The sequence below is a fragment of the Hordeum vulgare genome, chromosome 5H (genome assembly GCF_904849725.1).
Source record: "Hordeum vulgare subsp. vulgare chromosome 5H, MorexV3_pseudomolecules_assembly, whole genome shotgun sequence".
NCBI classification, from domain to species: Eukaryota; Viridiplantae; Streptophyta; class Magnoliopsida; order Poales; family Poaceae; genus Hordeum; species Hordeum vulgare.
In genome coordinates, this window is record NC_058522.1 from 362,203,121 (window position 1) to 362,275,209 (window position 72,089).

The window sequence follows — 72,089 nt, forward strand, 5'->3', positions numbered from 1 at the left end:
GCTCCACGGGATTCTTGCAAAACCCTTTGGTTGCAAACCCCTCTCTCTCTTTATTCCCTAGTTGAAATATTTACTTGTTCCTTCCCTGTTTTTAAAATGTCCAATGTTTAGAGAATATTGTGGGGGTGATGGAGTGACATATTTGATGTTTTGTTGAGTTGATATAAGGGTGCAAATAAATCCAAAACAGAAACTAAATTGCTGTTTTGCATTTATTCAAGTTGCGAAAAAATTCCCGTTGTATTTTATTCAAATATGTTAAATGTTTTCATGACCAGGGGCATTTTTTTATTTTGCTTTTATCTCCAACAGAAATCCGTGTGTCTATTTATCTTTTCTCTGGTATTTCTGTCAATGGGATTTAGCCCAGGAGCTTCTCCCTCTATCTGCCGCCCTGGTGGGCTTCCTCCCACCTAGGCCGGCCCATCTTCATCTCTGCGTGCGCAAGGACCGCGTGCCTCTTCTTTCCCTGACGGCGTTCCCCCTCTCTGTTCTTTCCGTCTCCAACACCAGAGAGGGGACGGACGACGCCGTGAGCAGCAGCAACGTCGAGGCCCCTCTTAACACGCGTTGGCGTCCGTGCCTCCCCCATCCTCCTAGGGTTCCTCCACTCCCCTCATCCGTCGCCGACACCTCTCTCCTTCCCCATCTCTCTTCTCTATCAGGTGAGTCTGTAGGTTCAGGCAGAGAGAGCAGAAGGCCATCGCCGCTGAGCGTCGTGCTTCCGTCGTCGTCCGCCGCCGCCGCTATGTCCGTGAGCACGGGATAGCACACCGCGTTCCATTCCCGTCCTCGGTGAGGCCGGGGAGCGACCTCATCGGTGGCCAGCTCGACGTTAGCGCCTCGGTCCCGGTGCACTTCGTCACTGCTTCGGTCTACGGCAGGATCTCCCTCGGCACGTCTTCTTCCCCTCCGGTCCGGCTTCCTCCCCTTCAGATCGGAGCCCCCCTTCCTTCCCAAGGTGAGGCCGCACGTCCCCCTTCCTTCCTCCTCCGTAATTCAGCCCGGATCCGGCGTGTGATGCATGCGTACTCTCTGTTCGAGCAGCAGCAGTAGCAGGTTGATGTGTAGGAGGTAGAAGTGGGTGAGGTAGTGCATGTGGGTGTGTTGCGCAGAGAGGGGCTTCCTCCCCCTCGTGCTAGCAGCGCCGCGGCCAGGGTGTTTCCCCCGTCGACGTTGGGTCGTGGGCAGTCTGCACCACGTTGCTTTCTCTGTCTCCGGCGAGCAGGGTAGTTCAGGGTAGCAGATAAGCACGGGAGAGGTTCTTCTTCTGTTTCAACCCTCCCCTGTCAGTTATCGTAACGTAGCCCAGTGGTAGCGAGTGTGGTGTGCCTGTTGGAGGGCGCGGGTTCAATCCCCCCTTGGCGCTCTTTTGTTTGTCTGATTTTTTCGTGCATAATAGCAGTAGGGAGCAAGTTACCCTTATTGCTTCCTTTCTATGTCGATCTTATGGCAGTAGTGTAATGGCTAGGTGTGTTGCAGAGCACCAGGGGCTCTGGGGTTCGAATCCCAGAGAGACCCCATTTTCTTTTCCTTCTTTCTTTTTTTTCCCTTGCTTTGTTGCCATACTTGTGCCTAGATCAATGGGTGACAAGTGTCATTAAATTTTTTCCCTTTTGCTTGATGGAGGAGTGGCAGAAAGCATGTGTGTGTGTTTATGAGTGTGTGTACAAGTGTGTGTGTGGCTCTACACACATGCTTGTGCAATTGCACAACCACTTGAGATCAAGCCTTGTGTGTTAGTGGATTTGTGCATGTGTGTGAGAGTGTTGCACACACATGAGGTGTTGCTAGTGTAGGTATGCATGTATGTGTAGCCTTTATATCACTTACTTGATAGCCTTCCCTTATGTTATACTTGGGGTCTTAGAGCTTATGATGAGATTGTGGTGTGATATGTATGTGGTAAAACAGCCCCATATGCAAGTTGTGCACCTCCTCATGTTTAATATGAGAGAAAGCATGAAGTGTGTGTGAGTGGGTGACTTAGTGAGAAGTATTTGTGTTGTTGATGTGCTTGACACCAACATGGGGTCCAAACGCTCATGTCCATATTGTATTTTTGCACATGAGCATAGATATGTGATAGTGGTACTAGTGGGAGTTGCAAGAAATGTTGCACTATTCACTATGTTGGATTCTATGTAGTTTTCCTTCCTAGTTTGAGCTCACTTGCTCCAAGCAAGTGCATGTGTTCTATATATGGTTTTGTGGTAGAAAGATCCCAGGAATACATTGGTGAAATCATTTTTGCCATTGGAACATTTATCTGGAAAAGTTACATTTGCATTTTCTTCTATATTTAGACCTTGGTTCCATGAGTTGTGAGGGGCTCTTGTGTTTGTTTATTGCTTGTGGTAGTAGAGGATGACCCCCTCTACCACATGTTGGTTTCAATTAATGATTTGGAATCCATGTGTGCAAGTTGTGCCCATCCAAAGTAGGCTTGTGGCTGAAAATCTGAGATTTTCACTAAGTCTGAGAATCTGGTTATATTTTCTACTCCTGTAGATGAGGTTGTGCTGGTCATTGTGTTGTGATCTAGCCCTAGCTTTCAACTATAAAGTTGGAGCTGATATGTTTTGCTAGCGCCCTATAAAATTTCATGTTATTTGGAGCCCTGTAGGTATTGTTTTGGCTGCTGTCAAAAAGCTTCAGAGCAAATAGAGAGAGTTAGGTGCAGGAATTTTCACTAAGTCCCTGAGATCTGATGGTTTTGGGCCAGTTTGCAGCCTTATAACTTTCTGTTTTTAATTCCTTTTTGTGTGATTCTTGCTTGTGCTGGTTGTATTCTTGGATAGCTACAGCCACATATATTATTTGTCATAGTTGGGTGGCTGTAGGTGCTTTGCATGTAGCTCACAAAGTGCTATGATGCAGTTTATGGCAGATTATGTAGTTTTGTCATTTTGATGTTTGTGAGTGCTTAGTTGATGTTGTGGTGTTCTTCTTTGCTCCACCCCATCCATGATGGGTTTTTTTATGTCTTGGCGACCTGGGAATACTAGATTTGTGCCATTTGAGTGTGTGGTGAAGATTTTTACACGTAGGGCTTCATATCTTGTTTCGTTGATTCCCGTTGATCCGTAGCTCCGATTGTATTGTTCTTTATATGGTTTTGCGTCGTTTTCACGAGACGGATCTGATCATGTCATTCTAATGCATGTAAAAATAGGTTAGCATGCAGTTCTTTCTAGGAACTTGTGTTAGCTTCTTAAGCTTGTGTTGGTGATAGAAATAGTGATGCATGCTCATTTTTCATCTCATGCATCATGTGCTTGTTGCATCTTGAGGTGCTTTTGTTCATTGGATGTTATCCTTATGTTGGCTAGCACCGGGATCGGAGAACGAATACGTGGAGTCAGGAGAGTACGCGCAGGACGATCAAGAACCATTCCAAGCTGAGGATATCACAGGCAAGATGATATGACCTTGATTCCATCTCTAGACTTGTTATGCTAGTTTGCGTTTCCATGTCATATTGCTCGCTGCCTACCACTGAATTAAATTTCCTCTTGATATGCCATGAACCCAAACACTGATCCCTTCCTAGCAAACTTGAATGGCTAAGTAGGCTTTGCTCAGTTATTAATGTTAGTGTTGCTAGATGCAGGTGCTTTGTCTCATGTGACAACATGAGCTTGATATCATTATCTAAATTCTGTTATTTAATTAATGCACATATATACTTGGTAAATGACGGAAGGCCTAGCCTTTTTCCGGGTTCTTTGTTCCGTTATTGCCGCCTTAGTTACCGGCTACCGGTGTTTGATTCCATATTCATCGCTCCTAACATGTTCGGGGTTGTTATGGGGACCCCCTCGATAAATCGCGTAGTGCTAAGGCTTGTCCCGCAGGACCCAACATTGGTGTTAATTTGCTAATCACTTAATAATAATCTGCATAGGGAATAGCTACCCCGAGGAATTTAATCAACAACCCGGGCCAGTGCTCCTCATGAGTGTTGGTCCAAACTAGAGTCGTGTGCCGGGCCAACCCGGGGCAACTCGGGAGATGTCTATCAGGCCACTGTACGCTGTGCTCATCCGGCGTGTCCTGAGACTGAGATACGCGGCTCTTATCAGGGTCGTCGACACGTCGGGAGGTCCTGCTAGCCTTGCCTTACCTTAGCGATATATCTTGCGTATAGGAATCCCAGTGAAGCTTTGGTTTTCCCCAGAGTTGAGGTTTTCCTCTAAGGAATCCGATGAGATCACGAGATTCGTGATAGAGGATTACTTTGCGGCTTGTGTACGTTTGTGATGGACTAGTTGGAGCACCCCTGCATGGTTTAATCTTTCGGAAAGCCGTGCCCGCGGTTATGTGGCAACTTGGAATATTTTGTTAACATCCGGTAATAGATAACTTAAACTTAAACTATTAAAATTGCCAACCGTGTGCGTAACCGTGACTGTCCCCTCGAAGATCACTTTTCGATCGGGAACACGCTGGGGTTATGTATGACGTGGGTAGGTGTTCACGATCACTTATTGATCAAGTATTCGCGACCGCTAGTATAGTCCACCTTCATAATTGCTCTACGTAAGTTAGCCACCAAATCAAGCTTAGGATGCTGCAACCTTAAACACTTCACCTTATCCTACCTAATAACTTGACTAGTTCTGGCACCAAGGTCTTAGATTGCTGAGTCCCCGTGGCTCGCGGATTCCTCCACAATACCAACAGGTTCAGGTACCCCAGAGACAGATGATCCTGACGGCACGCAGCTGGCGTGGCAGTACGATGAGGAGACAGACCGCTTGTACGTGACCTATCCAGAAGATTGAGGCGTGTTCGTGATCGTGGGCCTACACGCAGGGTAGCATAGCCTTTCTATATTTTGTAGTCCGTAGCGGAACTACTTTGGTTGTATGCGTGATGTACTCTGATATATTTATGAGAAGGCAATTTAATCCCTGATTGTCTATCTTTATTATCATGTATGCGCTGTGTTACCTGTTTGCGAGACGCTTAGATGCGCTCCTTTCCAATTCGGGGCCTCGATCCCCAGATCGGAAAGGACCGCATCTTGGACATTACAAGGTGGTACTAAGCTCCTGGAGCGGTACTACCGCTGACCAGGGGCGGTACTACCGCCAGCACAGCGGTACTACTGCCAGCACTAGCGATACTACCGTTGGGGCTAGCGGTACTACCGCCAGTTCCATCGGTACCACCGCTAGGCCCAGCGGTACTACCGCTGAGAGACCTTTTTCTTAGATGAGATAAAAACAGAGGCGGGAGACACTCCAAAGTTGCAGGTAAAGGGAAAGGAGATAATGTTTGTGCGTGCAAAATTGATTCCACCCAAACCTTTCCACTACGGGTCCCCTCTTAATAGTACGGCGTTCCTATGACTCAAAGAAGGAGAATCGTGGAGTACACCGTGCTTCTGTTCCATGGAAAGAGGGGGCGAGTCGTCTTGTGCCGTTGACATGATTACCTTGCTAGTTTGCTTGAAGGATTATTGTTTTCATGTCAATAGAAAACTCTTTTTTTGAATCTTACGGATCTGAACATTCATGTCACATGAAAGAAGTTACAAAGGACAACCATGCTAGGTAGCATTCCACATCAAAAATTAAGTCTTTATCACTTCCCTACTCGAGGACGAGCGGGAGTTAAGCTTGGGGATGCTTGATACGTCTCCAATGTATCTATAATTTTTTGTGGTTCCATGCTATTATCTTGTCAAACTTTGGATGTTTTGTATGCCTTTTATATCTTTTTTGGGACTAACTTATTAACTTAGTGCGAAGTGCCAGTTCCTGTTTTTTCCGTGTTTTTGACCCTTTTCAGAGGAGGGTTTTAAACGGTGTCCAAACGGAATAAAACTTCCGAAAAGATTTTTTCCAGAACAGAAGATACGCACGGGACGTGAGAACCAAGGCAGGAGCCACCAGGGGACGCCACAAGCCCCCTAGGCGCGGCCAGGGGGCCCGCGCCTAGTAGGCTTGTGGGCCCCGTGTGGCTCGTCTGCCCTACCTCTTCCGCCTATAAATTCCCGAAAAATCCAAAACTGCGAGAGAGATCTACGAAAACACTTTTCCGCAAGCTTCTGTCTCCGCAAGATCCCATCTGGGGCACGTTCTGGTGCCCTGTCGGAGGGGGATTCGGATACGGAGGGCTTCTTCATCAACACCATGACCTCTCCGATGATGCGTGAGTAGTTCACCATAGAACTTTGGGTCCATAGCTAGTAGCTAGATGGCTTCTTCTCTCTCTTGGATCTTCAATACAAAGTTCTCCATGATCTTCATGGAGATCTATCCGATCTAATCTTCTTTGGCGGTGTGTTTGTCGAGATCCGATGAATTGTGGATTTATGATCAGATTATCTATGAATCTTATTTGAGTTTCTTCTGATCTCTTATATGCATGATTTCATATCCTTGTAATTCTCTTCGAGTTGTGGGTTTTGTTTGGCCAACTTGATCTATGATTCTTGCAATGGGAGAAGTGCTTGGTTTTGGGTTCATACCGTGCGGTGACCTCACCCAGTGACAGAAGGGGTAGCGAGGCACGCATCATGTTGTTGCCATCAAGGGTAAAAAGATGGGGTTTACATCATTGGTTTGAGTTTATCCCTCTACATCATGTCATCCTGCTTAAGGTGTTACTCTGTTCGTCATGAACTCAATACACTAGATGCATGTTGGATAGCGGTCGATGTGTGGAGTAATAGTAGTAGATGCAGAAAGTGTCGGTCTACTTGTCTCGGATGTGATGCCTATATCACTATATGTATGATCATTGCCTTAGATATCGTCATGACTTTGCGCGGTTTTATCAATTGCTCAACAGTAATTTGTTCACCCACCGTAATATTTGCTATTTTGAGAGAAGCCTCTAGTGAACACTATGGCCCCCGGGTCTACTTCACATCTTATTTTCAGCCTTACACTTTTACTTTGTTGCACTTTCCGCCTTCACATCTCACTTTGCAATCAATCTTGAAGGGATTGACAACCCCTTTATAGCGTTGGGTGCAAGCTCGTTTGTGTTTGCGCAGGTACTCTGGACACTTGGCTTGATTCTCCTACTGGATTGATACCTTGGTTCTCAAACTGAGGGAAATACTTACTGCTCCTGTGCTGCATCACCCTTTCCTCTTCAAGGGAAAAACCAACGCAAGCTCAAGAGGCAGCAACCGCATTGCGGAGTCGATCGTGGCGTACTTGTCCGCCTTGGCCATGAGCACCGCCACAGAGGTGGGCTCGGAGCACATGAGCATATGCTTGAGGAGAGTGTCGTCTCGGCAGCCGTTGATGAAGTACTGGATGGCATGTACCTCATGCACTCCCTCGCAAGAGTTGCAAAGCTCCGTCCAGCGCGTGACGTAGTCGCGAAGGGGTTCATGAGGCCTCTGGACGCACATGGCCAGCTCGCAAGGCCGGCCAGGGCGCTTGTAGGTGCCGGTGAAGTTGCGCACGAACGCCTCCTCGAAGTCAACCCACGAGTTGACGCTGCTGGCTGGAAGGCTGTTAAGCCATGTCTGAGCCGAGACGGCCAACATGAGTGGCACGTAGAGGACGGCTACGGGCTTGTTGCCCCTGGCAATGCCAACGGCGGTGGTGTAGTCAATCAGCCAGTCTTCTAGCTTGGCGGTGCCATTGTACTTGGGAGTGTCCCGAGGTAGCGTGAAGCCTCGGGGGAACGGCTCCCCTCGGATCCGGGGGCTGAAGCACGCCGAACCGATGGGACCGTCCTCCTCCAGAAGAGTTGATTTAGCCAGCACGTTGAGACGCCTGCGGGCGTCGTGGTCGCCCTAGGGGACGCAAGCGCCGATCCGAGTCGCGATCGGAAGAGCGCCTTGTGAACCGGTGGCATGGGTCCTCCCAGGACGAGGAACCTCATACACCGAGTCACTCTCATCACCTCCACGACGTCGGCTCGAAGTACGCTCGTTGTGGCGCTGAGAACGCCTATCGTGGTTACCCTCGCCCTTTCGGCCGGAAGTGTGATGCGAGGAAGATAATTCGGCTTGTTGATGACCGCTGGGGTTACGGCGCGCTCCGGGGTTGGGTCCCGGAGACTCCAATTGAGCTTGACCAGGGTCAAGCTGTGTCTGCTGCTCGTTGGTGGCGTCAAGGAGATCCTTGACCCGCTTCTCCTGGAAGGTGCGCTCCTTGCCCTCCAAGCTCTGCATTTCTGCCATGGCCGCCTGGGCCGCCCATAAGTTGGCCGCAGGAGTCTCGTAGACGGGCTGCTTGCCGCCTAGAATCTCGGCGATGACCCGGCCGCGGCCGTGGATCGAGCCAAGCCGGCTAGGGGCCTCGGAAACCGGAGTGAGGCCGTATGCGGAGTTATACTCGTGCTGCGTGGCCTCCATCCGGCGTTTAGCCGAGGCGATGGTGATGCCCTCCTCCAAGATCTGCCTGCGAGCCTCCTCCAGCGAGGCCCGCGCGTCGTTGGGGTTTGTGGAGGCGGAGATGGCGTCTTCAGGCCGGTAAACGCAGCCAGAAGGGTGTCAGTGGTGACAGCAGCAAGCTGACGAGCGTCTGCTGACGCCTTGCCATGAGTCGTGCTGGTGCCAGCGCCGATGACCATCACCTCCATGACGTTGGAGACGGTGGCGACATGATACGGGGTGAAGAACCCCGCACACGATGGAGGACCGTCGAAGACGAGTACGTTGCTGGGGTACTCATCGAACGTAGGCGTCTCAACGATGCCTCTCCTATGTGGTTGGTGTGTGTGCTAAGTTGACCGACCCTCTGCATGGAGGGGGGGCGGGGGGTTTATAGACGAACCCACCGACCTACAATATGGATAAAAGTACAAGAGTGGGACCCGGCTGGCAGCCTCGCCGGCTGGCCAGGGGGGCCATGGGGGTCTTGTGTTGTCGCTGGAGGGGGCCGCCGGCTGTGAGGTCCCGTCTGGCTATGGGACCCGCCGGCTAGACAATAGGGATCTCGCGTAAGGTTGACATAGGACACGTGTTGTACGTCCGGCTCGTCCAGCGAGATTCGTCATGGGCAGCCGATACGGCCGTCTCCACTGTTCCCACGCCGAGTGCAATAATGGAGTGGGGGTTTGACGGCCGACGTTGTGTAGGGTGATGGATCAGAGCCGGAGGAGGTCAGCGGCGTGCCCACCGACGCTGGGACCTGTCGTGCATTCTGATCCAGTATCTTTGCTGACGTGTAGCCACCTTTAACCGTAGGGTCTCGTCATGACCTATGGTCTGATGTGACTTGAGATCCCCAGCCGGCTAGCCTGCTTGGCTAGCCGGCCTGGGCACGGCCGCCTCGTCCCTAGCCGGCTGGCTTGGCCTAAGTGGCAAGGGGGAGGTAGCCGTCTCGTCTCTAGCCGACAGGTGATTCCTGACCGGCCAGAGAGTTGGCCGCCTCGCCCCCCAGCCGGTAGGTGCTTCCTAGCCGGCCAGGGGACTTGGGCCTTGTAGAATTGTTTTAGTCATTCCTTCTGGGCTGAAGGCGAAGGAGCAGGCTCGCTAAGCCTACCCCGGGGTTATCCCCCCAACATCTCCTTTCCCTAAATTCCCACTAATCCAATATGCAAATGACGCAATTGTAATTCTCCCAGATAAACCCTTCACACCTCATGCAGATTAAAAACCTGTACCTCCATTATTCAGATTGCACTATTCTGAAAGTGAATTACTGAAAATCCATCATAGTGCCAATCAATGTTCGAGAGGATCAAAATCCACTTTTTGTTATCTATTGTAGACTACAAACAAGGATCATTCACATTCAGTTATTTGGGCCTCCCAATGAGCACCCCCAGCCTAAATTTGAGGAAGTTGACCCTATCATGCAAAAAATAGAAAGAAGACTATCTGGATGTTCCACAATGATCTCATATGATGACAGATTCCAATTAATTAGATATGTTTTTACCAGATTCCAAAGTTACATGTTTTTGCCATTAAGGACTCCATGTCTCTTCAAGAATTTTGTAACTCTCAAAACTAGATTGATCATTTCCACATGCCTTTGTCCACCCAAGCTAACAATAAATTTAATCAAATGGGGAGCATTATTGCTACTTTTAACAATGATGGGAAAGACAAATGGATCAGTAATGGCCTTGATAACAAATACTCTTCGATATGCGTGTATTTAATGGGAGATGAGGAGGGGCACCCCATTTTTAAGTTAGTTTGGAACAGCTCTATCAGACTCAAGCATAAGATTATTATTTTCTCGTTAGTGGCATACTGCAGAATCAACACCAGGTCACTCCTCCAGAGAAAAGAAATGCAATTGAACAATCCCCACTCCCCCAATTGTAATCAACATGCTGAAGAAACAACCCTTCATCTTCTTTGGGACTATAATTTTGCACTAGAATGTTGGAACACTTTGACTCCTCATAAGAAAAGAGGTACTTCGGTTTAGAAGGACACACTGCTGGCGGCAAAACATCTACCACGACAATTTGCCATAGAAACAGTCATTCTTGGATGTTGGAATATTTGGAATCAGAGAAATGGGAGAATCTTCAAAGGACTGCAGCATTCGATTCAATCTTGGCGATTTCATCTCAAACAAGATCTCAAGCTTTTACAATACAAAGTGAAAAGAGAAGCATTTCCAAAGCTTTAAACAGTGGCTAGATAGTATGTTCTAAAACACATTCATGTTTCCAAGAACATGCATTGATTAATGTTTCTTGTTTATTGGGATCCTTTTGATCCCTTTCTTTTGTAACTTATTTTCTATTAATATAAAATTTATCATAGAACTATTGTTCTATGGTCTTAGGGTCTAAAATAAATGGAGATGATCCTTTGGGTTGGTTAGACAAGTAAACAAATATTTTGAATTAGCACAAGCTCCTGATGAGTGTAAAGTGAATTCGGCACAAACATATATTGTTGGCAGGGCTAAAAATTGGATCAGGACTGCTAAATTACAAAAACGTGGACAAACCATGTGATCAATTATGTAAGCTGTTTTCCTTTTTGCGGGGTAATTATGTAGGCTGTTATGTGACAGGTTTGCAGAATCCAACATTTATGAAGTGTTGGAGAAGTTTCATTCAGTAAAACAGCTCACACTGTAGTTCCCCTAAAAAAAACTCACACTCTCAGTTCTTGAATATATTGACCAGTTCTAGGAAATGGTATGAGACTACTCCAACATTTATGAAGTGTTGGAGTAGCATTATTATGTGGTCAGCTTTGTGGATGGTTTAAAACCAAGCATTAGATGTAACTTGAGACCTTAGAGGCCAACAACTCTCCATCAGATTATGAAAGTGGATTCCAGGCAAAGTACCGGTCCTTTGTGGCTCAACAAGATAAACAACGTGTAGTCTTATAAATCTCACGAGAGATCATACATTAGCGCTGCTCCCAGAACCAAGGTTCTAGCTGCTGCTCTTACTAGGAAACAAGTAATTCGCACAAGCTCCCATGCAACTTGGTCACTGTAGGCACAGGCACCACAACTCGAGGCATACAACTATGGTTTGCATTACATGTAGCCTAAAAAATGTATGGTTACATGACCCTCGGTCAGTGTCCCACGGTGACCTGCAACTCCACCGGAGCATGATCATTGTCAGCGAACCAGGGAAGTTTGATCGCGGCGGCGGCCGCCAGGCGCTTGTTGGGATTGCACGCGAGCAGCCCCTTAAGAACCTCAAACCCTTCCTTGGACAGAAGCTTCTCAGGGACCAGCTCGCGCAGCCGGTTGCTGTGCCACCGTCCTCGCCGCCGCTGTTGCGCCTGCTCTCGCCGCCACACCGGCACCTTGTCAGCCACGAACGACGACTCGTATGGCTTCCACTCCCTCTTGCCCGGCACGCCAAACACGTCGTAGATCCTGTGCAGCTGGTCGGAGTCGCAGTGCTCTTTGAACAGCGCCTCCCCGGTGAGGAGCTCCGCCATGACGCAGCCGAGGGACCACGTGTCGACCAGCGTGTCGTAGCCCGGCTTCTCCAGCAGCATCTCCGGCGCGCAGCACGTCCTCGTTCCGGCGGCCCAGTAAGCGTCGTCGTCGTTCTGCCCCGCGATCGACAGTGCCGAGCCGTAGTCGCCGATCTTGACGGCGCCGTCGACGGCCACGAGGATGTTGTCGGGCTTGATGTCGCGGTGGATGATGAGGTTCTTGTGCAGCTCCGCCGCGCCCGACAGCAGCTGCCTCATCATGAGGCGCACGCTGGCCTCCGGGAAGGGCCGGCCGGTGCGGGCCACGCGGTCGCGGAGGGCGTGGTGCAGCGACGGCCCGAGGCACTCCATGGCGAGGGAGTAGACCCCGGAATCCGGATCGCGCGCGAGTCCATGGAGACGGACGAGGGAGGGGTGGCCGTGGCACGCGGCCATGAAACACGCCTCCCGCAGGAGCTCGACGGCGCCGGCGGAGTAGCTGTCTACGCGGATAGTCTTTAGGGCGACGGTGTGGCCGGTCGCGTGGTGGCGCGCCTTGGTGACGTCGGCGGACGCGCCATCTCCAAGACTGCGGAGCTCCAAGTAGTCGTAGCGGCGGGCGATGCCCGTGTAGGGCTTCCACCTCCTCCTGCCGGTCATCCTCCCCTCCGCGGCAGCGTTGGCGACGTCGGCTATCATGGAGTAGACGGCGGCAACTCGGCTTGCGCTCATGGGCGTCTCGGTGGCATCGTGCTCGTCGAGCATGGCGCAGATGGAGGCGACCCGGTAAGCGATGGCGGGGTTCTTTCCCGCGGTGGCGGCGCGCTGGTCGTCGACAACAGCCATGGTAATACGCGAGGTGGCGTGGCGTAGGGCAGGGGAACTCCCGACTTCCCGAGTAGCCTTGGACGCGGGAACAGTGCTATCGAGGTGATGATGAGCTACTCGTATGAAGGATGAAGGAGAAGGAGGCTCGCTCGACCCGCATGGATGCGAATTCGGAAAGCGACAGGGTAGAGCGCACGGGTAAAGAAAAAGAAAAGTGTGGATCCGGTATGCAATCCTCTTCCCAGGGTCCAAGCTCAAAATCCCAGGGTCTCCGCTCCTCCGCTCAAAGTGAAAGGAAAATCGGATCATCCACCCACTTTTGGCTCGATGGAGCACTAGACGAACGACGGGCAGCTGTAAAATGAAAAATTGCGCGGTAACGTTAGGCCATCTCCACCGCGCGACCCCATCTTGTCCGCGCGCGTCCGTTTGGGGTAGAACGAACGAATACCGTGGTCCAACGTGCGTACCCAAACGGGCAAATGTCCGGATTTCGTCTGTTTTCAACTCATCCCCGGCCCAAACTTGCGCCGAGTTTGGGGGAAACGGACATCGCGCGGACGCGCTCGCCGCACGCCCTTGTCCGCCCGTGGCCCGTGTGTCGGGGACACAAGTACTCCCAGGAATTCCAATGCCTCCACCCCCTCTCCCGCCCCGCCTCGCCCCGCCGACGGCGCCGCCGCTATTCTCCGGCCACCTCATCCCCCGGCCGTCCGTAGCAAACCCCGTCTCGACATGGCCGCCACCACGCCCGCGCTTTCGTCGTAGTTTGGGCGTCGATCGGAGGAGGTTTGGCCGCCGCCGTCGTAGCCGGCGGCAGAGTGGATACGACCGCAGGCGACGTACCACGGCGGTCACGGCAGCTTCCGACGAGTGCTCTAGAGCGGCCAGCAGCCGGCCACCAACCACCCCTGCATCAAGGTGATCATCGCGGCCTCTTTGCCACCACGAGCACAGGGTGTTCGACACTTTGCCCGTAAAGGTATGGACAGTGGTGATGAGTTTTTCTTCCACCACTTCATTTATTCATCGGACGATTCGTCGTCCGATGATGAAGATATTGTGGTGGCTGCAGTGATGGTTCACGGCCACATTCAACGGCAGCTTCCTCGGTACAGGGGTTCACTCCCTGGCCGTGCTCCGAACCTGAACCGCAACAGGGAGAGAGGCCAGGCCCTGCTCTGTGTCGATTACTTTGCGAACACACCGCTCTTCAAGCCGGATAAATTCCGTCGCCGTTTTCGTATGGCAAGGCATGTGTTCAATCGTATCCGAGAGGGAGTGGTTGCTCATGCCCCATACTTTCAGTGCAAGACGGATGCCCTTGGCAAGCTAGGATTCTCCTTTTGCCAGAAATGCACCGCGGCCATCCGCATGCTTGCATATGGAATTCCAGGCGATCTGGTGGATGAGTATGTGCGTATGAGTGAGGCAACATGTCTGATGTCAATGTACGAGTTCTACCATGTTGTGATCGAGGTGTTTGGCCCTGAGTACTTGAGGCAGCCAACTGCCGCCGATACAGAGAGATTGTTGGCGACCAACGCAGCTAGAGGCTTTCCAGGCATGTTTGGCAGCATAGATTGTATGCACTGGGAGTGGAAGAACTGTCCATTTCCTTGGCAGGGCCAGTTGAAAGGATCGATATGGTTGACTAGAGGGGGGTGAATAGGCAACGACCACTTTTTAATTAATCTTAACAAGTTAGGGTAAGCAACATATGGGTTCACTAAAATAGCAACAACGAGGTGAACCTATATGATGCTAACAACAAGAACAACTAAGACAAGTAAGAGATAGACAACAACATAAGCATACACGAAGTAAAGGTTAGAGATAACCACAAGTGGAACCAATGAAGACGAGGATGTGTTACCGAAGTTCCTTCCCTTTGACAGAAAGTACGTCTCCGTTGGAGCGGTGTGGAGGCTTGCAGAAGGCCACTCCCCCCTGTCAACTTTGAGATCAACGGCCACCAGTACAACAAGGAATACTATCTAGCTGATGGTATATATCCTCAGTGGTCAACTTTTGTGAAGACAATCTCATACCCCCAAGATGAGAAGAGAAAGAAATTTGCCCAAATGCAAGAGAGTGCTAGAAAGGATGTGGAACGTGCTTTTGGTATGCTTCAATCCCGATGGGGTATCGTTTGAAACCCTGCAGTGTCATGGGATGAAAGGAAGCTTTGGGAGGTGATAACTGCTTGTGTATTCGTGCACAACATGATCATCGAGGACGAACGTGATGACACTATCTTCGACCAAGGATTTGATTATCAAGGTAAAAATGTTGAGCCCCTGCACCAAGAACCGGCCACGTTTCAACAATTTGTCCAGTTCCATCGTGAAATGCGTGATTGGCACACTCATTTGATTCTTCAAAATGACTTGGTTGAGCACATGTGAGAACATATTGGCAACCAATAGATGTATTGGTTCATTTTATGTTCATTCAAGACAATTTCGATTTGGTTGTAAAATTATTTTATTTAGGGACAATTTCGATTGGGTTGATGTGCAAACTTGTTTTGATACGAAAATATGGACATTTTAGGTCCTGACGGACAGGATGGGGCAAAAGGATGCGGCCGCGCGCTGGGCGCACGGCCACCGCATCCCAGGACAGGCCCAGACACGACTCCATCGCCCTACCCAAACGGACAGAATCCGGGCAAAACGGACGTCCGTTTAGGATCGCGCGGTGGAGTTTGTTTTATATACTGGGAGATCCACAACCGCTTGTTGCTATTATGAGATGGGTGCAACACTGTTTCGTACCTAAAGCAAGTACAAAAAGAAGATGGATCCACAACAGAGAGCGTGAGAGAGACACACTGCATGTACAGAACATTACATGGTCAACTAAAGACTACATTTAATTCTTCTCATGTCATTTTGAATGGCTCATAACTTTTAAACCAATATTTCGATTTCAAAAGTTTTTATATATTTGAACTCAGGTTGCAAAGACCTTCAAAACAAGACCAATTTTTTATACTTCTTAAATGAGTTTAAAATTCACAAAACATATTTCACATGTTGAGATTACATTTCACAAGTTGACATATCAGTTTTGCATATTGTTTTCAATTTCACAAGCTACATTTCAATTTGCACTAGTTTATTTCACAAAAATCACATCTATTTCAATTGCACATTTCAAAATAACATATTTCACTCCTTTGAAATAAACGGTTACATATTTCCAAATAATCAGTTTCACATGTTGACATTACATTCCACTTTTCACTAGCTTGTTTTACAAAAATCACATCTATTTCAATTACAAAATTTTAAAATAACGTATTCCACTGATTTGAAATAAATTGTTACACATTACCAAATAATCAATTTCACATGTTGACTTTACATTTCACTTTTTGCTAGCTTGTTTCACAAAAATCGCATCTATTTCAATTGCACATTTTTTTAAACATACTTCACTCTTTTGAAATAATGTGTTACACATTTGAAAAAAATAAATTCACATGTTCACATTTTTTATTATTTGGAATAACATATTTCACAAAAATAAATTGCATAAAGTCAAGTCTATTTCAATTGCACATTTTTGAAATAACATATTTCACTCTTTCTAAATATCAATTTCACAAATTGACATTTCTAAATAACATACTTCACTTTTTTTAAACTAGTCAAAATTGTATCCAAGATTGATCTTGTTCTAAAGGTCTTTGCGCCAGAAATTCAAATATATAAAAAAGTTTCAAAAACAAGTTTATAGTATGAGTGATTTAAATTCTCTAAGATAAAACAAAGTCTACGGATTTGTTTAGGAGGGAGAAGTGATGTCGCATGCATACTACACTAACAAAAAGCAGTACTATGGGGCCCATCAAACTGAGAGAGTTAAAAAGAATACGAGAAAGGAAAAAAGCAATATAAGAACTATACAAGTGTATGGGTCATAGCTAGCACGGATCATAAAATAAAATCAACATTGTGAGATGTACCTGCAGCTACCATTAACGCCCAAAGTGACTTTCTGCGGGTGGCTGCGCTTCACACGCTACGCGTCGCTAGACTTCTCGTTACGGCTTTGCCGCCTCTCGGTGACCTCAACATGCAAAGTCCGGGTGGTGCTCAGCAGTGATGAGGCTCCTTTCTCGAGTGGTGGGCGATCCTGCTAGTGCAACCATGGACAGCAGACGACAGCCGCTCTCGACAATGCTCGAGCGTGAGGATGACGGCCCTAGGTTCCTTCTCACACGACGATAGTCATCGTGGCTATGCCGGCAACACTGCGCCTAGAGTTCTGGCGGCGACTGACAGTTAGGTGTGTTCAACCTGATCCCCTACATGCAAGCAATCCTCGGCATCAACATCAGGGTTGCCTAGCGTGGCTGCAATTGTAGTGCACAGGGATGACAAATCTTGCTCGGGTCTTGCTCCCAAAATGTTTTTTGTGTTGCAGAGTCGACCCCATAAGGTGCAAGTGGCATCGTCGACGTTGCGCAAGTGTGTGGCTCCTGGCTTTGTTTGGTGCGGCAAGATAAGGTTCGAACAAATGGCAGTCCATGTCAATCGGATTGAAGGGAAGGTGGTTTAGCTCTTCAAGGTGAAAGCCTTTCTCTGGCTCGGCTGGAGTCGGCGTCGGTCGCGACCACCAACCATCTTCTTGGAGTTATCGTTGTTCAATGGTGGATGCCCTCTTTCGAGCTTTGGGGAAAAACCCTTACTTGGGGGTCTTCCTAGAACGGGTGATGGCTACATCTTGCAGGTTCCATCACTACTTATTGTGGGGATGTTGAGGTCGTGACCCTAGATTAAAGTGGTGTAGCTTCTCGTTCTTCAATGATGGTGGCTTCAAGTGAAGTTGGTTTGCGGCTGCGTTTTGATGGTCGATTCCATCCTACTTGTTCGAGTGTCCCTCGTGCCTCACCCCGTCTTTGCGGAGTCAAAGCTCTTGAGGATGTGCCAACGGTGACGATGACATGAGATGGGTGTTCGATTGCAGGGCCTAGTTGACGCAAGCCCAAAGTTTGTGTCTTGCAAGGTGCATTGCATGAATTGGGGTTGTCTAGTCACATGTGCGGATGGCCGACATGGATTCTGATGGCTATTACAACAAGGGCTTAGCTCGTCGTCATCAATGGTTAAGCCAGAGTCGTTGGCTAGTGGAGTGATGACGCTTGATGACAACCCGAGCGATGTTTTTCATTTGGATGGCATGTGTCTTCATTACTTTAGGTGGGTAGGCAAGTCTTCTAGACCGTGTGTCTTCATGACTTCATGTGGGTAGCCAAGACAGCCTATGTTGCCCTGTGTGTGCTGTTATGACTTATTCACCCAGTTTTTCCACTAAGCAGACAATTCTACTCTATCAATGAGATGAAACAAATCTTTTGACTCTGTTTTAAAAAAAAAAACTAAAGGACAAGCATAAATTTAGAAGGTTAATACAAACTACATATTTAGTAGAATTGGTATTTGCCAAACCTCCTTGAATATTTACTGTTGATTAGTGACTACACAAATACAATTAGGTTTAGTACATATCTAACAAACAACCAATTTAGGGCCGATCTACACCAATTATACCTGGGCATATCCCGGGTCAGGCCGGGCTTCAGGCCAGGCCAAAAAAGCCCACTGGAGAAAAACCCAAGCCCAAGCCCGGCCCAGCCCAACTGTCGGGCCTAGTAAATCAGGGCCAAACCCAGCCCAAGTCCAAAAAAGCCCAACATGGCCCAATCATTCCAGCCTGACTGCAACTAAAATTCTATTTTATCAAACCCAAGCCCAGTCCAGCCCAGCCCAATTGTCAACCTCAATTTCCAGGCCCAAGCCTGGCCCAATGGGACGATTAGGCCCAGCTCAGCCCAGGATTTTTGGGCCAGGTCGGGTCAGGCCGTCCATGCCAGGCTGCCCATGACCAAGTATAACACCAATACACTCCGTATTTTGTAAGAGTGCATCATTGAAGAAGGCCATCACATAAGCAATTTGTGCGCAAAAAAAAAATACAAGTACGAAAGGCGCTACTTCGACAGGGGATGAATATTATAAACGACGATATGAATAGAACATCCAAGCTACAAAGTTTATTGTCCGAAAAGTACATCCAGACTACAAAGTAAACTCAGGAGCTGTCCAACTACACTACCAGAATTTTAAGTGGAAAGGAAAAGCACTTCATATGTTAGTTAAAGGTGACTGACTGCCAGTTTCCATCCTGCAGGTTCAGGTCCAAATGACAAGAAAAAACAATTATACTTTCACCTTCTTGCTGTTGGCTTTATCAACTTTCTCGCTTTCAACCTTCATCTTTTTTATGGAATCCAAAAGCGATGATGACTGTTCTTTGTTGGATGAAGATTTTGCAAATGGGTTAAGTGGCCGTTGAGGCTCTCCTCGGCTGCCGTCTTCACTGCTCTTATTTTTAGCACCAGCCTGATCAATGCCTCCTTTCAGAATCTGTTCAGCTGTACTCACGCCCGCTGTTCCATCCCTCTCCCTCTTTGCTTTCCCTTCAGAGGTATCGGTCTTCTTGGGTATCTTGGCTGAAGGGGTGACCGCGGGTGAAAGCTTTGCAGTGTTTTCCTTCATATTTTTTGGCTGTTCTAATTCTGCCTTCTTAGATCCAGCTGCACTGCTTCGTCGGGCAGAAGGGTTTGGTGTGGATGCCTCCAAGTTATTTCCATTTTGCACAATTTTAGCAGGTTGGATTTTATTGAGCGCTGGTGAGTAGTTTGTACTGGCCGGGTTCGAGCAAACACCAGCTGTTCCAGTCATTCTTGCGTCGTTTAACATTCTCTCCTGCAAGATGTCATTGTAATCACCAGTTTGAACATAAGTTCTGTTGAGCATGTGCATGAATGAATAAGTAACGGCAGGTAGGTTCAGATCAGGGTAAGAAATCAGGGGTGCGGATTTCACCTCAAGTAATGAACTGAACTTCTCTTGTAATATAGGAAGTTTCAAGCGTGTAACAAGTGTTAATGCTCCCTTCATTGATTTCTCCAACGTCAGTAACTTTGCAAGCTCAGTGGCTCGGACTAGCTTATCACCTGTGAAAAAGCAAGAACGTGACAAATACAATAAGAGAAAGAACCAAATTGACAACAATTCGTGAATTTTGTTCAAGACTTTCATACCATTGCAACAAGTAGATATTAGTCTCAGGATGCACCGGTCAAGTGCAGCCTCTGTATTGAATGCTTCATCTTCAAATGCAGCTGTGTCCAGACCCAGAGCAGCAATTTCTTCTATTTTCTTTTGGATCTGGGACAAAAAGGAATGCTTAAACAACAGAGCACAGACACTACTGGCCTTTTAAGTTAGAGAAAGAAAAATGATGTACCTGTGAGAGATGCAACTTCCTTGTCATGAACTCGTTTTCCAAACTATTGGCTCCGAGGTCAGATGAAGCAAGAGGAAATGACAGCTCAAGTATAGTTAGAACAGGCTTGGGCATCACCTAAGATCAAGAGAACATGTGTCAAAGAGCAGACCAACATCCAGTGAGGAAACAGGGGACTGGATACGTCATCCAAACTGGCAATGATTTTGATATTTTGGTGTGTTACTTGATGGATCTTTTCTTTCTAGGATACTATTAGAAGAACCCAAGCTATCAAACATTCTATTTAACTAAAGAAGACAAAAGAAAATCAAAGTAACATTTACCCAATTCATCATTAAACACAACAAAAAATGATTTTCAATCTTCCAGATTACAGGGCTGAAAGCATCTTTCTTGACAGGTTGAACTTGAGAACTTCAACAAATAGGAAAACTTGTTCAAAGAGAAGCAGAGCATACCTGAGGATGACTTTCAGGGGATTTGCATAGAATGCAGAATATATTATTAGCATCTAAACCCACCACCCAGTGGCTTTCATCTTCAGATTTTCTTGCCTTGGTTGAACTGAAATTAGATACAGTGATTAAGTGTGCTTCAGCGGTAATTTCTTAATGTTAAACCTGCAATGAAGATTCTATACCTGAACACAGGAAGCCAACTCCCACCAAACTGACCAGAAAAGACCCTCAGTATTCCCTGGAATTTTTTATGGTCAGTGTACAAAATTAGCATCATTAAACCAACTTTCAACTGTTGATTTACTCATGAGGCATAAATACCTTGGAGTCATATGAACTAAGTTGGCCATTCTCACTGAAACCAAACCAAGCTAGATGAGAGGATGGAGTCAAGACAAGGCGACCAGACGCAGATTGTGCCCCCTCAGTTATGTTGAATACCTTAACATCTAGGACCTGTCAGTGGTAGTCATCAAAACTGCATTCGTTATTTATTTTTACAAACTGGTATATTAGTTCCACTCTCAGTTCTCATAGAGGATACAAATGTAGAAATTGGACAGGTATGCAACTATAAACTTCACAAAAACCTTGATCACAACATCTATGAGCTACCAATATACATCATCAAAATACTAAAGCAAATGGGCATGCCAACAAATACCTGATCTCCCGAGGGTAGGCAATCTGAAGCATGTGTGACAATTGCTAGCTGATCCCCATGACCTGCCACGGTAACCACTGGACCACTGACTGAGAGGATATGCATCTGCAGAATGTTGGTGGTTGGTAAGTAAACGAGTGACGACAGGTAGTTACATTACCCGGATTGCTCTTCCACATAAAAAAAAGGAAAAACAAGAGGGAAGATGTCTTGGTACAGTTTTAGGTGCAATTTATGTTTGTATTGAGAACAAAATCACCAAACTTAGTAAATCAGATCACGACATTTATTCTTATCTTGCCTGGAAAAAATTCCAGGCTTCCATATGTTCATGTTAGTGTAAAAAATAGCTTTGTGAAAGGATCACGCTTCTAGCATTTAAATACTTTCAGGGAGGGTCTCAGATAATATATATTTTTTCAAGAACACACAGGAGATTTGCATACCTATATGTTAAGACAGGAAGCAAGGGCCACAGCATCCACAAATAATTAATTTTGACAGTGATTGGTGAACAAAAAAGGAATGGAAGATTCAGTTCATATTTATATCAATCTAGAGGCCAATCAGGCAGCACATAGTTGTGACATACAAGCATGCCGAGCTTTCCACAGTGAACACAGCTTAATAATGCACCTTTTATGTCAAACATTTGTTTACTTGTTGTGATGAATATTACTTAAGCTCGGCTTATTAGAACAAAATTGTGGCACAGTACTGGACAATGTAGATATTATAAGCAAGATCGTGAGGGCTGAGAGCATCTACTACCAACTATCATGGTGTGATTAGGAAAACTCATTACGCAAACAAAAATGTTGTACACTAAAGTTATGTTCCAATATAGCGCTTGGTTAAATGTGCTCTTTCCAACTGATAGATGGCAAACACAGATAACAGATGGAAATATAACCCCTATAGAATTAATAGAGCGCAGGCCTTCGTGAATACTGCATGATTGTTATGCAAGTACATTTGCAACAATAATAATCTGTAAACCAAGAGTTAGTGTAATGATGGCTTGTTTTTAAGTATTAGACCTGAGGGGTTCCCTTTCAGAGCATTATAATTTCCAAACATTACTTTCTCACCATAGGAATCAGAAAGTTCTAGTACAGGACACTGAACAAACTGAGTTCATTGGTGTTTGTGAGCTAACAGAAGGCGGCCTACTTTCAGATACGGAAACCTGGCTGACTCCACAAGAATAATACTGATGGAAAATTAAAAACATTAGGAAAAAAATGCACAAGCTTATAAAAACCTGCAAGCCCCCTTCGGTGAAGATGCGCAAAAGATTTAAACTTGTGACTGCAGCAACCCATCCAGCACCAAGAGTCACAGACTTCACTTCTTCTCCCTCAAACCTCATTGACCACTACAATTGGACATACATAAACACCCCTTGTCTCAGTAACCAGTAAGTGTGAGCTAACTTAAAACTCTCTAATTCTTGAAGGTGCAGACATTTATGTTACATGTAGAAAACCTTACCTCACTGTTACCAGCCCAGCTGCTGAAGGGGCGATACATAAGAGTGCTCATATTGTTGTCGCCCTTGCATGGATTTGCAAACACGCTTCCTGATTCATTCAGTGCAGCCATGGTGAAACCAAAATAGTCCGTCATGGAAGGGACTCTGGGGCCTCTTCCTGTGTCGTGGAAGTCGACCTGGAAAATGGATGTAAATGTCACAACTTCAGCAGAGAGCTAATAAAACAGTATAACTTCAGATGGTTTATTCAGTGGCTTAAGAAGCAAACAGCTGAAAAGCGGACCTTACCTCTACATGCGAGTGCCCCTCATTTTCAATGGTGGTAATACTTCCAAGCATGTTGTAAGCAAGGAAATTTCGCTTGCCAGGATGAGATGGTGTTGACCCGGATTGGAAGGCAGCTTGCATTCTTGCTGTAACCAACCTTCCGGAAGTTGCTGAATCATCCATTGCCTTCTTAGCACCCTCTTTGTCATCTTTGTGCCTACCTTTTGTTCTCTTCACTGGCTGCATCTCATGTATCATGTCCTCATCTTCGCTATCTCTATTCATGTGGTCATCAAATGTGGCCTTTCTCCTCAACCGCTTGTGGTTGAAAGGTGCTGAATCACCAAGGCTTTCATCGACCTCATCATCAAAACCAGCCGATGTGCTTGGCTTTTCTTCCTCATCTTCGTCATCAAACAAAGGAACCCTTGGCGGGTTTAGCTCAGGCGCACCCTCAATGGGCGACTTCATAGTCGAAGGGACCACTGATTCCCAAATCCCAAATTTGCCCATTACATCAATGAGTACTATAGCATTATCCTCCGGTTTCCATGCCATGCTACATATCCTTTCATCAAACTTCTGCCTCTCGATGTCCTGCCTTGACTTCACATCCCACACAAGCACCTGCCTGTCGAGGCCAGCAGTTGCCAGGTACCTCCCATTCGGGGACCAGCAAAGGCTGCATATTGGCTGCTCATGTTCTCCTTTCAATGTGAATACCTCCTCCGCGGTGTCCCTGTCATACATGACCACATTGTTCCTCAGCCCAGGAACAGCAAGGGTGTGCCCATCGGGACTCCAGCACAGGGTATTCTTCACCGAGTGGTCGGAACCGAATGTCGGGGCAACACACGACAAGCTGCGTGCCTCGCTGCCCAAACAAAGATCCCAAAAGATGACAGTGCCAAAGCTGTCGATTGATGCCAGATAATCATTTTTGGGGTCAAAAGCCAGCCCGGTCACGGAGCCCTTGTGGCCTTTGAGCACCTTGGAGATCGTGTTGTCGACTGTAGCAATCAGCTTGATGCCGTCATCGTCGCCGGCGGCGGCCAAAAGGGCGCCCTTCTTGTTGAACGCCAGCGAGCGGATTGGGAGGGTGAACCGGGCAACGTTGCTCTGGAACGTGCCGTCTGGGAAAGAGATTCGGAGACATTTACAGATCTTGAAGTGAAGAAAAGAAATATATATACTCGGATAAGATACCGCGCATCAGGACGGTCGGAACCACGAACCTGGGAAGGAGTAGAACTTGACCGAGTGGTCGATGGAACCGGACGCGAGCGAGCCGCCGGAGCCCGGCGCGAGGGCGACGGCCGTCACGCCGTCCTTGTGGAGCCGGATCGTGGCGACGGCCGCGGCTGAACCAGAGCCACGGGCCCCGGTCCCCGCGGCGGCGTCGTGGATCAGGATGGCGACGTCGGCGGCGGACGCGGTGACGACGTGCTGTCCCCCGGGGGACCAGGCGACTGAACAGAAGGCCGGGGAGCCCGAGCCCGCCTTGTGCGCCTCCCGAAGCTTAACCGCGCGGCCTTTCATGGCGATGCCGCGAGAGAGATGCTTCGCGTCCGAGGATTTCTTGGTGAGCTGATGGGATTTCGTGAGATTGGCCGGGATGCGGGGCGGGGGTTTATGTTTCGGTGTGGTGGGGCTAAACGAGTGGCGCGAAATTTCGGGGGTTTTCCCGCGGGAAATGGCCCGCTGGCGGGAAGATGGTCTTACCGGACCCGCGCGACTCCTCGCGGAAAGCTTACTATCCACCGTGGGCCAGCGTTGGGCCGACCTGGCGTTTCCCTTACGGACGAGAAATCGTTTTTATATGTGTCTATGTGCAATGCTTTAACCATATGAACAGCCATGTGCGCCGGCGGACCGGCGCAACCGTTCGGCCGGTCCAGCCCAGACCATCGGATGCAGATATCCACGTCCGTTGGATCTACGCACGATCCCACCGAATCCATTGAAGCATAGACGTTGCAGCAAATGTTGCAACCTCAGCACACGCGCGCGCACAGAGGGAAAACAGATCTTTCTGCCCCACGTCGGCTCGTCCCCGATCCGCGGCTGCGGCGGCCGGATCCGCGGCGGCGGCGGTAGGATTAGCTCGAGGAGGTTCTTCCCCATCTATCACGGGACCTGAGTTTGCGTCAACCATGTCGTACATCCGAAATCAACTACTTGCTTTCATGGATTTGGGCTCAAGCTCTGGGATGAGCTCCGTTGCCGTTCATGGAGGAATCCTGCGGCAAGACGCTGGGGTGATGCAACGGTTCGTCAACCCTGATGTGGTCTTCGAGGATGCAGCACGCCATGGCCGTGATGAGATTGATCTGGTATGAACCCTAGATCATTTCTCTCACAAAAAATAGGAAACAATGTTGATGTTACAACCATAGTGTTCATTTGATACATGAATCATACTGATTGCTGCATGCTACATAATAATTGTTGCATGCTACAAGCCTTCATGCTACAAGGATTAATTTTTTCAAGTACGAATGAAAACACACAAAAAGATGTTGCATACTTGTATGCTCTAAGATGTTTGAACCCTGTTGCCAGAAATGTTTTTATTTGTGTTTGAACCCTGCTAGCAACAAAAACTTGTTTTGTATTTGTGTTTCACATGCTGCATCAATTATTTATTCTTTATGTTTGGCAATTTTTTGCATGGTTTTCAAAGCATTTATTTGTAAATGACTTGGTTGCTGATTTTGTTGCAGAATGTTGCTATGGAACCATCGATTTTTTTATGATGAAATGTAAAATGCTGCGGAGCAAGAAAAACATGACGCAATTGATTTGAATGATCCTCCGGGAATGGATAGTGATGAGGACACCTTGCAGCAGCTCACGGATGGTGCAACTAATCACAACAGTCAACTTAGTGATAATGATGCCAATGAAAATGCTACAACACTTGTTGATGAACCAGACGAAGATATCTCGTCGCAACCAATTGTTCCCTTTGTTGGAATGTTTTTTGACAATGTTGAAGAAGCACATCGAGTGTACAATGAATATGCATTGAAGATTGGCTTTGGTACTCGAATTGTGACATCGAGACACAGTAGGACAAGAGACTCGAAGAAGAAGGGCATTCTGATCTATAGAGTTTTTGAGTGCATACACTCGAGGAAAAATCCATCAAAGAATGCCAATGGCAGCATTTCTGACGGTGCTGCAACAAATCATTGTGATGATGCTGACATGAGTTATGTTGCTAATAAAAAATCAGCAAACAAACAAGCTGGAATCTCTGGATGTGAGTGACAAGAGGCAAAGAAACAGATTGGAGCGATATGATTGCAAGGCGCATATGGGTGTTAGCCTGCGAGACGGGACCTGGGTTGTGACCGTTTTTGAGGCTGATCACACCCACCCGCTGATGTTGCAAAAAAGTCATCGGAGATTCTGCCGATCTCACAGAAAGATCCCGGAAGCGGACATGCAGTACATCACTTCGCTGCACTACCACAACATATCAACAGCAAATGTGATGGGCTTGCTGGGAGATGCACGGTGTTGCGATCCAAGGAGTTTGTCGTATGTTAAGACAGTTGTGACGAATGCAAGAGCTAAGCTTCGGAAGGGCCTGTCAGAGCATGACTTGGAGCTGACAATAGAGTACTTTAAAAGGAGGCAGGTTGAGAACCCCAACTTCTTCTTCTCCAAGCTAGTGGAAGATGGAGCTGTTAGGGCGCTTTTCTGGGTTGACGGGAGAACAAGGGCATTGTACCCAAAGTATAAAGATTGTGTGTTTTTGACACCACATTTTGTACAAATCGCTATAACCTCCCTTTCGCACCGATTGTTGGGATCAACAACCAAACACACATGGTCTGCTTGGGGTGTGCTTTGCTGCCTGATGAGAAGATTGAGACATTCACATGGGTCTTTCAACAATGGATGTTGGCAATGAATAACGAGCATCCATTAAACATCATGACTGGTCAAGACCAAGCAATGTCTACAACCATCTCATTGGTGTTTCCAAACTCGACACATAGATGTTGCAAGTGGCACGTCTTTCGGGTTGCAAGGACAAAACTTGGGAGGAAGTTGGGCAAGGACGAGCCTTTTGCCGAAGCATTCTACGGTTGCATCAATGGTTCAGATACCATTGAGGAGTTTGAACAAAGGTGGCAGCAGACGATTCAATTCTTTGGTTTGTTTGACAAGCAACATCTCAAAAATATGTGGCAAACTAGGAAGACATGGGCCCCCGTGTACTTTAGGCAGAAGTTCTTCCCATTTACAGGAACAACCGACAGGTCCGAGGGGCTGAATTCGTACTTTAAGACCTTGAACCATCATGGAGACTCGGTTTGGACTTTCATTCAGCAATTTGAGCTTTGCCAAGAGCTAATGCTAGACCGTGAGGACAATGCTGGCTTCATCAATGAAACAACGAGGCCACCACTATGGGGGAAGTAAGTACGAAAAAAATCATGCTGGAAAGCTTTTTAAATGTTTTTGGCACTACAGTTTTGGTTGCAACATTTATTTGAAACATATGAAGCAAATTTTATTAATGGTGGAAGCTTTTTTATTTGCAGTTACAACATTGAAAACAAGCAGCAGATTTCTATACCAGGGAGGTATTTTCCAAGTTCCAAAAGTTGTTGACTAAATCAACATGTTTTGGGCTGCAACATCAAGTCCAGGGGGATTCCATAATCTTTCATCTTGTTGCGAATGATGGTGCCAACCCTAAAGTTTACGTTGTGCGAGTTGATCCTGAAGATGAGAGGTACATGTGCAGTTGCAACATGTTTGAGATGTGTGGGTTGATCTGCCCACATATCATCCGTGTCATGGTGCACCTAAACGTGCAAATGATCCCTACAACTTACATGCTTGAAAGATGGTCCAAGCGAACAACTGACGTAGCACCTGATCCCGGTGATGGGCATAGGGCTATGCACTTTGGTGTCCCAACGACAAACACACTCAAGTTCAACTCTCTTTGCAGGAAGTTTGGCAAGCTCGCTTCTGATGCATGCTTTAGTGATGTAGCTTATAATTTCGTGTCTGGACTTATTAATCAAGGAATTGTTGGGGTTGCTGGAATGAAAGCTAGAGCGGGGGATGGAGTTCCACCAGCCGGAGAAGCCCAAGGCCATGAAGCCGATCAACAAGTGCATGCTTCAACATGTCGAGTAACAGGGCAACAGGAACCAGCCCCCGTAGGTTTGTGGAACCCGCCAAAGTCTGCGAAGGAAGGGAGGCCAAAGGAAAAAGAGAAGCGAAGGAAGCCACTTATTGAGATACGAGAAGATGAGATGAGGAATAAAGCAAAGAAACACGAAGCAAAAACGAAGAAAGCTCCAAAGCCAAGGGATAAGAAGACACCTTGCAATTTTTGTGGAGATGAGGATCACAATGCCAAGAGCTACAAACTACTTGCTGATATGCTTGCTGCTAGTGCGGCCACAAAACTTCCGGATGTAGAAACGGTCCTTACCCTTTAGGATGTTTCAATGATGATGAAAATATGTATTGCTTTGTGACCTTGCTTGTAGAAACAGCTTTAGAATGCAACATGTTACTACATGTGTGAATTTAAAAAGATTTAAATTCATAAGTTTGTGAAGCTGTGGTTTTTAGTAGAATGATGAATACTAAGTTTGTTGCAATGGTTGCATGGTTTTTTTATAATTAAATATCATTACGGAAAAAGCAGTCTTGCTTGTAACAAATGTAGTCAGTAGTTGTAGCATACACAGATAGTAGTTGAAGCTTATTTTTTGATTGATGCAACCGTACATGATTTCTTCTTTGTTGGGACGACTAAAGCTTGTCGGCGTGCTCGCCGCCGCTCATCCCCGATGTGCAGCTTGCATAAAACATCGAGCACTGGGCACCCGAGTGGTACAACTCACGACCAAAAAAGCTACAAATTGGCAACCGAAAAAGCTACAACCTGGTACAAAAAAGCTTTAACATGGTACGAAAAAGCTACAGCTGATGTCGCAGCTCCGCAAAGCTCCCAGGCTTTGGTTGTGGAACAAATTTTTGTAGTGTATGTGTAATGGTTGTAAAACATGGATGAAGCATTTTTTTGTCATCTTGAAGCAAATAATTTACCAAAAAGTAGCACTACAATTATTACATGAAAAACATGTTTGCAGAAAAAGTGTACTGTTGAAGCTTTTATAGGTTATGCTTCCAGCAGATATGTTAAAATATACACTAAAAGATTCAGCAATGGACAAAAGTGTCGTATTCATCGTGCAACACATGTTGGCACCAAAAATGCTTCATCCGGATTCAGACTTACAAAGTAAAACAAGTACCATTGGTTCATACATGCCGCAAACAAAAACAAAGTTCAATGGAATGATCATTCTTTACACAAGTACCATTGGTGCTATCAAGATGCTACCATTTGAGACATTATCTAGACCTAATGAAAAAGCCTGTTCGCCTTGAACCATCCTGAAATCAGTCTGCCAACTCTTCCCTGAATGCCAGCTCCATTGAGGTTGTGTTGAGTGGGTGATGGATCAGGTTGTACGCCCATTCCATGCGGTACCGCGCAATGTCTTCCTGTAAAACATGAAAAGTTGAGAAGCAGTTTGTTACTTGCTATTCTTTTTGCTGCATAGATTTTGAACAAACAAAAAAGTAGATTTAACAAAAATAGGAAAAACAACAAAGATAAAAATGGATACCTGCTCAAACCCTTTCATTGCCTTTCCATCAAAGTTTTCTGCATACTTGACAGCAAAGAAACCACAATCACACCTGTGAGTTGAAATGAAAAAAATGACAATCCCGTATATAGTGAAAACAACAAACTTGTTTCAAAAGAACACATGGTTTGAAGCATATGAAAAACTCACAGGTTATTTTGCTTTGGATAGTCTTCTAGATCAGCCCGGGTGAAGGATGCAACATTTACATTAAATGCATCACACTCTTGTGTGAGGGTTGTAAAGTTTGTGATTTACCACCAAAAACACACACAAAAAGTTTGAAAAGAACATGTGAAACAATTAAAAGATGACACCAGCAAATTTAAGTAGTCGGAGCGAGGGCACACACAACTATAAACAAGAGAGAAAAGAGCTGACCAGGTTGTTTGCGTGCTTCTTCAAGGTCAATGGTTTTCCTTTTGCACTAATTGAGTCAAATGCATTCCATTGCTTGTGAAGCAAGTTTGCGCAAACAACTATCCAATGACGCTCATGAACAACGGCAAACCATAGCTGAAAATGCAAAAAGAAGGCAAAGGTACTCATAACATTAACAAGAAATGTTACGTGCGTCGCATCGCTAGAACTAGATTTGAAAGTATTTGTGCTATGAAAACAGAAATGGCTTGCGGTGACTTACCAGGTCGTATTTTTGAACCTTGAACTTAGTCACAGCCCTTTCAAGCTCAGCCATGAGTGCATTTGGTTGGAAAATTGACGGGTCTTGCTTGAGTAGAGACTGCTTGAAATAGCAACAAAAAAGATTATTGTCTAATGAATGCAAAGTGAAAAAAGCATGAAGCATTTCTTTGTTTTTACAAAACTTTCCGCCCCGTAGACTGAGAAGAAGTATTTTTTTACAGCCCTATTGTGTGTTGCATAAGATGCCATATTGAGCCGCTCGATACACAGCGACATGACCTCATCATTCATGTCCCCTCGGGGCTTCAAGCATGCAAGAAACTTCTTGTACCCCACATAAAACCCACCTATTTTGATGAAAGGTGTCCTGGTATAATAGTTGCAAGCGAATGAATAATTTGTTTCAACAACATCAATTTAAGACACTAGATAGGGGATAGGAAGCTCAATGTAGTTCATTGGGTTTTGACCTCCTTAGTGGTTTCCCATGCATAATATATTTTTCATAAATTGCTTTAACTTTATCTTCTTTAACTTCAACCTTCTGCTTCTTTCCCTTGGGTTTGACAGCTGGCACTTTAGCCATCCTCTTCTTCCTAGTGTTCTTGTCGTGTGTGCTAGGGCCACTGCCGACATCAATGGGCTGCTCGTCCGCGACGCCCATTGTTTGAGCTGCAACAAGAAGACATGTAAGTATTGTGTGGGGGGACAGGGTAAGCTAGGAGGGATTTTATGAGAATTTGCTGCAATCACACAAACACAATAATAAACATAGACACAACAAAAAAAGATGCAAACATGAAACAAGGTGCTCAAAGAAAAGAGAAATGATGACGAAGGTAGGAAGCATACCTGGGATAGTAGGGCTGCCATCATCATCTGAGACAGGGAACACAGGGATGTTGGGGTAGAGATTGTTGCATGTTTTGTTATTATTTGTAGGCTCGTCCATGCCATGCATCAAGTTGAAGTCTTCAGACCCCTTTGGGAACAGCTCACATGAAGGCTCGTCATCCCAAACATCGGCTGTTGCACTCCTGGGTGCATCATGGAATAGAGGGGGGCCCTGAGGTGGCACGTGTACTTCCACCTCCATACTCACTCTTTGTTGCTCACGAGTTTGACCAGCATCTTCTGCAACATCTTGTTTTTTCTCCATCTCCCCAACAACTTCATCTTTGCTCATCACTGCAACCATACCTTTAGCTTGATCACCAATGCATGAAGTTGCAGCTTGAGCATCCTTCTCTTTCTCACGAGCCTCGTCCATGGGAGGTGTTGCAGCTTCAGCTTCATCTTGAGCATCCTTCTCTTTCTCACGAGCCTCGTCCATGGTAGGTGTTGCAGCTTCATCTTGAGCATCCTTAGCTTTCTCCAGAGCTTCATACGTGGTATTAGCGATGGCATCTCCCACGTCACGAAGCATAGAGGCCATCCGGCTAGACTGCAATCGCTTTAAACTTTGCCCAAACTTGCGTATTGCATCATCAACCTCGGTTGAGAAATTTTCCTTGTGCTTGTCATACAATGTTTGGAACTGAGCTGGTACCTACAAGAAGGCACTTATTTCAAAAATTAGTCATTTTACATGTATCTTTAAAACAAAAAAACAATGCATGCAACTTTTGTAGAAAAAGGTACCTTTAGATCATCCATGCTAGGGAACGGTTGTTGAAGCCAATCATCGAACGATGAGGATAAATTTGGTAGGACCTCAACATTTTCTTGAGCTTCAGGTACTTCATTTTGGCTTCCTTGGCCATTAGTTGCTTCAGCACGAGCGCCCTGCCCGGTGGCTGCTTCACGATCAACTTCTGGGCCAATAACTTCAGCATACGGAGTGTTGCACAGAGTCCGAAACTAGGAACAAAAAGAAACAAAAAATCATGAGGGAGAAATAAAAATTGGTTGGTATGCATGAGATGGAACCAAAACCTGTGATGCGGTCAAAAACAATAGCTATAAAACACACATATGCACACGCTAAAAAAACTGAAAACATGTGCAACATACAAAAAGTAGCTAGCAACAAAAAATCTAAAACTGACAGTTGCTACATGTTGCATCCATATGGTTCATTTGCTGCATCCATAATGTTAATTTGCTACATGCTGCATCCTAATTGTTGCATCCATATTGTTCATTTGCTGCATCCATAATGTTAATTTGCTATATGATGCATCCTAATTGTTGCAATCATAATGTTAATTTGCTACATGCTGCATCCTAATTGTTGCATCCATATGGTTCATTTGCTGCATCCATAATGTTAATTTGCTACATGCTGCATCCTAATTGTTGCATCCATATGGTTTATTTGCTGCATCCATAATGTTAATTTGCTACATGATGCATCCTAATTGTTGCATCCATATGGTTCATTTGCTGCATCCATAATGTTAATTTGCTACATGCTACATCCTAATTGTTGCATCCATATGGTTCATTTGCTGCATCCATAATGTTAATTTGCTACATGCTGCATCCTAATTGTTGCATCCATAATGTTAATTTGCTACAACCATAATGTTAATTTGCTACATGTTGCATCCATATTGTTCATTTGCTACAACCAGCATATTAATTTGCTACATGTTGCATCCTAATTGCTACATACATACTTTGCATCCATAGGCTGAATTACTACGACATGCTCATTAACAAAAAAAGTATGACACGAAGGAACATAAATGGGATAAAGAAGAAAAAAAATACTTGTGTGTGCTTCCCATAGAAAGGCTGGACAAGAGTAAGCTTGTTCTTGTCAACTTTATCCACCCAATCGAAATCCTTTTGACAAACATAACGTATCCTTGGCACAGAATAATCTATGACATGCTCATTTGGGAGGCCGGGCGGGATATCAAGATGATCCATGTATATAATCTGCATAACAACCAACAAAAAAAAATCATGAATGCAAAGCTATACAGATGTATGTGCATCAATGAAAAGGAAAGGATGTGTTTCATCATGAAAACATTGCATACCGCTAACATGGGCAGACATGAGCCGATCTAAAATTCTTTTGGATTTTCAATTGTTGCTTGGCCCCGCTTCTTCTCTTGAAAGACTGCAACCTCCTCCGTAGCTCGTGCCAATAAGTGCTCATCCCAGGCAAGGTTGTGCACCAAATCCATGTTTTCAAGGGAAGGAAGATACTCAAGGTTGACCATGTTGCCGGTGCCTGGGCAAACAACTATTGCCAACACAACAAGGGCCCATGTTCTCCTTATCATAGCCTCGTTCGTATCGCTGCAATCTCTGAGCAACTTGAAAACATGGGCAATTGGCGCTCTATTCCCCTCCTTGTAAATACCGTGAAGGTCATGTTCATCGCTCTTCTTGAGAAGCTTCATAGGACTATCACCGGATGGCACATTGAAAATCCTTTTCACCATGTTTTTGCTGAACTTGATTGATTTATTCTTGTATTTGAACTCTAGAAGTGCATGATTTGTGTGCATCACCACAAACTCGATAAGTGCATGCGGTACCTTGAAGGGCTTGATATCCAACAAATTTCCAAATAGGCCATTCTGAATGATACCCTGTTTCCGCGGTGATAACTATTGCGCAAGATCACCTAGCCATTTTGAATTAAACCTCATCTTGAAGCCACAAAAATCTTCTTTCTTCTTGATCTTCTTCTTCTTAACCTTCTTACTCCCCTCATTCTCAGCAGAGGTGCCTGCAACAACTGCAAAAAAGAGAAAAAAAGAACTCAATCATGACCTATGATGCATCATAACAGTAGATAGAAAACACCCCAATATGCACGCGCTAAAAAAACTAAACGACATGTGCGACATACAAATAGTAGGTAGCAACAAAAAGACAATCATGAATTAAAAATAGCAATGTAACATACAGAAGCAAAATAGTAATTTGTTGATCCTAATATGCTAACAAGTCCTGGAACCAACAGCAATGTGAATGTTGCGTCTGTTGTTTGCAAAAATCATGAGATACTAAAGCCTGAAGCAGCACTATGAACCAACAACAAAAATATGAACTAGTATCTCATGGTTTTTAATTCATGATATTCATTGTGCCAGAATTGATCCAGAATTAACACCAGTACATCAACAACAAAACATTGAGTTGTCTTAAACATCAACGTAAATTCATTGTGCCAGAATTGATCATCTAACTAGAACTAGTACTAGACATGAGCGTTATTTCTGCGGGTTGCTAGTAGTTTGTTTCATTGTCCCTCCCCGTCGTCCTCGATGATGAACCTTACAGATAAGTCCCCATTACGCACCTGTCTCTCTGCCCTAACCCAGTTTACCGCTCGAAAATAGTAGCGGGAATTGTTTCCATGATGCTTAAGACTTTCATACACGACCCAAAGCTTCTCTGGGTCATTGAGCTCCTCTTCCTTGTGCTGGAGGGCCGAGGCAACGAGATCCTCGGCGCTTTCCTCCGCGAAGTGGTAGCTCAAGACCGAGGTAGCATCGAGGTCTCTTAAAAGAGCGCCGATGTGCTGGTGGTAATTAAGGACTAGGGCTAGCCGACCACGTCGCTCCTCTGCAGCCCAATGACGACACGACGCGAAACCCTAGGGGAGAGGGGTAGGGGGAGAAGGCCGCGTCCACCATCGCATGCCCATCAGAGACCATGCCGCTCCTCTGCAGCCCATCGACAACACACCGCGAAACCCTCGGGGAGAGGGGGGAAATTGGGGAGAAGAATAGGGGTTACCTTCGGGAGGAGCCATAGGTCGCTCGAGAACGTGTTCGCCGCCGCCGCAGGCCCTGTCGCCGGATCCGCCGGCCCTGTCGCTGGATCCGCCGGTCCTGTCGCCGGAGCAGGCGCCGGTCCTGTCGCCCTCACAGTCGCCCGTGTCGTCCGAAATGCAGCGAGTGGATGAGATGCAAATGACTGGTTGAAGCAATCGATGTCAGGTGAAAAAAACAATACACGTGGCGCTGCAGACGTGTTTCGATTGTTGTAGATCGAACGGACCAAACGAGTCCGGTGGGACGTTCCAGCCGGCGCTCCGGCTGGAAACATTTTCCTAACCATATTGTGATCAATCATACAAATAACAAGAAAGAAAGAAAGGGATGAGAGAGAAAAAGTGGCAAACTTCCCTCTCGTTAGGGTATCTTTCTCCCGAGGCGCCGTCGTCGAGTTTTGCCTTCCCACCCCAGTTTTGCCGCGCTGGTGATTGGTTCGGGCTGACCACGGGGGAATCTAGTGTTGGAAATATGCCCTAGAGGCAATAATAAATTAGTTATTATTATATTTCTTAGTTCATGATAATCGTTTATTATCCATGCTATAATTGTATTGATTGGAAACACAATACTTGTGTGGATACATAGACAAAACACTGTCCCTAGTAAGCCTCTAGTTGACTAGCTCGTTGATCAAAGATGGTCAAGGTTTCCTGACCATAGGCAAGTGTTGTCACTTGATAATGGGATCACATCATTAGGAGAATCATGTGATGGACTAGACCCAAACTAATAGACGTAGCATGTTGATCGTGTCATTTTGTTGCTACTGTTTTCTGCGTGTCAAGTATTTGTTCCTATGACCATGAGATCATATAACTCACGGACACCGGAGGAATGCTTTGTGTGTATCAAACGTCGCAACGTAACTGGGTGACTATAAAGATGCTCTACAGGTATCTCCGAAGGTGTTCGTTGAGTTAGTATGGATCAATACTGGGATTTGTCACTCCGTGTGACGGAGAGGTATCTCGGGGCCCACTCGGTAATACAACATCACACACAAGCCTTGCAAGCAATGTGACTTAGTGTAAGTTGCGGGATCTTGTATTACAGAACGAGTAAAGAGACTTGCCGGTACGCGAGATTGAAATAGGTATGCGGATACTGACGATCGAATCTCGGGCAAGTAACATACCGAAGGACAAAGGGAATGACATACGGGATTATATGAATCCTTGGCACTGAGGTTCAAACGATAAGATCTTCGTAGAATATGTAGGATCCAATATGGGCATCCAGGTCCCGCTATTGGATATTGACCGAGGAGTCTCTCGGGTCATGTCTACATAGTTCTCGAACCCGCAGGGTCTGCACACTTAAGGTTCGACGTTGTTTTATGCGTATTTGAGTTATATGGTTGGTTACCGAATGTTGTTTGGAGTCCCGGATGTGATCCAGGACGTCACAGGAGCTCCGGAATGGTCCGGAGGTAAAGATTGATATATAGGAAGTCCTGTTTTGGTCACCAGAAAAGTTTCGGGCTCATCGGTAGTGTACCGGGAGTGCCGGGAGGGGTGCCGGGGACCATCGGGAGGGGTGTCACGCCCCAAGGGGTCTCATGGGCTATGGGAAGAGATAAACCAGCCCCTAGTGGGCTGGAATAAGTTCCCACTAAGGCCCATAAGGTTTGAGAAGGAAAAAACACAAGGTGGAAAGAGTTTCCAAGTGGGAAGGTGGAATCCTACTCCAAGTAGGATTGGAGTAGGACTCCTCCACCTCCAATTTCGGCGAAACCTTGAGGGTTTGAGGCTGCCTCTTCCCTCCCCCTCCCTCCTATATATACTGAGGTATTAGGGCTGATTTGAGACAACTTTTGCCACGGCAGCCCGACCACATACCTCCACGGTTTTACCTCTAGATCGCGTTTCTGCGGAGCTCGGGAGGAGCCCTGCTGAGATTAGATCACCACCAACCTCCGGAGCGCCGTCACGCTGCCGGAGAACTCATCTACCTCTCCGTCTCTCTTGCTGGATCAAGAAGGCCGAGATCATTGTCGAGCTGTACGTGTGCTGAACGCGGAGGTGCCGTCCGTTCGACACTAGATCGTTGGACTGATCGCGGGACGGTTCGCGGGGCGGATCGAGGGACGTGAGGACGTTCCACTACATCAACCGCGTTCACTAATGCTTCTGCTGTGCGATCTACAAGGGTACGTAGATCGGAAATCCCCTCTCGTAGATGGACATCACCATGATAGGTCTTCGTGCGCGTAGGAATTTTTTTTGTTTCCCATGCGACGTTCCCCAACAGTGGCATCATGAGCTAGGTTCATGCGTAGATGTCTTCTCGAGTAGAACACAAAAGATTTTGTGGGCGGTGATGTGCGTTTTGCTGCCCTCCTTAGTCTTTTCTTGATTCCGCGGTATTGTTGGATTGAAGCGGCTTGGACCGACATTACTCGTACGCTTACGAGAGACTGGTTTCATCGCTACGAGTAACCCCGTTGCTCAAAGATGACTGGCAAGTGTCGGTTTCTCCAACTTTAGTTGAATCGAATTTGACCGAGGAGGTCCTTGGATGAGGTTAAATAGCAACTCATATATCTCCATTGTGGTGTTTGCGTAAGTAAGATGCGATCCTACTAGATACCCATGGTCACCACGTAAAACATGCAACAACAAAATTAGAGGACGTCTAACTTGTTTTTGCAGGGTATGCTTGTGATGTGATATGGCCAACGATGTGATGTGATATATTGGATGTATGAGATGATCATGTTGTAATAGAAAATATCGACTTGCACGTCGATGGTACGGCAACCGGCAGGAGCCATAGGGTTGTCTTTATAACTAACGTTTGTGCTTGCAGATGCGTTTACTATTTTGCTAGGACGTAGCTTTAGTAGTAATAGCATGAGTAGCACGACAACCCCGATGGCGACACGTTGATGGAGATCATGATGATGGAGATCATGGTGTGACGCCGGTGACAAGAAGATCATGCCGGTGCTTTGGTGATGAAGATCAAGAAGCACGTGATGATGGCCATATCATGTCACTTATGAATTGCATGTGATGTTAATCCTTTTATGCACCTTATTTTGCTTAGAACGACGGTAGCATTATGAGGTGATCTCTCACTAAAATTTCAAGACGAAATTGTGTTCTCCCCGACTGTGCACCGTTGCTACAGTTCGTCGTTTCGAGACACCACGTGATGATCGGGTGTGATAGACTCAACGTTCACATACAACGGGTGCAAAACAGTTGCGCACGCGGAACACTCGGGTTAAGCTTGACGAGCCTAGCATGTGCAGACATGGCCTCGGAACACATGAGACCGAAAGGTCGAGCATGAATCGTATAGTTGATATGATTAGCATAGAGATGCTTACCACTGAAACTATTCTTGACTCACGTGATGATCGGACTTGAGATAGTGGATTTGGATCATGTACCACTCAAATGACTAGAGAGATGTACTTTTTGAGTGGGAGTTCTTAAGTAATATGATTAATTGAACTAATTGTCATGAACATAGTCTAATGGTCTTTGCGAATTACGATGTAGCATGCGCTATAGCTCTACTGTTTTTATATGTTCCTAGAGAAAATTTAGTTGAAAGTTGATAGTAGCAAACTTTGCAGACTGAGTCTGTAAAACCGAGGATTGTCCTCATTGCTGCACAGAAGGCTTATGTCCTTAATACACCACTCGGTGTGCTGCACCTCGAGCGTCGTCTGTGGATGATGTGAACATCCGACATACACGTTTCTGATGACTACACGATAGTTCAGTACAAAAATACTTAATGGCTTAGAAGCAAGGCGTCGAAAACGTTGTAAAACGTCAAGGAACATAAGTGATGTTCTAAAGAGATGAAATCGTGATTTCATGCTTGTGCCCTTGTTAAGAGGTACGAGACCTCCGACAAGATTCTTTGTCCACAAAGTAAAGGAGAAAGGCTCAATCGTTGAGCATGTGCTCAGATTGTCTGAGTACGACAATCGCTTGAATCAAGTGGGAGTTAATCTTCCAGATGAGATAGTGATAGTTCTCCAAAGTCACTGCCACCAAGCTGTGAGAGCTTCGTGATGAACTATAACATATCAAGGATACATACAATGATCCTTGAGCGATTCGCGATGTTTGACACTGCGAAAGTAGAAATCAAGAAGGAGCATCAATAGTTGATGGTTTGTAAAACCACTAAGTTTCAAGAAGGGCAAGGGCTAGAAGGGATACTTCGTGAAACGGCAAAATAGTTGCTGCACTAATGAAGAGACCCAAGATTAAACCCAAACCCGAGACTAAGTGATTCTGTAATGAGGGGAACAGTCACTGAGGCGGAGCAACTCTAGATACTTGGTAGATAAGAAGGCTGGCAAAAGTCGAAAGAAGTGTATTTGATATACATGATGTTGATGTGTACTTTACTAGTACTCCTAGTAGCATGTGGGTATTGGATACCGGTTCGGTTGCTAAGTGATTAGTAACACGAAATGTAAGCTACGGCATAAACGGAGACTAGCTAAAGGCGAGGTGACGATACGTGTTGGAAGTGTTTCCAATTTTGATATGATCAAACGTCGCACGCTCCCTCTACCATCAGGATTGGTGTTAAACCTAAATAATTCTTATTTGGTGCTTGCGTTAAGCATGAACATGATTGGATCGTGTTTATTGCAATACGATTATTCATTTAAGGAGAATAATGGTTACTCTATTTTCTTGAATATTCACCTTCAATGGTTTATTGAATCTCGATCGTAGTGTTACACATGTTCATGATATTGGTGCCAAAAGATACGAGTTAATGATGATAGTACCACTTACTTGTGGCACTGCCGCTTGAGTCATGTTGGTATAAATTGCATAAAGAGGCTCCATGCTGATGGATCTTTATACTCACTTGATTTTGAATCACTGCTGACATGCAAATCATACCACATGAGCAAGGCCTTGTTTTCATTGAGATGAAATAAGATAGTAACTTGTTGGAAGTGATACATTTTGATGTATGCAGTCCAATGGGTGCTGAGGCACGCAGTGGATATCATTATGTTCTTGCTTCAATGACGATTTGAGTAGATACTAGAGTATTTGCTTAATGAATCACAAGTCTGAAATATTGAAAAGTTCAATTCTGTTTCGGAGTGAAGTTTGTCGTAACAAGAGGATAAACTGTCTACGATATGATCATAGAAATGAATATCTGAGTTACGAGTTTTGGTACGCAGTTAAGACAATGTGGAAATTGTTTCGCAGTTCATGCCACCAAGAACATCATAGTGTGATAATGTGTATGAACGTCATAGCCACACACTATTTGGTATGGTGCATGCTATGATGTCTCTTATCGAATTACCATCATCGTTTACGGGTTAAGCATTAGAGACAACCGCATTCACTTTAAATAGGGCACCACGTATTTCCGTTGAGATGACACAGTATAGACTGAGGTTTAGAGAAATCTAAACTGTCGTTTCTTCAAAGTTTGGGGTTTCGACACTTATGTGAAAAAGTTTCAGTCTGATAAGCTCGAACCCAAAGCGGATAAATGCATCTTCATAGGATATCCAAAACAGTTGGGTACATCTCCTATCTCAGATCCGAAAGAGAAGTGTTTGTTTCTAGAAACGGATCCTTTCTCGAGGAAAGGTTTCTCTCGAAAGAATTGAGTGGGAGGGTAGTAGAACTTGATGAGGTTATTGAACCATCACTTCGACCAGTGTGTAGCAGGGCGCAAGAAGTTGTTCCTGTGGCGCCTACACCAATTGAAGTGAAAGCTGATGATGGTGATCATCGAGCATCGGATCAAGTTACTACAAGCCTCCTAGGTTGACAAGGTCGCGTACTACTACAGAGTGGTACGGTAACCCTGTCTTGGAGGTCATGTTGTTGAGCAACACTGAACCTACGAGTTATGGAGAAAGCAATGGTGGGCCCAGATTTCGACAAATGGCTGGCAGCCATGAAATCCGAGAGAGGATCCATATATAAAACAAAGTGTAGACTTTGGAGGAACTACTTGATGGTAGTAAGACTATTGAGTAAAGATGGATCTTTGTAAGGAAGACAGACGACGATGGTGATAAGTCACTATTAAGAAAAGCTCGACTTGTCGCAAAGATGTTTCTGACAAGATCAAACAGTTGACTATGATGAGACTTTCTCACTCGTAGCGATGCTAAAAGTCTGTTAGAATTATGTTAGTAGTTGCTGCATTATTTATGAAATATTGCATGTAGGATATCAAAACATTGTTTCCTCGACGGTTTCCTTGAGCAAACATTGTATGAGATACAACCATGAGGTTTTGTCGATCCTAAAGATACTAGCAAGTATGCAAGCTCCAGCGATCCTTAAATGGACTGGTGCAAGCATCTCGGAGTTGGAATATACACTTTGATGAGATGATCAAAGATTTTGGGTTTGTACAAGGTTTATGAGAAACTTGTATTTCCAAAGAAGTGAGTGGGAGCACTATAGAATTTCTGATAAGTATATGTGGTTGACATATTGTGGATCAGAAGTAATGTAGAATTTCTATAAAGCATACAAGGTTGTTTGAAAGGAGTTTTCAAAGGAATACCTGGATTGAGCTACTTGAACGTTGAGCATCAAAGATCTCTGGAGATAGATCGAAAGCGCTTAATGGAAGTTTCAACAAGATGCATGCCTTGACAAGTTTTGAAGGAGTTCAAAATAGATCAGCAAAGAAGGAGTTCTTGGTTGCGTTGTAAGGTGTGAATTTGAGTAAGACTCAAAACCCGACCACGGCAGAATAAAGAGAATAGACGAAGGTCATCTTCTATGCCTTAGTCGTAGACTCTAAAGTATGCCATGTTGAGTACCGCACCTGATGTGTGCCTTGCAGCAAGTCTGTTGAGAGGTACAGAGAGTGATCCATGATTGAATCACTAGCAGCGGTCAAAATTTATCCTTAGTAACTGATGGACTAAGGAATTTTTCTCGATTATGGAGGTGGTTAAAGAGTTCGTCGTAAAGGGTTACGTCGATGTGAGCTTTGACACTAATCCGAATAACTATGAGTAGTGAAACGGATTCGTATAGTAGAGTAGATATTTGGAGCATTTCCGAATAGCACGTAGTAGCAACATCTATAAGATGACATAAATATTTGTAAAGAACGCACGGATCTGAAAGTTTCAGAACCGTTGACTAAAACCTCTCTCACGAGCAAGACGTGATCAGACCCCATAACTATATGGGTGTTGGATTCGTTGGAATCACACGGTGATGTGAACTCGATTATTGACTCTAGTGCAAGTGGGAGACTGTTGGAAATATGCCCTAGAGGCAATAATAAATTAGTTATTATTATATTTCTTAGTTCATGATAATCGTTTATTATCCATGCTATAATTGTATTGATTGGAAACACAATACTTGTGTGGATACATAGACAAAACACTGTCCCTAGTAAGCCTCTAGTTGACTAGCTCGTTGATCAAAGATGGTCAAGGTTTCCTGGCCATAGGCAAGTGTTGTCACTTGATAACGGGATCACATCATTAGGAGAATCATGTGATGGACTAGACCCAAACTAATAGACGTAGCATGTTGATCGTGTCATTTTGTTGCTACTGTTTTCTGCGTGTCAAGTATTTGTTCCTATGACCATGAGATCATATAACTCACGGACACCGGAGGAATGCTTTGTGTGTATCAAACGTCGCAACGTAACTGGGTGACTATAAAGATGCTCTACAGGTATCTCCGAAGGTGTTCGTTGAGTTAGTATGGATCAAGACTGGGATTTGTCACTCCGTGTGACGGAGAGGTATCTCGGGGCCCACTCGGTAATACAACATCACACACAAGCCTTGCAAGCAATGTGACTTAGTGTAAGTTGCGGGATCTTGTATTACGGAACGAGTAAAGAGACTTGCCGGTAAGCGAGATTGAAATAGGTATGCGGATAGTGACGATCGAATCTCGGTCAAGTAACATACCGAAGGACAAAGGGAATGACATACGGGATTATATGAATCCTTGGCACTGAGGTTCAAACGATAAGATCTTCGTAGAATATGTAGGATCCAATATGGGCATCCAGGTCCCGCTATTGGATATTGACCGAGGAGTCTCTCGGGTCATGTCTACATAGTTCTCGAACCCGCAGGGTCTGCACACTTAAGGTTCGACGTTGTTTTATGCGTATTTGAGTTATATGGTTGGTTACCGAATGTTGTTCGGAGTCCCGGATGAGATCCAAGACGTCACGAGGAGCTCCGGAATGGTCCGGAGGTAAAGATTGATATATAGGAAGTCCTGTTTTGGTCACCGGAATAGTTTCGGGCTCATCGGTAGTGTACCGGGAGTGCCGGGAGGGGTGCCGGGGACCATCGGGAGGGGTGTCACGCCCCAAGGGGTCTCATGGGCTATGGGAAGAGATAAACCAGCCCCTAGTGGGCTGGAATAAGTTCCCACTAAGGCCCATAAGGTTTGAGAAGGAAAAAACACAAGGTGGAAAGAGTACGTAGATCACGTGAGGACGTTCCACTACATCAACCGCGTTCACTAACGCTTCTGCTGTGCGATCTACAAGGGTACGTAGATCGGAAATCCCCTCTCGTAGATGGACATCACCATGATAGGTCTTCGTGCGCGTAGGAATTTTTTTGTTTCCCATGCGACGTTCCCCAACATCTAGTATCCCTGCCCGGCCTTGATCGACATCGGTGGTGGCGAGGGGAGGTTTTGGGTCAGCTTCAACAAGCCCGATCATTTTGTACCTCGGGCTAGGGTTCACGATGGCAATGCAGGGGGAAGAACAGATGGAGGCATCTGAATCTTCGTCCGCCGCGGAGGTTGAGCAACTGATGGCAGAAGTAGGGCTTCGTGAAGAAGACCTGGATGACGTTGCTTTTGATGAAAAGGAGGCTCCAGACAAAGTTAGATGGATGGCAGTCTGTAGGGTTCATATCACTAAACCCTACAGTCAATATTGGTTTTTCAAGAACATGCACTCAACTTGGGATCTTGCACATGAGGTGAAGTTTCGCCCCTTGGAGGAGAATCTCTATACCCTGCAGTTTTTCTACCTTGGCGATTAGGAACGGGTGATGAACGATGGACCCTGGAACTTCAGGGGTAATGCAGTGATTCTGGAGCCGTATGATGGGATCACCAAGCCAACTATGGTTAACCTTTACTTCATCAATATCTGGGTGTAGGTCCATGATGTGTTGGATCTATATGCACATCTAGTACCGGCGCTTGCTGCAAAGATTGGTGAGGTCCTTTTTACAGAACCCTTAACACAGGACTTTACAGGAAACTTCTATAGAGTTTGGGTGAGAATCAATGTGCACAAACCTGTGAAGAACGTCGTATCTATGATTCGCGACTCTAAGATGCAGATTTACCGGGTGAGGTATGAACGCTTACCAGATTGGTGTGTTGTCTATGGCCACCTTGGTCATGTCTACAAGGAGCATGGCGATGGGGTGCATCTGTCGTCTGCTTTGTACTTCAAGGATCTTCGTGCTAGCTCGCAGATGAGGGTCGGGACAGACCCAAAGGAGGTCGTGGACGTGGCAGAAGGGGTGCCCGTCACGGCGATGGCTTGGCTGGCCGACCATCGGTGCCTACGGGCAATGAGGCTGAGGATGCAGACTCTGATGAGGTGATGGTAGAGGTTGATGACAACAGGAAAAGGTTGTCAGATCAGCCAAACCCTATTGGTTGTCCCGCTTTGCCTATAGCCCAGAAAGATTTACTAGCACTCCCTCCCAATGCGATAGCCCCAGCGAGCCCATCCTCTAAGCAAGATTAGAGGAGGTTGCAAACCAATACTGAGAAGATCATAGAGAAGAAGGGAAGTGCTTCCGACAAATCCAATGATGCAAAATCGGCGACCTCCCTAGTGGAAGATCGCTGGGCACAATGAATCTTCTATACTAGAATTGCCGCGGTGCGGGCAAAGCTGCGACAATTCGAGAGCTTCGTGATTCAGAGAAGCAATTTGCCCGACGGTGCTATGCATAGTGGAAACACAAATCTCAAAAGATGTGTCGAAAGTCTTGATGGCACTTTAGGTGTTAATCATGCCTATGCAGTTAGTAGTGTTGGCCGAAGTGGTGCTATTGGTTTGTTCTGGAATGATGGAATAAAACTTGATATTTTTGGTTATTCAAAGTACCATGTTGATGCAACCATGTCTATCCCAAACCATGAGGACTGGCGTCTAACTTGCGTATATGGCAAAGCACAAGCGGTGGATAGATACAAGACTTGGGATCTCCTCAAGTCGCTCGTGGCTGTGAGCTCTCTTCTGTGGCTCTGTATTGGGGATTTCAATAAAGGCCTTCACCCTCATGAGCATGTTGGGGTAGGACAAAGTAGACGGTCACAAATCCAAGGTTTTCGGGATGCTGATGATGTTTGTGCACTTGCTGATCTTGGTTACCAAGGGAAAAATGGAATTTCGAGAAGAAGACGACTGGTGGCGGTTACTACCGAGTTCGTCTGGACCGTTCATATCCCACAAGTATAGGGGATTGTGTGTAGCCTTTTCGATAAGTAAGAGTGTCGAACCCAACGAGGAGCTAAAGGTAGGATAAATATTCTCTCAAGTTCTATCAACCACTGATACAACTCTACCCACACTAAACGTTTACTTCATCTAGGGAATAAAACTAAAGTGGCAATACGGGTATGAAAGAAAGCTTTGCAAGATAATAAATACAAAAAAGTAAATGTTAGTGCTGCAGCGATAAAATATACTAAGTAACCACAAACTAACAATACCATGAGTGCGGAAAAGTGGTGGTAATTGTGGTGGAATTGTCCATGATCAAATAGTCAAATACAAGGTTGATATTCCTCTTTTATGTGGGAGAGGCAAAGCTAACAAGCTCTGACTATCCAATGATTGCAAGTACTTATGATTCGAACTCTAGCAAACACCCGTAACTACTAGAATATACATTAAGGTAAAAATACCAAACCATAGCATTAATATCAAATGGTCCTATTTATCCCATATGCTTCAATCACTAGATTGGGGCTCATGTTTCTGTCACTCAAGCAGCCCACCCTCTAGATTTCTCTACATACTACAAACCCTATGATGTAATCCATGCGAGCATAAACATATGATGGGCACCATAGGACTGTAACAAATTCAATATATAGCTCAAACCATCAATGGAGGTTCAACAATCAATCATATGACAAAAGGGAACTACACAAACATGACATAGATGCAATAGATCATTTGCAAATAATTTATAACATCAAACACCATGTTTACATAGGGGATTATAGAGGTTTGTGGGAGAGTGTACCATTGTAGCTATGGAGGAGATGATGATGGAGGTGTTGGTGAAGGCGGCATCATGGCGGAGAGGATGGAGAAGGGCAACACGTGAGGTGCAGAGCGGCCTCGACGGCCATCGACGGCGCAAGGGGCTCCTCCTGCGCTGGCCGGCCATCATGGGGGAGCACCGCCCCTTATCCCCCTTCCTCCATGGCTTCTTGGTGTTGTAGATGAGCCCTACCCCATGGATATGAGGCCATGGGGGAGGCAAAATTCATGGCTTCTGGTGGCTGCCCAGAAATCAGGGTTTTCCTCTCCTTATATGAGCTGGGACGATCATCCTTGGCCCTTCGATGGATGTCCCTTTGATCCAAGGGCTCTTGAGCACCTCTAGAACCTTCCTTGGGAGTCCTCTCAGACCTAATGAGGCCTCAAGTTGTGGTTTGGCTGAATCCATCAAATACAGTAAGAGTTGGACTCAATCACGTCACCGATTCCTGTAATCCCATAATCACATATTTGTCCTCCTGTAAAACGGGTCCACATCTTGCATATGAACTCGGATTGGGCTAAATTTTATGTCTAGATTTATTAGCATAAAATTCCCAACGCTTTTAATTCATTAACTTTTTTCCATTTGATGTCATCTTCGACCCGGAAAGTGACCATCTTTGAAAACAGTTCTTGGACATATTTCTGGAAAGTCCCAATTCGACTCCAACAAGGTTTCCTCTTGTTTTCTTGATAATTCCTACACATCAAAGAGTAAAACAAGAATACTATGCACTCTTGCAACTATTAATAGTCCAAATAAATCATAAACGTTATATAAAAACAAGTGTCAAAAACATAATATTAGCATAAAACCATCAATAATTATAGATACGTTAGAGATTCGGTAAAAGATTGGCCCTTCGCAGAGGGAAGCATGGATTAACATGCGCTAGAGCTTTTTATTTTTAAAATAGGAGTAAAACAATTTTGGGAGGTGGTTGTTCATGTCAACCAATGCTAGCAGATAGCCCAATACTTCTCATGCTGGCCAAGTTTCGAGGAACGACTCCCAAAGTGGGGACGATCACATCCCCTTAATCTCCTTTGTTTATCACTATCAAAGTTTTCTGATTTCTCATAAATAAAGCGTGAAGGAGGTTTTGTTTGTTGCTATTATCTTATATGAGCTGGGCGCACTCAGGCCAGTCCCTCCTCGTATTAGGGGTTCGCAGATTAGACATGCAAACCCAAGATAAAACTTGTCCAGTATGAGAAGATCATGAATTATCTACTACTTCTTCTTGAGCTAAAACACATGCACAAAACATGGGATAAATTTTTGAAGGTTTTAAAGGTAGCACATGCAAAATTACTTGGAATGGTTTGAAATACCATGCATAGGAATTTATAGTGGACTCTTTGGAATAACTTGGTTTTTAGGGATTTGGAAGCACGAGTAGCATTCCCGCTCAGTACAAGTGAAGGCTAACAATAGACTGGAAAGCGACAATCAAGAGAGAAATAACCGTCATAATCATGTTTGCGACAAAACAAAATTAACGGGGGCATAAAAGTGACACAAGAACTCTGATGTAAAATAAATCATCAAGGCTTAATTGACTTTTTGTTTTCAGTCATAGCATGCGTGAGCATGTGCCAAGTCAATTCAATTGAAGCATACAGAGGAGGATACCACAATGCCATACCATCTTATGAAGAGGACAATGCATGTTAAACTCAAAATGACATAATATACACTATTAGCTAGTTGAAACTAACCATAAGAAAACATAAACTACTAAACAATATCATTTACACATCATTTTTAAGTTTACTAAACTTTGAACCACCTCTCCAAACAGGAGATAAATAAAAGATATGACGATCAACTTATTAATGTAACTGGTGTTTGATGCTAAGACAAAAAAATAATAAGATACACACGCTCCAAGTTTATTCAAGTTTCTATGTTGCTCGAAAAAAAAAGTTGAAAGGTTTGCAAACCGAGGGGTTGTTGATGAAGAGGGATGCAGAGACATCCCCAAGCTTATTACTTTGGCCATTCTTCAATATTTCTCTGTTTGATGTTCCTTCATTCTCTGTGAAAAAACTGTAACTCAAAAACTTTCCCATTATTTTCTACGGTTAGACATTAGTGCAATAGATAATATTTCCAAAGTGTTGGTATTAAACCAAATCAAATTTCGTTTCAGAGTTACATAAGGGTTGCTTAAGTGGCCAACTTCTAAATAAAAGGTAAGACCCAAAAAGAATCAAATGAAAACGCAAAGAGGCCACTCTTGCAACAAAAGTTAGAATCTGTCCAGAAAAAACAGCAGCTGGAAAACATAATTTTTAGGTGCACTTAAGAATGTCAGAAAATTTTGCCAATTTTTCTGCGTGCATAGGATTAGGTGATACGTAATCTGTATAAATTTTGTGACTTTTGGAGTTTCGAGTAAAATATGAAAAATCGCGCAGTGGGCAGTATGTGCTGAAAAACAGAAAAGCCATTTCTTACATCTGTATCAACTAGGCCAAATGGGTAAAACTTGGTACTTTGTTTTTGATAAACTAAGAGACCAGAGGATAAACAATATCTAAACATGCTAACTACATCAAACAAAACAAAACAAAACCGAAAGCAAAAACAACTGACGCTCCAAGAATAACACATAATATATGAAGCAATAAAAATATAGTGTCCTGAAAGATGACCTGCTATTTTTGTTGATGAAGAAGGGGATGCTTTGGGCAACCCCAAGATTTGACGCTTGTAATTCTTGGATATATCTTGGGGTGACATGGGCATCCCCAAGCTTGAGCTTTTTTCCATCCTTCATCTCATCATATCATTCTTCTCTCCCTACACTTGAAAACTCGCTCCATACAAAACTTCACACAATCTTCATTAGCAACGTTAGTGTAATCAAAATAATAAATCCACTTTGGTTCAGTTTCAACACAAGTCTAACACCCATTAAAACATTAGCCACTGTCACAACTTCTTTTAAAGCTCTTCCCCTTAAAAGAACACCAAAAGAAAACGATTAAGAGGCAAATGGATATATTGGCAGAAATCTGTCAAAACAGAACAACATGTAAAGATCGATTTTTTCAAAAATCTTCTGTTGATCAAATCAAAAAGTGTAAAACTAATGAATGTTAGATAATAATCTGGGGCATGTGCACACAAAAATGTCAGATCAATTATACGTTCTGGCTGAGAGAATTAATTTTTTTGGTGGCAGCATAGAATCTGTTTCAGGACAGCAACTTCCCCAAATCATACTTCCTCTCTATTAGAGGTTACTCTTGGAACAAAACAAAATAAAAAGGATAATTAGAGGTTGATACAGAGGTAAAAACTTCCAAGACTCAAAGAAAACAAAAGAAACCGAAAGAAAACAACATGAAAACATAAGGAAAACAAAGTGGGTTGCCTCCCACAAACGCTTTCCTTTAACGCCTTTTAGCTAGGCATCCCCAAGCTTTGATGATTGAATATTCTTGAATACTTCATTGAGGTGCACTTGGGATTCCCCAAGATTGAGCTTTTCTCTTCTCATTCATCTCGTATCACCATCTCTATTGGATCTTAAATACTACATTCACATAAAACTTGACAAAAACTCATTAGTAGGGTTAGTACTCATTAAATAAAATCCACTCATGTTAAAGCTTTGACAAGTTTTAATTTAAGATTACCTACCGTATACTAACCAATTTATAAAATTTATCGATCAAATAAATATTATAAACATTGAGTATAAGCACAATACTAAATAAGCATGATAATCTGTCAAAACTGAACAGTCTATAAAGACGACACTCAACGAGATAGTTAGGTAGCATAAATCTATTAACTCAAAACTAATGAAAGACACATAATAATCTCAGGTTTATGCACAAAAAAATTCAGATGAAAATACTATTCTGATATTTATCATGAATTTTTTTTAGTGAAGCACAGGAAATCTGTCTAAACAGAACAGTGGGTAAAGATCAAATTATTAGAGCAACCTACGCACCTCAAATCAGAAAAGTCAAAACTAATGAAAGTAACGTAATAAACAGTACTTTGCACTAAAGAAAGTTCAGATCAAGATAAAGTTCTGGTGATTTTTAAAATTTTCTACGGTGGAGAACGGAAATCTGTTTCTAGGCAGCAAAGTGGCAAACTTGCATCATAAACAAACTAGAAGTTATCTATACATTTTATTTTTATGGTAAAGAGGAATATGTACAATATATACAAGTTTTTAACTGAATATATTCCATGGAAAGAATTGTTTTGGTTTCATAGGCATGAACACAAGTGTTCAAGGTCGACCCCCACTTAACCATTACTCATCTTTCCAATCACTTTCCTTTTTGAAAACGTTTTTAGATAACAAGTACAACTTTTTTTGTAACTCACATTCCCTATCCATATAAAGATAGATAACAACTTAAAACTGAAAGTAAAACTACTTAGAGACAAAGCAAACAAGTGCACACAAGAACATTCACCTCGCGCTATTGCTCCCCGGCAGCGGCGCCCGAAAAGGTCTTGATATCCCACAAGTATAGGTGATCGTGTGTAGCCTTTTCGATAAGTATGAGTGTCGAACCCAACGAGGAGCTAAAGGTAGGATAAATATTCTCTCAAGTTCTATCAACCACTGATACAACTCTACCCACACTGAACGTTTACTTCATCTAGGGAATAACACTACAGTGGCAATACGGGTATGAGAAAAAGCTTTGCAAGATAATAAATACAAGAAAGTAAATGTTAGTGCTACAGCGATGAAATATACTAAGTAACCATAAACTAACAGTACCATGAGTGTGGAAAAGTGGTGGTAATTGTGGTGGAATTTTCCATGATCAAATATTCAAATACAAGGTTGATATTCCTCTTTTATGTGGGAGAGGCAAAGCTAACAAGCTCTCACTATCCAATGATTGTAAGTACTTATGATTGTAACTCTACCAAACATCCGTAACTACTAGAATATACATTAAGGTAAAAATAGTCAACCATAGCATTAAGATCAAATGGTCCTATTTATCCCATATGCTTCAATCACTAGATTGAGGCTCATGTTTCTGTCACTCAAGCAGCCCACCATCTAGCTTTCTCCACATACTACCAACCCTATGATGTGATCCATGCGTGCATAAACATATGATGGGCACCATAGGACTGTAACAAATTCAATATATTGTTCAAACCATCCATGTAGATTCAACAATCAATCATATGACAAAAGGGGACTACACAAACATGACATAGATGCAACAGATCATTTGCAAATAATTTATAACATCAAACACCATGTTTACATAGGGGATTACAGAGGTTTGTGGGAGAGTGGACCGCTATAGCTATGCAGGAGATGATGATGGAGATGTTGGTGAAGGCGGCATCATGGCGGAGAGGATGGAGAAGGGGCAGCACGTGAGGTGTAGGGCGGCGCCGGCGGCCGGTGGCGGCGCAGGGGGCTCCTCCTGCGCCGGTCGGCCATCATGGGGGAGCGCCGCCCCTTATCCCCCTTCCTCCATGGCTTCTTGGTGCTGTAGATGAGCCCTCCCCCATGGATATGAGGCCATGGGGGAGGAAAAAATCGTGGCTTCTCGTGACTGCCCAGAAATCAGGGTTTTCCTCTCCTTATATGAGGTGGGACGATCATCCTTGGTCTTCCGATGGATGTCCCTTTGATCCAAGGGCTATTGGGCACCTCTAGAACCTTACTTGGGAGTCCTCTCAGCCCTAACGAGGCCCCAAAGTCGTGATTTGACCGAATCCATCAAATATGGTAAGAGTTGGACTCAATCACGTCCCCGATTCCCGTAATCCCGTAATCAGATATTTGTCCTCTAGTAAAACGGGTCCACATGTCGCATACAAACTCGGATTGGGCTAAATTTTATGTCTAGATTTATTAACATAAATTCCCAACGCTTGTCATTCATTAACTTTTTCCATTTGACGTCATCTTCGACCCGTAAAGTGACCATCTTTGAAAACAGTTGTGGGACAGATTTCTGGAAAGTCCCAATTCGACTCCAACAAGGTTTCATCTTGTTTTCTTGATAATTCCTACACATCAAAGAGTAAAACAAGAACTTGTGCACTATTTCAACTATTAATAGGTTATTCCTAATAAATCAAAAACTTTATATAAAAACAAGTGTCAAAAGCATAATATTATCATAAAACCATCAAAAATTATAGATACGTTATGGACGTATCAACCGTGCCTTGGTCAATACAGAGTGAACCTCGATCTTCCCACATGCGATACTGAGCCACGAAACTGGGGCGTCTTCGAATTATTGCCCAATCAGGCTGCAACTAGAGCCTACCACCCCGGCGCAAGCTTCTTCAAAGTTGTTTCGCTATGAGGTCTATTGGGAGAAGCATGAGGATTTCGGTTCTTCTCTGGAGGCGTTGTGGAGTGGCACTCCTGATGGCCATACAGTCGAGCATATGAGCAGAAAACTCTGCGACCTACCGGCTTCACTAAAATAGTGGAATGGGGCTACCATCAACTGTGTGGCAAAAGAGATAAAAAAGCTGAAGGAGCTAATAGTTTTGCAGAATGAACCCCAAAGGGGTTCGCCATCGCATGTAGAGAGAAAACGACTGATTGCCTTGTCGAGCTATACCACATGGAGGAGATTATGCACATGAAACGTTCCCGGGTTAATTGGCTCAAGGATGGAGATAAGAATACAAAGTTTTTTCAAAGAAGAGCTAGTATGCACAGATGCAAGAATACAATCAAAGCCCTCGAGCGATCGGACGGGTCTGTAACAAATGATCCACGGAGATGGCCGCTCCCCCGAATGAGTTTTATCAAAATTTATTCAGATCGGAGGTCACAACGGGTATGGATTCCATGCTTAGTTCTATCCGGGTGAAAGTTACTCAAGCTATCAATGCTGGTATTACTGCTCCCTATGCGAGGAATGGGGTTAAAAAAGCTCTTTTCCACATGTATCCCACTAAAGCTGCAGGTCCTGATGGATACCCGACTCATTTTTTTCAAAGTCATGTGGAGCTGTGTAGAACCGAAGTAACGAAGGTTGTGCTCTGTATTCTTCGAGGAGAAGAGAGTCTGGAGGTGATTAACAAGACCATCCGTGTTTTAATTCCGAAGGTGAAGGATCCCACTGATCTAGCTCAATTCCGCCCTATTAGCCTGTGCAATGTGCTTTACAAAATTGCTTCCAAGGTTATTTCCAATAGACTCAAGCTAATCCTTCGTGACATCATCTTTGAAGAACAGTCTGCCTTTGTCCCGGGGCATTTGACCACTGACAATATCATTACTACTTATGAATGCTTACATTTTATGAAGAGGAACAAGGCCTAGAGGAACAGATTTTGTGTTGTTAAACTCGACATGATGAAGGCATATGATCATGTTGAATGGAATTATTTGGAAGCTATTATGTCCAAAATGGGGTTTGCACCATCCTGGGTTGCTTCGGTTATGAGGATGGTAACTTCGATGAAGTTTTCTGTGCTGCTTAATTGTGGTACCTCGAGCAGTTTTCACCTACGAGAGGAATCCGTCAAGGAGACCCAATTTCTCCATATCTGTTTTTCCTTGCAGCGGAGGGCTTTTCGTGCCTCTTACAAACCCAAGATGAATCATCACACCTCACTCGTATTCAAGTAGAGCCGACAACCCTGCTGGTTAGCCACTTGTTATTTGCTCATGACAGCCTGTTGTTTGTCAAAGCCAGCTCTGATGGAGCAAATGAGTTGTCTGCCTTAATGGAAAACTATTGCAATGCTTCGGGTCAAAGGATAAATCTTGTGAAATCTTTGATTTTGTTCAATAAGGGCTGCCAAGCCTCCTTGAAAATGGAGGTAAAGAATGCTTTAAATACAGCCAATGAGTCTCTTTCTGATCGCATCTGGGAATGACATCTGATGTGGAAACTACAAGAATGGATCTTTCAAGTTTCTCAAGGACCGCATATGGAACAAGGTCAAGGGATGGATGGAAAAGCTCTTGTCAGCAGGAGGAAATGAAGTTCTTATAAAATCGGTTGCACAAGCAATTCGAGTCTACTCTATGTCATGTTTCAGATTTCCCCAGGGTCTTTGCGAACACATTAACTCATTGATCAGGAAGTTTCGGTGCGACAGCAAGGAGGGAGACTGGAAGCCTAGCTGGGTATCTTGGAGTACAATGACACAACCAAAATTCTATGGAGGCCTGGTGTCACGCCCAAAATGCGACCCTATCCTCAATTTGGCATGAAGGCCTCGTCAAGGATAGAAGCGCATCTCGTCGTGTCGCAAGAATGGATATCGTTACAAGTACATGTACTGAAAAGAAGAGATAAATACAGAGTTGGCTTACACTCGCCACAAGCTACATCAGAGTCACTTCAGTACATTACATAATCATCAAGAGGAAGAGCAGGGTCCGACTACGGACGAAAACAAACGAGAAAAATAAGAACGACGTCCATCCTTGCTATCCCAGGCTGCCGGCCTGGAACCCATCCTAGATCGTTGAAGAAGAAGAAGGCGAAGCAACTCCAAATGAACAAAACAACGCGCTCGCGTCGAGTAACCTTTACCTGTACCTGCAACTGGTGTTGTAGTAATCTGTGAGCCACAGGGGACTCAGCAATCTCATTTCCAAAGGTATCAAGACTAGCAAAGCTTAATGGGTGAGGCATGGTTAAGTGGTGAGGTTGCAGCAGCGGCTAAGCATATATTTGGTGGCTAAACTTACGAGTACAAGAAATAAGAGGGGGAAGATCTACGCATAACAGACGTGAACTACTGATGATCAAATGAATGATCCTGAACACCTACCTACGTTAGACATAACCCCACCGTGTCCTCGATCGGAGCAGGAACTCACGAAAGAGACAGTCACGATTACACACTCAGTTGACATATTTAATTTAAGTTAACTTCAAGTTATCTAGAACCTTTGTTAAACAAAGCTTCCACGTTGCCACATAACCGCGGGCACGGCTTTCCGAAAAGATTTAACCCTACACGGGTGCTCCAACTAGTCCATCACAAATTACCACAAGCCGCATAGAAATCCTCAATCACGAAGCTCGCGATCTCGTCGGATTCCCTAGTGGAAAACCTCAACTCTGAGATTACCCAAAGCATCACCGGAATCCCGATGCACAAGATATCTCGTCAAAGGTAAAACTAATCCAGCAAGGCCGCCCGACGTGTCGACGATCCCAACAGGAGTCGCGTACCTCGTTCTCAGGACACGACGGATGAGCGATGGTTACCACGCCAAACGCCGAGTTTCCCCGGGTAGCGTTAATAAGCTGCTCTGTTTTGGACCAACACTCATGAGGAGCACTGGCCCGGGGGTTGATTAAATTATCCTCGGGGCCCGGGAAGTCCCTATGCAATTTTATTAGATGATTAGGCAAATGTAGTACCAATGTTGGGCCTTGCCAGACCAGCTTTAATCTAAAAACGAATTATCAAGGGGGTCCCCATAACAACCCCGATCGTGTTAGGAGCGCTCATTTATGGAACATAACACCGGTAGCCGGAAACTAAGGGGGCAAAGGTGGAACAAAACACCAGGCTAGAAAGGCCGAGCCTTCCACCTTTTACCAAGTATATAGGTGCATTAAATTAAATAGCATTAAAATATGGTGATAAAACAAGGAACCCATGCTTTCGCATGGAAGCAACTGCACCTGCAACTAGCAACGCTATCAACAGGATTAAGCAAGCAGTAACATAGCCAATCAGTGGTTTGCTAGGTTGAACAGGTTGAAGGTTTCATGGCATTGTTGAGAGGCTAATATTTAACATGTGGTAGGGAACGAGACATAAACGACAACAACAGTAAAACTAGCATGGCAATGATAGTAATGGTATATGGGGAAATGGTTATCTTGCCTGAGATCCCGCTTGGAAGAAGAATGACTCCGAGAAGTCGGCGAACCAACGTAGTCGAACGGGTCCTCACATTCCGACACGCTTGCGGAACTCTGTCGAGACGAAGCAAACCGAAAACAAACATCAACACAAATATTCACCACATGATGCATAACCTACTATGATGGGTGAACAGTCCAATGATGCAAGGGATGGCATGGCAATTCACCTCACACAACTCTACACATTAAGTGAAGCTCGATATGCAACGAGTTGCATATCAACGAAACTCCACGTTTAATTATTTAGTTTGCTCCCGTTTAGATACACAACAATATTAAATGTTGTTAAACATGGCAAGGGGTGAGCGCAAATTAATCTACCTATCTAGGCATTTTAAATGAGGTCGGAAACAACATATAGCATCTCCGAGACGACCTCACATGTTAATTTACAGTTATGTCCAGATCTGAACTAATGCATTTAATTAGTTGTTAAACAGAAAAACAAATAGGTTCACGTGATTCTACGCGTCGATACAAGCAATTTACACATAGAAATCATCTCCAACAGAGCTACGGTTCAAAAGATACAAGCACCGCAAGATATGATGGCATGAATGCAATATGTGTGCAACGACGGTCACGAGCACTTCAAAACATACAACCAACAAGAGAAAATGAAACTACACGAGATTCTAAGCAGGTTTCATATAGGACACGATCAAAACGGAGCTACGGATCAAAAGCTACGAGCAAAACAAGAAATCACTACAATCTGCCAAAATCAGCCACATAGCATTTTCTACACCCCTCAACTACGAGCTACACAACTCCGATAAACTCAAGCAAGGCATGGCACGAAAGAGGGCAAGACGCACTACTACAAACAACTAACAACAACTAGCATGGCATCATGGATCACTAGGGAAGGAAGACACAAAATGGCATCCCACACACTATTTCAGACTTAGTGAAAATTACACCTCATGAAAGTGCAGTTTTCGATCTGAAGCAATATTGACAGCAGCAAAATCATAAGCTACAGGACTCCAAATGGAATGAAAATTTACAGCATGCTAGATAAACACAAGGGGTACAATTAACTCCATTGGACCAACCTCAAAAGAGCTACAGATCAAAAGGCACGAGCAAGACAAGACAGCAACAAAATAATAATAGATTCCAGACTTAGAAATATTTCAGCTCCTCAAAATCAGCACTATTTCTAGCAACTTAAGAGAAATCAAACTACACCTAAACATGCATTTCTATTGCAACTAAAAATACCAAGGGCTAGTCTAAACACCCAAGAACAACTCCCTAGTTGACAACTTAATCAAACGGAGCACGGAATAAATCCTACGAATTAAACAGAAGGGCATCACGGCAAAATATCGCGCAAACCAACTTCCTCAAAAGCTAAAACTAATTGCACGGAAAAATCCCATGGATTTTTCTACCCCGGAAACATATAAAATATGTGGGGTTGCACAACAAAAATAAAGCAACACATAAATGCGGGAAAATAACCTATATACGGGAAAATAAACTAGAGGGAATTCCCTACACGCAAAAATACAAATGACCGCTCTAAAATGCATGGAAAAATGGTCCCTAAAACATGGACATTTATGCTACGACATCCGAGCAATCCGAACACGCGCGGAAAAATAATACGGGCTATACATATTAGGACAGCACGCTAAATTAGGCATTAGGCATGCTAAACGACGTCAAACGAACGTGCAAGTTTTATAAACGGATTCTACGCGCAAAAGTACATGAAAAACATATCTAATACGTCGCGATCCGACTTACGGAATAAAAGTTATGGGCATTCTAATATATCCATATTTCCTGAAATAACTAATTCTAAAACTACAAAATAAAAATACTACGGGGCCTTGTCTTGGAGGTCATGTTGTTGAGCAACAGTGAACCTACGAGTTATGGAGAAAGCAATGGTGGGCCCGGATTCCGACAAATGGCTGGAAGCCATGAAATCCGAGAGAGGATCCATGTATGAAAACAAAGTGTAGACTTTGGAAGAACTACTTGATGGTCATAAGACTATTGAGTAAAGATGGATCTTTAAAAGGAAGACAGACGATGATGGTGATAAGTCACTATTAAGAAAAGCTCGACTTGTCGCAAAGATGTTTCCGACAAGATCAAACAGTTGACTATGATGAGAATTTCTCACTCGTAGCGATGCTAAAAGTCTGTTAGAATTATGTTAGTAGTTGCTGCATTATTTATGAAATATTGCACATAGGATGTCAAAACATTGTTTCCTCGACGGTTTCCTTGAGCAAACATTGTATGTGATACAACTAGGAGGTTTTGTCGATCCTAAGGATACTAGCAAGTATGCAAGCTCCAACGATCCTTCAATGGACTGGTGCAAGCATCTCGGAGTTGGAATATACACTTTGATGAGATGATCAAAGATTTTGGGTTTGTACAAGGTTTATGAGAAACTTGTATTTCCAAAGAAGTGAGTGGGAGCACTATAGAATTTCTGATAAGTATATGTGGTTGACATATTGTGGATCAGAAATAATGTAGAATTTCTGTAAAGCATACAAGGTTGTTTGAAAGGAGTTTTCAAAGGAATACCTGGATTGCGCTACTTGAACGTTGAGCATCAAAGATCTATGGAGATAGATCAAAAGCGCTTAATGGAAGTTTCAACAAGATGCATGCCTTGACAAGTTTTTGAAGGAATTCAAAATAGATCAGCAAAGAAGGAGTTCTTCGTTACGTTGTAAGGTGTGAATTTGAGTAAGACTCAAAACCCGACCACGACAGAATAAAGAGAATAGACGAAGGTCGTCTTCTATGCCTTAGCCGTAGACTCTAAAGTATGCCATGCTGAGTACCGCACCTGATGTGTGCCTTGCAGCAAGTCTGTTAAGAGGTACACAGAGTGATCCAGGATTGAATCACTGATCAGCGGTCAAAGTTATCCTTAGTAACTAAATAGACTAAGGAATTTTTCTCGATTATGGAGGTGGTTAAAGAGTTCGTCGTAAAGGGTTACGTCGATGCAAGCTTTGACACTAATCCGAATAACTATGAGTAGTGAAACGGATTCGTATAGTAGGGTAGATATTTGGAGTATTTTCGAATAGCACATAGTAGCAGCATCTATAAGATGACATAAATATTTGTAAAGAACACACGGATCTGAAAGTTTCAGAACCGTTGACTAAAACCTCTCTCACGAGCAAGACGTGATCAGACCCCATAACTATATGGGTGTTGGATTCGTTGGAATCACATGGTGATGTGAACTAGATTATTGACTCTAGTGCAAGTGGGAGACTGTTGGAAATATGCCCTAGAGGCAATACTAAATTAGTTATTATTATATTTCTTAGTTCATGATAATCGTTTATTATCCATGCTATAATTGTATTGATTGGAAACACAATACTTGTGTGGATACATAGACAAAACACTGTCCCTAGTAAGCCTCTAGTTGACTAGCTCGTTGATCAAAGATGGTCAAGGTTTCCTGGCCATAGGCAAGTGTTGTTACTTGATAACGGGATCACATCATTAGGAGAATCATGTGATGGACTAGACCCAAAACTAATAGACGTAGCATGTTGATCGTGTCATTTTGTTGCTACTATTTTCTGCGTGTCAAGTATTTGTTCCTATGACCATGAGATCATATAACTCACTGACACCGGAGGAATGCTTTGTGTGTATCAAACGTCGCAACGTAACTGGTGACTATAAAGATGCTCTAGAGGTATTTCCGAAGGTGTTCGTTGAGTTAGTATGGATCGAGACTGGGATTTGTAACTCCGTGTGACGGAGAGGTATCTCGGGGCCCACTCGGTAATACAACATCACACACAAGCCTTGCAAGCAATGTGACTTAGTGTAAGTTGCGGGATCTTGTATTACGTAACGAGTAAAGAGACTTGCCGGTAAACGAGATTGAAATAGGTATGCGAATACTGACGATCGAATCTCGGGCAAGTAACATACCGAAGGACAAAGGGAATGACATACGGGATTATATGAATCCTTGGCACTGAGGTTCAAACGATAAGATCTTCGTAGAATATGTGGGATCCAATATGGGCATCCAGGTCCCTCTATTGGATATTGACCGAGGAGTCACTCGGGTCATGTCTACATAGTTCTCGAACCCACATGGCCTGCACACTTAAGGTTCGATGTTGTTTTATGCGTATTTGAGTTATATGGTTGGTTACCGAATGTTGTTCGGAATCCCGGATGACATCACGGACGTCACGAGGGTTTCCGGAATGGTCCGGAAACGAAGATTGATATATAGGATGACCTCATTTGATTACCGGAAGGTTTTCGGAGTTACCGGGAATGACGAATGGGTTCCGGGTGTTCACCGGGGGGGGGGGGGGGGGGCAACCCACCCCGGGGAAGCCCATAGGCCTTGGGGGTGGCGCACCAGCCCTTGGTGGGCTGGTGGGATAGCCCAAGAAGGCCCTATGCGCCAAGGATAGAAAATCAAAGAGAAAAGAAAAAAAAAGAGGTGGGAAAGGAGAGAAGGACTCCACTTTCCAGTCCTAGTTGGACTAGGATTGGAGGAGGACTCCTCCTCCCTTGGTGGCGCAGCCCTTGGGGCTCCTTGAGCCTCAAGGCAAGCCTCCCCTCCCTCCTCCTATATATATGGAGCAATTAGGGCTGATTTGAGACAACTTTTAAGGCAGCCCGACCACATACCTCCATGGTTTTACCTCTAGATCGCGTTTCTGCGGAGCTCGGGCGGAGCCGTGCTGAGATTAGATCACCACCAACCTCTGGAGCGCCGTCACACTGCCGGAGAACTCATCTACCTCTCCGTCTCTCTTGCTGGATCAAGAAGGCCGAGATCATCGTCGAGCTGTACGTGTGCTGAACGCGGAGGTGCCGTCCGTTCGGCACTAGATCGGAGCGGATCGTGGGACGGATCGCGAGACGGTTCGTGGGACGGTTCGCGGGGCGGATCGAGGGATGTGAGGACGTTCCACTACATCAACCGCGTTTCTTAACGCTTCTACTGCGCGATCTACAAGGGTATGTAGATCGGAAATCCCCTCTCGTAGATGGACATCACCATGATAGGTCTTCGTGCGCGTAGGATTTTTTTTGTTTCCCATGCGACGTTCCCCAACAGTGGCATCATGAGCTAGGTTCATGCGTAGATGTCTTCTCGAGTAGAACACAAAAGTTTTTGTGGGCGGTGATGTGCGTTTTGCTGCCCTCCTTAGTCTTTTCTTATTTCTGCGGCATTGTTGGATCGAAGCGGCTCAGACCGACATTACTCGTACGCTTACGAGAGACTGGTTTCATCGCTACGATTAACTCCGTTGCTCAAAGATGAATGGCGGGTGTCGGTTTCTCCAACTCTAGTTAAATCAGATTTGACCGAGGAGGTCCTTGGATGAGGTTAAATAGCAATTCATACATCTCCGTTGTGGTGTTTGCGTAAGTAAGATGCGATCCTACTAGATACCCATGGTCACCATGTAAAACATGCAACAACAATTAGAGGACGTCTAACTTGTTTTTGCAGGGTATGCTTGTGATGTGATATGGCCAATGATGTGATGTGATATATTGGATGTATGAGATGATCATGTTGTAATAGTTAATATCGACTTGCACGTCGATGGTACGGCAACCGGCAGGAGCCATAGGGTTGTCTTTAAACTAACATTTGTGCTTGCAGATGCGTTTACTATATTGCTAGGACGTAGCTTTAGTAGTAATAGCATGAGTAGCACGACAACCCCGATGGCGACACGTTGATGGAGATCATGATGATGGAGATCATGGTGTGACGCCGGTGACAAGAAGATCGTGCCGGTGCTTTGGTGATGGAGATCAAGAAGCACATGATCATGGCCATATCATGTCACTTATGAATTGCATGTGATGTTAATCCTTTATGCACCTTATCTTGGTTAGAACGACGGTAGCATTATGAGGTGATCTCTCACTAAAATTTCAAGACGAAATTGTGTTCTCCTCGACTGTGCACCGTTGCGACAGTTTTTGTTTCGAGACACCACGTGATGATCGGGTGTGATAGACTCAACGTTCACATACAACGGGTGCAAAACAGTTGCACACGCGGAACACTCGGGTTAAGCTTGATGAGCCTAGCATGTGCAGACATGGCCTCGAAACACATGAGACCGAAAGGTCGAGCATGAATCGTATAGTTGATATGATTAGCATAGAGATGCTTACCACTGAAACTATTCTCGACTCACGTGATGATCGGACTTGAGATAGTGGATTTGGATCATGTACCACTCAAATGACTAGAGAGATGTACTTTTTGAGTGGGAGTTCTTAAGTAATATGATTAATTGAACTAATTTTCATGAACATAGTCTAATGGTCTTTGCGAATTACGATGTAGCTTGCGCTATAGCTCTACTATTTTTATATGTTCCTAGAGAAAATTGAGTTGAAAGTTGATAGTAGCAAACATTGCAGAGGATTGTCCTCGTTGCTGCGCAGAAGGCTTATGTCCTTAATGCACCACTTGGTGTGCTGCACCTCGAGCGTCGTCTGTGGATGCTACGAAAATCCGACATACACGTTTCTCATGACTACACGATAGTTCAGTACAAAATACTTGATGGCTTAGAAGCAAGGCACCGAAGACGTTTTGAAACGTCACGGAACATAAGAGATGTTCTAAAGAGATGAAATTGTGATTCCATGCTTGTGCCCTTGTTAAGAGATACGAGACCTCTAACAAGATTCTTTGTCCACAAAGTAAGGGAGAAAAGCTCAATCGTTGAGCGAGTGCTCAGATTATCTGAGTACGACAATCGCTTGAATCAAGTGGGAGTTAATCTTCCAGATGAGATAGTGATGGTTCTCCAAAGTCACTGCCACCAAGCTGTGAGAGCTTCGTGATGAACTATAACATATCAAGGATAGATACAATGATCCTTGAGCAATTCGCGATGTTTGACACTGCGAAAGTAGAAATCAAGAAGGAGCATCAATAGTTGATGGTTAGTAAAACCACTAAGTTTCAAGAAAGGCAAGGGCTAGAAGGGATACTTCGTGAAACGGCAAAACAATTGCTGCACTAATGAAGAGACCCAAGATTAAACCCAAACCCGAGACTAAGTGCTTGTGTAATGAGGGGAACAGTCACTGAGGCGGAGCAACTCTAGATACTTGGTAGATAAGAAGGCTGGCAAAAGTCGAAAGAAGTATATTTGATATACATGATGTTGATGTGTACTTTACTAGTACTCCTAGTAGCACGAGGGTATTGGATACCGGTTCGGTTGCTAAGTGATTAGTAACACGAAATGAAAGCTACGGCATAAACGGAGACTAGCTAAAGGCGAGGTGACGATACGTGTTGGAAGTGTTTCCAAGGTTGATATGATCAAACATCGCACGCTCCCTCTACCATCGGGATTGGTGTTAAACCTAAATAATTGTTATTTGGTGCTTGCGTTAAGCATGAACATGATTGGATCGTGTTTATTGCAATACGATTATTCATTAAAAGAGAATAATGGTTACTCTATTTGCTTGAATAATCACCTTCAATGGTTTGTTGAATCTCGATCGTAGTGTTACACATGTTCATGATATTGGTGCCAAAAGATACGAGGTAATGATGATAGTACCACTTACTTGTGGCACTGCCGCTTGAGTCATGTTGGTATAAATTGCATGAAGAAGCTCCATGCTGATGGATCTTTATACTCACTTGATTTTGAATCACTAGTGACATGCAAATCATACCACATGAGCAAGGCCTTGTTTTCATTGAGATGAAACAAGATAGTAACTTGTTGGAAGTGATACATTTTGATGTATGCAGTCCAATGGGTGTTGAGGCACGTAGTGGATATCATTATGTTTTTACTTCAATGACGATTTGAGTAGATACAAGAGTATTTACTTAATGAATCACAAGTCTGAAATATTCAAAAGTTCAATTCTGTTTCAGGAGTGAAGTTCGTCGTAACAAGAGGATAAACTGTCTATGATGTGATCATAGAAATGAATATCTGAGTTACGAGTTTTGGTACGCAGTTAAGACAATGTGGAAATTGTTTCGCAGTTCATGCCACCTGGAACATCATAGTGTGATGATGTGTCTGAACGTCATAGCCACGCACTATTTGGTATGGTGCATGCTATGATGTCTCTTATTGAATTACCACTATCGTTTATGGGTTATGCATTAGAGACAACCACATTCACTTTAAATAGGGCACCGCGTATTTCCGTTGAGATGACACAGTATAGACTGAGGTTTAGAGAAATCTAAACTGTCGTTTCTTGAAAGTTTGGGGCTTCGACACTTGTGTGAAAAAGTTTCAGTCGAATAAGCTCAAACCCAAAGCGGATAAATGCATCTTCATAGGATATCCAAAACAGTTGGGTACATCTCCTATCTCAGATCCGAAAGCAAAGTGTTTGTTTCTAGAAATGGATCCCTTCTCAAGGAAAGGTTTCTCTCGAAAGAATTGAGTGGGAGGGTGGTAGAACTTAATGAGGTTATTGAACCATCACTTCAACCAGTGTGTAGCAGGGCACAGGAAGTTATTCCTGTGGCGCCTACACCAATTGAAGTGAAAGCTGATGATGGTGATCATCGAGCATCGCATCAAGTTACTACAAGCCTCGTAGGACGACAAGGTCGCGTACTACTGCAGAGTGGTACGGTAACCCTGTCTTGGAGGTCATGTTGTTGAGCAACAGTGAACCTACGAGTTATGGAGAAAGCAATGGTGGGCCCGGATTCCGACAAATGGCTGGAAGCCATGAAATCCGAGAGAGGATCCATGTATGAAAACAAAGTGTAGACTTTGGAAGAACTACTTGACGGTCATAAGACTATTGAGTAAAGATGGATCTTTAAAAGGAAGACAGACGATGATGGTGATAAGTCACTATTAAGAAAAGCTCGACTTGTCGCAAAGATGTTTCCGACAAGATCAAACAGTTGACTATGATGAGAATTTCTCACTCGTAGCGATGCTAAAAGTCTGTTAGAATTATGTTAGTAGTTGCAGCATTATTTATGAAATATTGCACATAGGATGTCAAAACATTGTTTCCTCGACGGTTTCCTTGAGCAAACATTGTATGTGATACAACTAGGAGGTTTTGTCGATCCTAAGGATACTAGCAAGTATACAAGCTCCAACGATCCTTCAATGGACTGGTGCAAGCTCCAGAGAATAGACGAAGGTCGTCTTCTATGCCTTAGCCGTAGACTCTAAAGTATGCCATGCTGAGTACCGCACCTGATGTGTGCCTTGCAGCAAGTCTGTTAAGAGGTACACAGAGTGATCCAGGATTGAATCACTGATCAGCGGTCAAAGTTATCCTTAGTAACTAAATAGACTAAGGAATTTTTCTCGATTATGGAGGTGGTTAAAGAGTTCGTCGTAAAGGGTTACGTCGATGCAAGCTTTGACACTAATCCGAATAACTATGAGTAGTGAAACGGATTCGTATAGTAGGGTAGATATTTGGAGTATTTTCGAATAGCACATAGTAGCAACATCTATAAGATGACATAAATATTTGTAAAGAACACACGGATCTGAAAGTTTCAGAACCGTTGACTAAAACCTCTCTCACGAGCAAGACGTGATCAGACCCCATAACTATATGGGTGTTGGATTCGTTGGAATCACATGGTGATGTGAACTAGATTATTGACTCTAGTGAAAGTGGGAGACTGTTGGAAATATGCCCTAGAGGCAATACTAAATTAGTTATTATTATATTTCTTAGTTCATGATAATCGTTTATTATCCATGCTATAATTGTATTGATTGGAAACACAATACTTGTGTGGATACATAGACAAAACACTGTCCCTAGTAAGCCTCTAGTTGACTAGCTCGTTGATCAAAGATGGTCAAGGTTTCCTGGCCATAGGCAAGTGTTGTTACTTGATAACGGGATCACATCATTAGGAGAATCATGTGATGGACTAGACCCAAAACTAATAGACGTAGCATGTTGATCATGTCATTTTGTTGCTACTATTTTCTGTGTGTCAAGTAGTTGTTCCTATGACCATGAGATCATATAACTCACTGACACCGGAGGAATGCTTTGTGTGTATCAAACGTCGCAACGTAACTGGGTGACTATAAAGATGCTCTACAGGTATCTCCGAAGGTGTTCGTTGAGTTAGTATGGATCGAGACTGGGATTTGTCACTCCGTGTGACGGAGAGGTATCTCGGGGCCCACTCGGTAATACAACATCACACACAAGCCTTCCAAGCAATGTGACTTAGTGTAAGTTGCGGGATCTTGTATTACGGAACGAGTAAATAGACTTGCCGGTAAACGAGATTGAAATAGGTATGCGAATACTGACGATCGAATCTCGGGCAAGTAACATACCGAAGGACAAAGGGAATGACATACGGGATTATATGAATCCTTGGCACTGAGGTTCAAACGATAAGATCTTCGTAGAATATGTGGGATCCAATATGGGCATCCAGGTCCCGCTATTGGATATTGATCGAGGAGTCACTCGGGTCATGTCTACATAGTTCTCGAACCCACATGGCCTGCACACTTAAGGTTCGACGTTGTTTTATGCGTATTTGAGTTATATGGTTGGTTACCGAATATTGTTCGGAATCCCGGATGACATCACAGACGTCACGAGGGTTTCCGGACAGAGAATTGACGTAGTAGTTGGAAAACCAACAACGAAGAGCAAGATAGTAGTGGGTTTATGAAAATCATCTCAACATATATGAGGTGACAACCAACCACTAAAAGAAACAAGGATAGCTTGGGAACAACAAGAAATGAACACTTCTTACACCAAAAGGATGCCTTGAGAACTAGGATTAATGACAAGCACCATGATAGCACAATCAATAGGAAAAGCTTTAGGTGAAATCCAAACCAAGATAACTCAATGAAGAAATCCTGGGTTGAAACTATCTCATGATCATAGAATTGGTGGTTTTAATTATCTCATACTTGAGAGGAAAACTCTTGGAGGTTCCTACACTAACAAGAATGCTATAATACCACCTCAAATGATAAGGAGGAAGAATTGCACTTGGAAATGCAAGAGAAGAAAACTTGAGGTACTCCAACAAGAATCTTGAAGAATACTTGAGAATGAATCACATACTTGAAGAACCACCAAGAAGGACCTCCGTATACAAATGAATGATGCAAAGATAACAAGGTAGAAAAGAATAAGATTATGACCTTGTCAAGATTTAGATGAAGCCTCACAAAGAGATACTAAAAAGAACTTGGGACTCCAGAAAAGAAAGATAGGCGCTTGAGAAAAGAATTGATATCATGAGCCACTCCGGAAGAAGAATTGAAATCTCTTGGAAGAAGGAAGAACAAGAATAAGAATTATATTATGCTTATCCTTCATCATGTTAAATTGATGACAAGCAACGGACCTAGCATACCACTTATTCTTCTTGAAATGATTAAGGAGAGATATAAGCACAAACTAGAAGAAATCTTGAAAGAGGCACCGGTGAGAATTGAAATAAATGAGGCAACCAAGAATTAATGGAGATGCAAGAGAATGAAGAGATCATGAACCAGCTGAGGGAAAACTTGAACAAAGCGTCGGAATAATCGAGAGACGAGCGAAGAGACAACAATGGAGAAGAATTAGAGAACGATAGCTGCAAGCTGAGAACGAAGAAGTCTTCTGAAATGATGGTCTTCGGAGAATCGAGAATGAAACAATTCAGAAATGCACCGGATAGCGAGAAAGGGATACTCATGATTGGAACAAATAAGATGACTACACCAAGCTGAAATGATGAATCTCGAAGAGAATGAACCAAGATTTACGAGGAACACTCCTTCGAATTTGCAAGGTGAGAATGATGACGAGAAACAACACCAAGAATAGCTGAGACACTCCGGAATAGTGAAGAATGAAAGGTTGAGCCAAATATGAGAATTAATTCAAATAGGCCTTGGAGAAGGGATATGAGTGATGAAATTCATACTTACGTCATAATTGAAAAGAATTAAAGATCTCCGGATGATTACAAGAGCCACACAAGATCCTGGGAAAACCTGTGGGTTATGGGCCCACTCAAAGAGATCATCGTTGAAAAGATTGCTAGAAAGAGGGATATTGCAGCGGTATAAGAAAACTAGATGAGGTTGAGCACCTCGAAATAATTAAAAGAATTGAAAACGAGAAACTACTGAAATATCTTTAACACTCCGGATAGAAAAGAGAGGAATGAATAACAAGAAGACTGATAAGAATTTCCAACATGGGAAAGAATTACAAGGACGAAAAGGATATGATGTACACGGACAATTGCATTGAATTCACCGGAAAAGATGACAAGAATGAACAAATATGACACAAATCTCCTGAGAATGTTCACCATGAATCACCGGTTACGAAAGGAAGAAGAGATAGCGGAAGCATCACTGAAATGAAATGCAGTTGGATGAAATCCAATCACTGAAGAAAAAGGGCGGGAGGATGGGGAAAAACAAAGAAGGCTTGGGACGGATGAGACGAACTCCGGATGAAATGAGAGAACGATCTTGCGAAATTGGAGAGGATTGAGTCCACTTGGAGAGAACCACACCGGTTGGAAAAGAATTAACATGACGACTCTGGTTGACAAGAATTAACAAGAGAATTGATTTGAGCCAAAGAATTTGCATTCACATAAAAATATGAGAACACCACTAGAAAGATCTGAAATCACCACTTGACATTGAAGCAACACGAATTAACATATTCAACAAAACAAAGGATGCGACTTACAATTAGCTAGAAGAAACTCATGAGAAAGATTTCGTCCGATATTTTCGTGGACAGGAATCCACTAGATGTCGAACCCCAACCTAACATCATGCATTTGTTGGAAGATTCTCCTATAGGCAACTACTTGAATTCCCACCTAAGAATTCCTGAAATATCTGGTCATGCAATCTGGTACACGGATACAAGGAGTAATATCACACAACTCCTATACTAACCCGTCACCTGTATCACATCTGTCAACACACAACCAGAATCTCGGACCTTCATCTACAACAGACCCTCGTGATCACAACGATACAAAGTATGGCAGTACTCCCGAACAATCTGCACCAGTACTGGGGACATCGGGGTTATCTCGCAACTACTAGTATTGAAGCAATTACGAACATCCTTCGTTCTGAGATATTAAGAAATCTGAATGATAACGATGTGCTCAAGAATCCCCTGGAGCTCAACTCCCCTGAGACTTAGAGCAGATAGGAGGCACCAAGACAGAACTCCGTCACATTGGCATCATATAGATTCCAAAAATATCCGCGTGATCCTAAATTTTTTTTGAGTGAGAAGAGGAGTAGAATTAAATTATTACGTCAAGATTTCTCACCAGAGCATAGAAGAGGAGAAAAAAGAATCCTACTCTCCGATATATAACTAGACTCAAAGCAGTTTTTCACTAGACTCGACTCGGCCAAGTTCGATCAATCAAGGGGGCTCCTAGGTCGGTACTGCTCTGATACCAACTTGTCACACCCAAGATGCGACCCTATCCTCAATTTGGCACGAAGGCCTCGTCAGGGATAGAAGCGCATCTCGTCGTGTCGCAAGAATGGATATCGTTACAAGTACATGTACTGAAAAGAAGAGATAAATACAGAGTTGGCTTACACTCGCCACAAGCTACATCAGAGTCACTTCAGTACATTACATAATCATCAAGAGGAAGAGCAGGGTCCGACTACGGACGAAAACAAATGAGAAAAATAAGAATGACGTCCATCCTTGCTATCCCACGCTGCCGGCCTGGAACCCATCCTAGATCGTTGAAGAAGAAGAAGGAGAAGCAACTCCAAATGAACAAAACAACGCGCTCGCGTCGAGTAACCTTTACCTGTACCTGCAACTGGTGTTGTAGTAATCTGTGAGCCACAGGGGACTCAACAATCTCATTTCCAAAGGTATCAAGACTAGCAAAGCTTAATGGGTGAGGCATGGTTAAGTGGTGAGGTTGCAGCAGCGGCTAAGCATATATTTGGTGGCTAAACTTACAAGTACAAGAAATAAGAGGGGGAAGATCTACGCATAACGGACGTGAACTACTGATGATCAAATGAATGATCCTGAACACCTACCTACGTCAGATATAACCCCACCGTGTCCTCGATCGGAGGAGGAACTCACGAAAGAGACAGTCACGGTTACGCACTCAGTTGACATATTTTAATTAAGTTAACTTCAAGTTATCTAGAACCAGTGTTAAACAAAGCTTCCACGTTGCCACATAACCGCGGGCACGGCTTTCCGAAAAGATTTAACCCTGCAGGGGTGCTCCAACTAGTCCATCACAAATTACCACAGGCCGCATAGAAATCCTTAATCACGAAGCTCGCGATCTCGTCGGATTCCCTAGTGGAAAACCTCAAATCTGAGATTACCCAAAGCATCACCGGAATCCCGATGCACAAGATATCTCGTCAAAGGTAAAACTAATCCAGCAAGGCCGCCCGACGTGTCGATGATCCCGATAGGAGTCGCGTACCTCGTTCTCAGGACACGCCGGATGAGCGATGGTTACCACGCCAAACGCCGAGTTGCCCCGGGTAGCGTTAATAAGCTGCTCTGTTTTGGACCAACACTCATGAGGAGCACTGGCCCGGGGGTTGATTAAATTATCCTCGGGGCCCGGGAAGTCCCTATGCAATTTTATTAGATGATTAGGCAAATGTAGTACCAATGTTAGGCCTTGCCAGACCAGCTTTAATCTAAAAACGAATTATCAAGGGGGTCCCCATAACAACCCCGATCGTGTTAGGAGCGCTCATTTATGGAACATAACACCGGTAGCCGGAAACTAAGGGGGCAAAGGTGGAACAAAACACCAGGCTAGAAAGACCGAGCCTTCCACCTTTTACCAAGTATATTGTAACATCCCAATTTTTTTATTGGGAATGTTTAACATTGTAGCTAAGCATCTATGCATATTGCTTGAAATAAATTTTAGCACGTGAATTTTCCTTCGTCTTTGATTTGCATTTCTATTTTTCCTCGCACGAGAAATGCCCGGAGAAAACTCTCTTGCACGCAAGAGAGAGAGCGGAGGAAAATGACACTCCAAAGAGCGGGAAATTTTTGAAATGTTGGAGCCAAGAAAACCCAAAGTTCTTTTGCAAAAATAATTGCAAAAAGAAATAAAGCAAATTAGGGAATTTCTGAAAAAATATTTTTTTGAAGTTTTTATTTTTGTTTTGAAAAAATGTTATTCGGGTAGAGGACATTTTTCTGATTTTTTTGGTATATAATACTCTATATTAATATTTTGATTTACTTTCCTTTTTTTCGTTTTTATTTTCTGTCTCGGAAAAATTAGAATTAGGAAAGGATTTTTTTTAAAAGCCGCCGCCGGGCGCCCTGTTGGCCCTGGGCCGAATCTCCTGCCCCGGGATTGAATCCCTTTGATGTAGGGCGACCGACCCCTTCCCTCTCCTCCCCCTCTCTCTGCCCAAGGGCCCCACTGGCCGACACCTATCTCTCCCGTCGGCCTTTCTCCTACCTCCCCCTTCCTTTCTTCTGCTCCCGAAACCGAGCCCGAGCAGGAACCAGGGATTTCCTACCCCGAGTCCTCCCTCTCCTTCCTTAGCTATCCCTCCCCATGGCCTATATATACCCAGCACCCTCGGCCGACCCCGTTCCCAACCCTACTTTGCCGCCGCCGCCGCCCGAAGCCCCTGCACCACCTCGTCGGCAGCAGTGCTGCCCACCTGCTGCCCCGCCTCCAGGAGCAGCCCCGAGCCCCTCTCTCCCCCGAGCACCTCCCCCCGAGGAGGAGGACTGCCCCGCCGCCGCCGCCCCATTCCCACCGCCCCGGAGCCCCCTCCCGCCCCTCGCCGGCGGCCATCTCCTTCCTGCCGGAGTAGCCACAGCCAGCACGGTACTCCCCCTCCCCTCTGTTTGTTCTTCGTTTTCTTTTATTAACCGTTAGATCTTTACTCAGTGGCCTA

The 72,089-nt window shown here is 44.4% G+C and overlaps 2 protein-coding genes across 2 annotated transcripts; both read right to left on the reverse strand.

Moving 5' to 3' along the window:
• Positions 1 to 11,484: 11,484 nt before the first annotated feature.
• LOC123396716 (putative cyclin-dependent kinase F-2) lies at positions 11,485 to 13,369 on the reverse strand. Its single transcript, XM_045091569.1, has 2 exons — positions 13,219 to 13,369; positions 11,485 to 12,780 (listed from the first exon to the last, which is right to left on the reverse strand). Exons 1-2 carry the CDS (start codon positions 13,367 to 13,369, stop codon positions 11,486 to 11,488), a joined length of 1,446 nt encoding a protein of 481 aa, XP_044947504.1. The 3' UTR covers position 11,485.
• Positions 13,370 to 18,675: 5,306 nt separating this feature from the next.
• LOC123452531 (WD repeat and HMG-box DNA-binding protein 1) lies at positions 18,676 to 24,492 on the reverse strand. Its single transcript, XM_045129192.1, has 12 exons — positions 24,116 to 24,492; positions 22,902 to 24,013; positions 22,613 to 22,789; positions 22,383 to 22,496; positions 21,119 to 21,223; positions 20,776 to 20,910; positions 20,637 to 20,692; positions 20,455 to 20,560; positions 19,994 to 20,110; positions 19,788 to 19,914; positions 19,570 to 19,700; positions 18,676 to 19,449 (listed from the first exon to the last, which is right to left on the reverse strand). The coding sequence occupies exons 1-12, from the start codon at positions 24,417 to 24,419 to the stop codon at positions 18,901 to 18,903; spliced, it is 3,033 nt and encodes a 1,010-aa protein (XP_044985127.1). The 5' UTR covers positions 24,420 to 24,492; the 3' UTR covers positions 18,676 to 18,900.
• Positions 24,493 to 72,089: the final 47,597 nt, after the last annotated feature.

What these genes read in the sequence shown, in the direction of transcription:
- LOC123452531 (XM_045129192.1), bottom strand. Translation starts at nt 24,419, where the DNA reads ATGAAAGGCCGCGCGGTTAAGCTTCGGGAGGCGCACAAGGCGGGCTCG. An exon ending in CCCCTGAAAGTCATCCTCAG is followed by an intron (nt 20,111 to 20,454) that starts GTATGCTCTGCT and finishes TCTTGATCTTAG; the next exon opens with GTGATGCCCAAGCCTGTTCT. An exon ending in GGAAGTTGCATCTCTCACAG is followed by an intron (nt 19,915 to 19,993) that starts GTACATCATTTT and finishes TTTTTGTCCCAG; the next exon opens with ATCCAAAAGAAAATAGAAGA.
- LOC123396716 (XM_045091569.1), bottom strand. Translation starts at nt 13,369, where the DNA reads ATGAGGTGGCCGGAGAATAGCGGCGGCGCCGTCGGCGGGGCGAGGCGG. An exon ending in GGCGAGCGCGTCCGCGCGAT is followed by an intron (nt 12,781 to 13,218) that starts GTCCGTTTCCCC and finishes TCATACGAGTAG; the next exon opens with CTCATCATCACCTCGATAGC.